At 35.1% G+C, this 61,751-nt stretch overlaps 3 protein-coding genes across 3 annotated transcripts in view; 2 read left to right on the top strand and 1 right to left on the bottom strand.

Moving 5' to 3' along the window:
* LOC128553009 (uncharacterized) overlaps positions 1–536 on the bottom strand; it is a 1,254-nt gene extending 718 nt beyond the window's left edge. Inside the window, exon 1 of the mRNA XM_053534113.1 lies at positions 1–536. This exon is cut by the window's left edge and continues 718 nt beyond it. Within this exon, the coding sequence (XP_053390088.1) occupies positions 1–536 (536 nt within the window).
* Positions 537–14,041: 13,505 nt separating this feature from the next.
* On the top strand, positions 14,042–21,202 carry LOC123543233 (uncharacterized). Its single transcript, XM_053534112.1, has 7 exons — positions 14,042–14,199; positions 14,851–15,013; positions 15,452–15,641; positions 16,327–16,522; positions 17,750–17,860; positions 19,741–19,850; positions 20,972–21,202. The coding sequence occupies exons 1-7, from the start codon at positions 14,103–14,105 to the stop codon at positions 21,146–21,148; spliced, it is 1,044 nt and encodes a 347-aa protein (XP_053390087.1). The 5' UTR covers positions 14,042–14,102; the 3' UTR covers positions 21,149–21,202.
* A 9,416-nt stretch (positions 21,203–30,618) lies between these two features.
* Positions 30,619–55,608, top strand: LOC128553007 (heat shock 70 kDa protein 12B-like). Its single transcript, XM_053534111.1, has 3 exons — positions 30,619–30,753; positions 54,408–54,720; positions 55,294–55,608. Exons 2-3 carry the CDS (start codon positions 54,433–54,435, stop codon positions 55,429–55,431), a joined length of 426 nt encoding a protein of 141 aa, XP_053390086.1. The 5' UTR covers positions 30,619–30,753; positions 54,408–54,432; the 3' UTR covers positions 55,432–55,608.
* Positions 55,609–61,751: the final 6,143 nt, after the last annotated feature.

Consider the following 61,751-nt stretch of genomic DNA (forward strand, 5'->3'; position numbering starts at 1 on the left):
CCCATATTTCTAATGTAGGAAACTGCACAAGAGTTGTCAGATTTAATTTGAACATGAGCATTTACTACACATTTACAGAATGACTTAATGGCTAAAAAGGCGGCAAGCAATTCCAGGTAATTAATGTGATTTCTAGCCTCTTGCTTACTCCATCTACCTCCTATTCTAACATTTGAACACACACCTCCCCAGCCAAATGAGCTGGCATCGGAGTAAATAATTATGTCTGGATTTGCATGTGTTATGTGGCGAGTTTGGCAATGCAGATGTTCTGTCCACCATTTAAGCTGTAGTTTCATCTCATCAGGAACTAACATGACCTTTTCATAATTACCTTGTTCTTCCATTAATGCCTGAATTTTAGGTCTTTCTATATCTCTATAATATAAAGGCTCAAATTCGACAGCTGAGAAAGAGGATACCATGAGGCCTAAAACTATAGCAATCTCACGTATTTTTGCATATGTTTTTCTTTGTAAATCTTTGCATGCTTGAACAATAGTGTGTACTTTTGCTGATGGTAGAGTGACAATCATTTTTTTTCTGAGTCAATGTCATTTCCAAGAAATGTAATTTTCTTTGTAGAAGTCAGAACAGATTTCTTCTTATGAATAATGAATCCAACATTTGACATTAGATCTACTGTGTCTGTCACATTTTGTGTACATCGAAAAAAGGAATCAGCCATTAGCAAAGAATCATCAATATATCCCAAATGTGTGTGTCCAAGCTTGCGAAGAGAGCATACACTGGTTTCATAAGCTTTGTGAAAAGAAAAGGCGCACAAGAAATGCCATTTGGTAAACAAATATACTGACAGATTTTTCCTGACTTTTGAAATCTCAATTTCACTTGATCATTTTCGGCCATAGATACAGAATAATACGCATGACGTAGGTCTATCGATGCAAACCAAGTGTCAGGTTTTACTAATTTGAGTGCAGACTCGAAAGTCTCCAGTTTGAAATGGTGATCAACAATAGATTTAGTCAGTTCTTTCAAATTTAATATCATTCGATATTCACCATTTTGTTTTGGTACGACGAAAATTGGAGAAATATACTCATTTGCATGATGTTCTACTTCAATAATCACTTTCAGTTTAAGCAATTTTTCTATTTCTTGATCTATAAGTTTTTCTTCTTTGGCAGAAAAACAAAATTTATTGCAGAAAGAATCAACAGGATTCATGCCCTGCATAAATTCAAGATGACAATGTTGTACTATGTCAAGAATTTCTTTGTCAGAAGTAATTTTTCTCCAATTATCGACATAATCTTTTAATCTACCAGCCTGAAATTCACTCACCTCTAATATTTCTTGGGCGCCACATTCTGGTTTGTTGGCACAGCCTGCTTTTCAAGTCTTGGCCATCTACCACGACCTCTTCCTCCCCTATGGAAAGGACGGCGACCTCTGAATAAAATCTGGAAAGTAGACTGAACCTCTCTGTGTAATGCCTGTACCAACACTACGACCGATCCTGTTCACATCATTTATCTCACGGACTTTTTTATTTACATCGCAGTCTTCTCCGTACAAAAGGTCAGTAAAGGGTAAAGAAGCTTATGCTAGATAATGATATTTTGGATCTAAAAAGCAAAGAAAAATATCAAACAGGGAATGCCACGCACCAAAAACGTAGCCTCCTCAAAACGAAACCCCCAGCACGCAGACGCGTGCACCACAAACACACACACACACACACACACACACACACACACACACACACTCACACACACCCAAAGCCAACACATAAGGACAAAACGAACAACACACACGCACACAAAGCCAACACATAAGACGAAACGAACAAACAAAGGAACACAGTGGGGCACCGCCTTGGAACGGTCAGTGGCAAAAACACCACTGGGGAGCTTAAACCGGTTTATGGTGCACCTAACCTCACTCTTACCCCCACCATGTTCCAAAGACATGGGACAGTGTAAATAAAAGTAATCCCCTCCAGGTGAATCTCTTACACACGTAATGGAAACAAAAAGACATGGCATGTAAAACACAAAAATGCTCGTGTATAAATATATAAAAAACAAACCTTAAGAACCAAAAACGTATGTACTCAATGCCTTTTCAGAAGACAGAGCAACAAGAGAAACACCCTTAAACCCCCAACAGGAATATAAAAGGGAGGCAATGGTGGAAGGGTTGTTTCCCTTACATTTTGAACATGTTTCAGTTCAGTGATGGTTTTTTATCAATTTTAACTTTAATCATGAATAAAAAAATTTATAAAAATTTATACATATACTTTAGCCTATTCTCATGCCTTTGTGAGTAATAAACTAACATTTCATTGGAAAAAATGTGCCTTTGAGTAAAAAAAATGTTGCACTGACAGTTGAAATTTGAATTTTGTGGGAGGAGTCAGAATAGTTAATGATCATGTGATCTATGTTTGTAAACAGTAGCACATGGTATGGAGCAAAATGTAAACACAAGCACAATCATGCAGAACTTACCAGATTTTAGAGACAGCAACATAAAGAATTGTAAATCCAATTGATTAGCCAAAAGACATAAATTTCTTTTATACACTTCACATATTCCCAGTATATTGTATTAGTATATGATGATGTAACATTAGTTTTGCAAAATATTTATTTTTACAGGATATATTAAATTAGGAACATAATCCTTTTCATTTTGCAGTGTATATGTACAGATGAATAATATATAAATAAAGATCCAGTTCAATTTACACTTAGTCTATTACTTATACATGTATTTAAGTTACCAGGAATGTCCAGTATATGGTACTCCTACAGGGTTTGGATATCGCGAGCGGACAACTTCAAGAACGCAGTCTGGCATTATTTCACGTTGTATCCTTACCAATGTCAACACTTAGATTGTCCTTTTTCATAACATTTGCCTTTTTCATTAATATTTCTACTGCGCCAAGCATTACGACGATCCAGCATTGACCAAAATTTTTATAGCGAATTTTTCTTGCAATCCTATTTTTTCATGAGGGCTTTTCCCTTCCCCAGCCATGCTTGTTCATTTGTTGTCACACACGGTGAACAAAAACACTCCTTACATATTCCTTCATCATCTATATCATCGTCCGATTCATCATTTATATCAATTTCCTGAGAACTGGACATTCCTTGTGTGCTGTTGTCTGTTCTATTTTTTGGATGACCTTGAGCTAATTCACCACTGCTTTCTCCTAACTCTCTTGGTTGGTTTATTTCAATAAATTCCCAGTTATTGTGATTAAATAGTGCTTCAATTGTTAATTTTTGTTCCTCAGTTACCAAAAGCGATAATACAATTTTTTCCTGATTTCCATTTTATTCTCACAATGAAAGCCTATAGAATGCCAACCCGCCACTTTTTTCTGGATATAAATTCAAGGATTTCAAATTAGGGGGTTGTTACCTGCCATATAGGTAGTTTTGTTTTGTATTTTTTGTATATTACATAGGTTCTGAAGTATAATTTGTGCAGTATACATTATTCTACTAAAGTTTAATTAAGTTTCTCAGAGAAATCTAGACAGAAATCTGCAATTTTAGTGTATTCATTTTTAGTCTTCAGTTTGACTGCCCCTTCCGAAGAAATAAACTAAACCTTAGAAAACTGGTTCACTTGGTCAAGGATAAGGAAGGGCTATTCATTCAGGCCAAATAAACTTGTTTCCTCTTTGTTTGATAATGAAGATAACTAATAGCGAAAAAGTCTACATTCATTTTATCAGAAAATAACAATAACATGGTATATAATTTAGCATCACTTCCAGTAAAAGTATTACAGACCATCAGTATTTTGCATTTCTTTTGTGGAACATCTGATGACCATTTATGAACATATAATGCACTGAGAAACAAACTGTAAAATTACTGTTACACTGCAGCTTCTGCCTAAGATCTTATCAAGATCTATCCATACTGTACTGTAAAAACCAGATGTTTACTTGCAATAGTTATTACTAATATCTGTTTGCATTGGTGCTGCTAAGTCAAAGATTAAACAATATTATGCAATGTCCATAAACTGGTCAAAAATTAGTGTAAGGGGTGCTTGAATGCATAAGATTTATACATCACATCCAGTAGGTTATATACTAAGTGTTAGACTTTATTCCATGTGAATTCATTGTTATAAATAAATTTTCTTGTTTCATTTGCTATTTGAACAACTATTAGTAATCATCTGATCAGATTCTACAAACAAAATCAGGTAAGAGAATTATATTGTTTATTTTGTGTGGATAAAAACTATAGTTTATATATATAAAAAAATGTGTTTAATGTATAATTTTTATAGAGCTAAACTTAACTTCATTAATAAAAATAATATCATTTTCCTATAGTATCAATAAAGCAAGGATGCAATTTAATAACGACTAATTTGTTATAATATCACTAAATTATATTAACTTTAAAATATTTGTCTAATTTCAGTTGCCTGAACTTGTACTGGTAAAATCATAGAAATCATGGCAGATTCCCAACCAGGTCAAAAACGGAAATATTATAAAGACAAGCCTGAAGCAGTAAAAAAACGTAACCAAGAAAGAAAAAAGAAGGGCATAGAATGTAAAATTGGGTTTATGTGTGACAATCAGGAAGAAAAAGATGAAATTTTGACTCTAGCAAAGGAGATAAAGAAACACCTCGGCGAAGGAAATCCAAATAACATAACGTCAAAACAGTTATTGAAGGAAGTGTTTGGATTTTATAAATTGCGGAATATGAGCATGCGGGACAGAGATGTTGAAGAAAATGCTCAAGAACCGTTTGTGCAAGAATCATCTTTCACATGCCTGGATGATGACGACTATGGCCAGGAGCAACTGTTTGTGACATCACAAACAAATATTGATAAATTTGCCAGGATGGTGCAGGATCATTCAAACGCATGTACTATGGAATTAAAATACGATTCTACTAAGTATTTTGGACATGTTGGCCAAGTGAAACTGTCATGTACGAGCAAACACTGCATCACATGGAACAGCACTCCTTACTTAGGGACAAAATTCCTTGGAAACCAGCGTATTCTTCATGGCTACTTCGTGTCAGGTATACTACAAAACCAGTACACAAGATTTTGCACAGCTGCGGGTATTGGAGCTCTTGGTGATTCTTACATTACAGAAGTATTTGCAAAATATGCTAGTGTTGTCTCAGAACAAGTAGAGGAGAATTTTCAGATGTCTTGAAAGTGAAATTCAATCATATCCAGAAAATTATGATGGCATTGATATTTTAACTGATGCAAGGCATGGCACAAGAAAAAATTCTTATCATACTGACGTAGTCTGCATTGGTGCAAATACACACAGAGTTCTGAAAACAGCACATGTGACTAAAAAGGCTGTACATCTACCCAAAAACATGAACTTATAGGCACCAAACAAATATACGATTTTTTTGACAGTCAGGAAGTCAACATCAAGGTACACTGTCATGACAAAAATGCCAGTGTAAACAAATATATAAAGACAGACAGAAAAAATACAAATTCTACAAATGACACATGGCATGCAACCAAAAATTTAACCAAGGAAATAAAAAATGTTTGTTCAGGTCCCAAATACAAGGAGAAAGTAACATGGCATCATGAACTTTCCGACAAGGCTGCCAGCATAAAAACCCATGTGTACTGGTGTATGAAAAACTGTCAAATGGACACAGAAAAACTGAAATCTCAGATTTTGAACATTGTAGAACACTATAAAAACAATCATGAACACTGTCACTCAACATCCAGATGTAAATATGATAAAAACTATGAGAGTAGCAAGATAATCATTTCAGATCCAAAAGCAGAACACTTACTGACTGAGGCACTGAAAAAGATACAAGTCTATAAAAATCCACATGATTCTATCCACTGCATGGACACTTTCTATGTTGAAAGTTTCAACAATGCTTTACTCCAGTACCAAGACAAAAGGATTAATTTCACCGATAAAACGTACACATTTAGAACAAACCTGGCAGTCCTTGACTGGAATGAAAATGTAAACAGACCAGCAACATCACTAAAACCAGTACATGATGTAAATGTGCGACAAAGGTCTGCAAAAAAGGTCCTTAAAAGGAAAACGTACTATTGGTGGTCAGCAGTTTGGTTGAATTATGTAGACTTAATTACCGACAGAAACTGATTTACAAAAAAGGTAGACTTCAAAAAAAGACTGTGTGGTCACAAACATTATTTAGTGAAACTGGTATAAAATCTGATAAAATTATAATATTAAATATATGATGGAATTATAAAATTGTTAAATTTTGCTGTTTCATAAACAACATTAATATTGTGATCTACAACATAAACCTCTGTTTCAAACTCGATCTACAATTCAAGGTAAAGCATGCTTGTGTTTACATCTTAGTTATAAATAGATAACCTCCACTGATTCAGCTGATAAGCACTGCCTACTTTATAGCTCATTTACATCCGATAGTCTGATCGGATGTTGGGGCTTTAAGGGCCCGACGAAACAGGCCAGAAGACAAATATCAAAACAGTTCAGTCTAAATCTGCCTTGTGCATTTCTAAAGTAGTGTCAAATCATATGCTGCTGATGATGATGTTGACTGTTAATTTCGTTGTGGCATTGCTTCTGGCGATGTAAGTTGTGACGAATCAGATGACGACAGGTCTGTTGCAGTCTGGAGAGTGTCTATGAAAGAGAAAAGCCAAATGTTATGTACAGTAATAATCATTTGAATGTTGAACTTTATGCATCATGCTGAAAAGTCGCTACGTTAAATCCAACAAAATAAAATAAAGTTCAAATGAAGTTAATATATGTTCCTAACAAAGCAAAGTGACAACATATTGTAAAAGTGGTATTTACCATTGCTGATGTGCTGCCTGATGTTGACAGGCATCACCGACATGGAAACCATACATGCCTGCCTAGGCCGGTCAAACCGATGTGTACCCTTCTTCACTCCAGGCAACTGAACCAGGTTATTCAGGGTTTGACCCTGTTTGCTAAAATCCTCGTGTTTGAATGAACAGACTTGTTCCATCCATCGACAGCATCAGGTAATGTCCATGCTGTTAAACCCAACAAATTGTAACAGATTGAATCATTTTAAGTGCTAGAATTTACAAAATAAAAAGAACATTTCACGTGGATTTGTAAATAACACAGATGTGTGGCTCACTACTTCTTTTTTTGTTAATTTTCAGGAATTTAGTTTATAAGTAATTTGATGAATATGTGAATGTCTTCAACCCCTTCACTGAATAAGTTAAAATCTTTAGCTAAAAGTATTATTACTTGGCATACTTGGTTGTTTAATAGTCGTTGATCAGTTATATAATTTCTAGAATTGAGCTCTTACCTTGCCTGGTTTCACTGCTAGCAGCGGATCAAAAACATCTGCATCCGGCGGCCTCTCGGTTGTAGTGTTGGACGATGATGTTGTTAAGATACTCGGACAGTTTTTCATCGATGTGCAGCCCAATCATTTGATACATCTAAACCAAAAGAACAAATACAATATTCTTTTACATGATTTTGATCTTTTGATCTTGACACAGCATACATACCGCCTCGGTAGCCTAGTGGTAGAGCGTCCCCTTCGAAAGCAGGAGGTCGTGGGTTTGATCCCCGGCCGCGTCATACCAAAGACGTTAAAAATGGTACTAGAAGCTTCCTGGCTTGGTGCTTAAGAGGATAATGCTAGGACTGGTAAGCCCGGTGTCAGTATAATGTGACTGGGTGGGGTATCATGCCACGTGTCTACGGCGTGATATTCTAGTGAGGCAGCACTATAAAGCTGGGCATTGTTTTGCTAACTTACTTGACCGTTTTCTTGGTAAAAGGCAGCTTGAAAGTGTAGTAACAGATATTAATACCGTTCTATGGATGTCGTGGGTTCGATGCCCGGCCGCGTCACACCAAAAACGTAAAAAATGGTACTAGTAGCTTCCTCGCTTGGCGCTCAGCATTAAGAGGATAGTGCTAGGACTGGTCAGCCTGGTGTCAGTATAATGTGACTAGGTGGGGTATCATGCCACGTGTCTACGGCGTGATATTCCAGTGAAGCAGCACTGTAAAGTTGGGCAATGTGCTCACTGCTACAAGTAGACACCGTCGTTTATATGACTGAAAAATTGTTGAAAAAGACGTTAACCCGAACACACGCACACACGTTGTTTGGATGAAGATTAAAATTGCCATGCCTTCAACCACTCGCAAATCCAGTGTTGGAAACGGTTCCTTCCGTTGCCTTGTTTCTTCACTGACTTTGCCTGTGTCCATACTTGTGCCACTCATTAATGGAATGAAGCTCGCAGAAGCCTTTTGTGCCGCACGCTTCAACAGCACCTCGTTCCCAGCCTGTTTCTCCCCGTCCAGCGAGGAGAACTTGATGATAAACAGTCTTGAATGGTATCTAAAATAAATAGTTATGTTATAACCCTTTCCCCTCTTACCCGAGTGGTTAAGGTCGCTGACTTCAAATCACATGCCCCTCATCGATGTGGGTTCGAGCCTCACTCAGGGCTTTGAATTCTTCATGTGAGAAAGCCATCCAGCTGGCTTGCGGAAGGTCGGTGGTTCTACCCAGGTGCCCGCTCGTGATGAAATAATGCACGGAGGGGCACCTGGGGTCTTCCTCCACCATCAAAGCTGGAAAGTTGCCATATGACCTATAATTGTGTCGGTGCGACGTTAAACCCAACCAAAAAAATCCCTTTTACACTTACACAATTCTAAGAAGTTAATTTTGGTAAACATTCTTATACAAATTAGTTTCAGTGATGGATTATTCTTCCTTCAGATCGAAGATTACTGTAATAAGACATCCAGATCTTGTCCAGCCCATAACTTTGACGTGAATGTTTAATTCAATGCGACGGACACCATCTCAAAGGTCAAGGTTACAGGGGTCAAAGGGTGGGTTGACATGTTGCCCTTGGGCATCTAATATATACTAGTAGAGTTTGTACTGTACAAAAAATATTAAAGATCTTGCATAAACTGTAATTATTACAAATTAAAGAAACAATGCTAGTTTATTTTCAATAGTTGAAATGTTTGAATTAAGTTCATAGAATTTTTGCATTAGGAAAATATAAAATTAGCTACAAGTAAATTAAGCACATCGACGATTGATTTGACTGAAAAATGTACCTGTCCTTCATGGTTTTAGCAATTGTGATTTACTTTTTCAAGTTGAACAAACTTTCCGTGCATCCTTTAGTTCTTGATTTTTTTTATATTTGAAATATAAGTAAGTTTAGAACGAATGTTTGATAAAAACAGGACATGTTTGATACAATGATAATTTGCCTTAGGTAATAGAAACATGTTATTTGTATTTCAAATGCTGCAGTCCTTAAGCTGTAGGAATTATAAGCTTGTTGCAGTTCTTGCAGCTGGTGCAATTAAGATGATTTGATTAAAAATATACAAGGTTTGGTCATGCCCTTGAACGTTGAAAGGGTTTGATTGGTAAAGCTTGATATAATTTCAATCTTATTGTACAATACATGTACTAACATTCTAACGTTCACGAAGTCAATATTTCTAATCATGAATGAGGTGTACATTATAAGAAGTAAGTTTAGACCACACCAAATTGAAAAACATTAACAATAATTGTTGTAAACCCAGCAAGAGAATGAAAATTTTAAAATGTTACTAAAATAAGTTGTTTTTAACAATTGTTCTTAAAACTAGTATCTTAAAACAGTCACGATTACGTCTGTGTACTTGAAAAAAACTGTGATAACTCATTGCCCACTCTTATACATCCATCTATGTAAATCTCTTGAAAAAAGAAAACCTCTGGACACCTCAATGAAGTCATGCGAGTATTCAGGTGGCAAAATATACTCCTCAGCACATTTCTTATGATACTTGCTGAGACCGTACTGGGCCTCGCAAGCTCTGCATATTTAAACAACTTTAAGACGACTCATTGTGAATAAAGTAATCTCAGTTAGCTTGTCTGTGGCATATAGCTTGCCATTATAGTTAAAAATGATGCACCTGTCAACTTTGGATGCGAAATACACAACATTGGGCTTAGATTAATAAGCCCATAAGTAACCTTCCTAGTCGGTAATTTCATCAAGGAAGGTGGATGATGATAAATGGCTCCCTAAGTCCTTGAACATTGACGACTTACCTGTATCTATACCACTTAACTCACATATAAACTGGAGCCTATTGGGGAAATTTTCATTATAACTTCATTATAGTCTTCAGGGATATGAAACGATCATGTTTAATAATTAATAAATAGAATGCAGTAAATGCTCACTGATATTTCATTAAAAGCTTATGTATTTTAACCCCTGCCCAGCTAAATTCTTAGAATGAACTTGTCCGTATTTCAATTTAAAAGGGGTGATTCTAAGATACTGACTGAGTAGCAAACAGTGCAGATCATATCACACTATACGGTTTTGTAGGTGCGCTGGTCAAAAAGGAGGACTCAATACAGCATATGAATTAAATGGTGTTGCTGTTTTTAGAAGATTTATATGCCTGAAAAAGCTTTACATAGCGGTCTTATATATATACTATGAAATGTTCACAGAAGAGAGAAATAAGTAAATTCTCCTTTGAATAATATCTGATATTTCAGAGCTTAAACTAAAAAAAAAATCATATACTAAGTATTCATATGAAAGTTAACTTCTGAGTAAATTTTTAGTCCCCTACATAGACAAGGGAGCCGTAGGTATTTGCTTTTCTGTCAACCCTTTTGTCTATCGATAATTTCATATCAGTTCTGTAACTAGTGTGGTAATCTAACATCTACATACATAGAACAGTGTAACCCATACTCCTTCAATGTATCATACCCCAGCATCCTGGTCACTTCCCTTGAGGTCAATGTCGCATTTCTCACTACATAACATGTTGCTATATTGCAGAACTTTTCACAAAAGACTATTTACCAAAAAGGAAGACATATCCATGAACATTTGTAATAGCTATTTGCATTTCTTTTATTGCGTTTCAGGTGGAACTGAGGCAATTATCTTTCAAATGGAGAAGAAAGTGGCAGAGCTGCCTCGGTAGCTAGTGGTACAGCGTCCGTTTCGAGTGCGGGAGGTCGTGGGTTCGATCCCCGGCCGCGTCATACCAAATACGTAAAAATAGTACTAGTAGCTTCCTCGCTTGGCGCTTAGCATTAAGAGGATAGTGCTAAGACTGGTCAGCCCGGTGTCAGTATAATATGACTGGGTGGGGTTTCATGCCACCTGTCTACGGCGTGATATTCCAGTAAGGCAGCACTATAAAGTTGGACATTGTGCTCACTGCTACAAGTAGACACCGTCATTTATATTACTGAAAAGTTGTTAAAAGACGTTAAACCCGAACACACACGCGCGCGCGCATTAAATAAATATAACACTTGCAAGTATTGGTAACAGTCTGAAGTCTCAGAAAACTTGTGTCCATTAAAAAGAGAGTAGAAAATGAAATAGAAAACAACCTTTTACATAAGTTTGAATTTTAAACAGCTTTTTCAATGTGACATTGTACAATTATTAACTTATATATTAGGTTTATATCAGGATTTATCAACCTCCAAAAATTTTTCATAGTTGCCAAGGTAGCATACATTTACTCTAAAATCCTAATATCTACCTATTATTAAGTCAATATGTATTTTATTACATGACTGTTGACAGAAGAAAACACAAGACTGTTTGTTTCAGCTACACACTAACTATATCCGATACATAGATCTTACATTGGCTCTTCATATCCGCTGCTACCAGTTTAAAGTTTAAATGATTTCAAAAGACATAGAAGACTTTTACTGAAACTGTATCATGGCATTATGTTTAAATAATCTTTTATAACAACTTTTTTTTCCAATACAATTTATAAAAAAAAATGAATTTCTTTAACAACCGGTGGTATTTCTACAACGAGAATCGTTAATTATTAAAAATGGATTTTAGAACCATAGATATAAGACCCACATATATACTTTTACTTGTAATAACAAACTTGATTTTATGCCAGTCGAACTATTTAAATTTAAAATTTACACCAATGTATTATGTTGTAAAACACGTAAGTTACTGAGTCGTTAACGGTCTTCGAGTTCCACTGTCTATTTCCATATTTAACAGTCTGTACCCTGACTGATGTGGCGAAAAACGATAACTAATGTATAGATATTATTTAAACTGTGCGCCTTACACACACTTTAACATGTTAGGGCTTTGAGGGGTTTCTAGCACGTTGGGAATCAACTTGCACGCTTTGCGAGACAGTGTATGAGAGGTAGGCGCTTCACAACTCGGTAGCCTAGTGGTAGAGCGTCCGCTTCGAGTGCGGGAGTTCGTGGGTTCGATCCTTGGCCGCGTCATCGCGTCATACCAAAGACGTGAAAAATGGTACTAGTAGCTTCCTCGCTTGGGGATCAGCATTAAGAGGGTAGTGCTAGGACTGGTCAGCCCGGTGTCAGTATAATGTGACTGGGTGGGATATCATGTCACGTGTCTACGGCGTGATATTCCAGTGAGGCAGCACTACTATAAAATTGAGTATTGTGCTCACTGCTACAAGTAGACACCGTCGTTTATATGACTAAAAAATTGATGAAAAGACGTTAAACCCGAACACACACACACACACACACACACACACACACAACTATTTCTAAATACCGGCTGTTGTACTTTTTAAGACTTATTTAAGTTTGTGCCAAGAAAACACAGTCACTTACTTGCAAACACCATTTACTACGATTGAATAGTGCACTGACATTATGTATGAAATTAGGAATGACTATTTGATAAACGATATTGTGTCTGAAATCATTAGTGCTCCACCTCTGATTCATGTGGGGAAGTTGGCAGTTACTTGCGGAGAACATGTTTGTACTGGTACAGAATCCAGGAACCTTGGTTAGGTTAACTTCCCGCCGTTATATGACTGAAATACTGTTGAAAAACGGCGTTAACCCCTAATTAAACAAACAAACTGTCCGCTTAGCTCAGTAGGGAATGCGTTGGTCTATGGGTTGCAGTGTCGCGAGTTCGATCTCCGGGCTGGGCGTATGTTCTCCATGACGATTTGATGAAAGACATTGTGTCTAAAATCATTCGTCCTCGGCGATATATGACCATTTTGTGTCGATTCGCCGTAAAACCAACTCACTCACTCCACCTCTGATAATTCATGTGGGGAAGTTGGCTGTTGCGGAGAATAGGTCTGTACTGATACAGAATCCACGAACACTGGTCAGGTTAACTGCCAGTCGTTACATGACTGAAATACTGCTCAAAAACGGCGTTAAACCCAAAACAAACAAACAAACTAACAAAAAAATTTAGGAATGTTAACAGAATTATGCAATGTTTAGATTCACAGATATAATCTTATTTGTTAAGTTTAAATACAGTTTTATTTTAAGTGATGGAAACTTTAAAACGGTCTGCACAAGTATGATTGATATTCAGGGTTTTATCATGAATTTTTTGTTTATATATTAGTAAGGTGTTAAATACTAGTACATCTCAAACGGAGTACTTTCTAGTGACGATTCACAAAAATGTGCTATTGCTTAGAATAATATCTTTCAAATTGGAAATACTACAGGGGAATGATAACAAACTGTAGTAACAGAATGGTTTTGGGCTAAAAAGGATATAAAGTTATGCTACAGCAGGACTAACTTAAGGCTAACGTAAGTTCACTTTAAATATGCCTAGTACTAAAAATCTTCTTGTTAGAAGAACATTAATTGTGTCTTTTTGCAGAAAGTTTATTATGACTCAAATAAGCTGTTAGACTGGACTATTTGACAATAAATACGCTGCTTATGTATCATTGAAATAGAACATAAAGTTGAAAAAAAAAAAAACAACAACACCACCAGTATATGGAAGTAACTTCATAATAAAAAGATTACAGTGACAATCGGAGTTACTTAGGATGTTTAACAGAGTTTAAAGAAAACACTTAAAATAGCTCGAGTAAAACTACATGTATATTACTAACACCAATCTTCTCGAGGTTAAAATATAGCAACAAGTGTAGATACTGATAAGAGAGATAAGGAATGAAACACCGAAGTGACTTCAGATCAGTTTAGAACACAGGAAAGGACTGTACATAGGAGGGAAATATGATATTTTCAGTTTTACTAGCAGGTTTTGTTCTGGTCAATGGCGCTGATGTGGAAAGGAGAGGTTTACAGACCATGGATTCATTTTCTCTACAAAGTAATTTTAATTTTATTTGATACATGTGTTATTTCATGAAGCACAATAATAACAGACCAGTTTGATTGAGTCTGTTCATGGAAACAATACCATGTGTATTACCCCTAGCCTGTTGACTGCAAATCTATATTCCTGTAGTATGTTTCATAAACATTATTTGTGACGATGTTAATCTGAATCATGGACTTGCTGTAAGTTTTCAAAAGTATATGCAAAGATAAAAGTGGGAGAATGAGAAAATTTCTGTATAAGTATTTGTAAAAAAAAAACAGAGAACAGGACAAAATCCATTTTTTTTTTGTCTTTTATCTATAGCAGCTGGTTTGATCAATATGTAAGGCATTTTCGTATTTACAATTATACAAATATTTTCATCAAACCGAGTTTACAGCATATGACTTTTTATATCTTTTTCCCTTCCTAAAACGTAGCTTTTTAAAATAAAGGTTTTTTTATTTTACCTTATAAGCTGGTCAGTGTTGAAAAAATCGCGAGGACCTGATAAATGTAAATTCCAATCAAAATCAACATTTAAAAATCTATAATTAAAAGACTAATGAATAAGCAATGTTGGTGAAAAGAAGGCCTCGTTTAAGTGGTTTTGAATTTCTTTTAATTGGGACACAATTGTTTTTCTATTTGCATATCCAGCCTTTATGCAACTATTCCGACAAACACTGTTAGACAAAGTTGCCCTGGAAATGAATGCGACCGTAGACATGAGTAAACAACTTAAAATCAAAATGGACAGCTGTAAACCAAAAATACAGACAAAGACGAACGAATGTAAAAGCTGTGCAAAGTCAGCATGCCAGTAAGATTATTGATAGTTTTTGTTTAACCAGCAGGATGAATTCCTTACATGAAGAATTCAATACCTTAATCTCGAACCCACATCGGTAAGGGGCAAGGAATATGAAGTCAGCGACTTTGACCACTCGGCCATGGAAGCCCCCTGAACTATACTGTATACATTGCAACAACATAATTAACACCCGAATTTGATCGTTCAAAACTGATTAGATTTTTACCAGTTTACATGTGTTTTTAAATTTCTTAAACTTGTTATGTGTTTATTATATGTTTCAGTTAAAAGGTCTTTTTTGAAGCCTATAAGTAAACCGCTATGCAAACATTTCTGTAAATTTCTTACAGAGCTACAAATTTCTGAACATATCTTACTAAAACACAATTTGTATATGATCATGTATGATTTTGTTTTTGAAATAGCAGGAATTCATTTCCCTTTCAGAGAATCTCCGTCATTTACCGATTACCTTAATCTTGCCAATCCCTACACATATTTAGAAGGTCCGCTGAATGACATGGCTGGAAAGCTGGGGGATGCCGTTGATCTCTTAGGTGACAAGGCCGCTGGCTTTGTAAATTCGATGAAAGATTTAGGATCTTCCACTACCGGAAAAGTTTTTGATGGCTTTTCGGTAAAGTTTTAGATGTCAATATTAGATTTACAAAAGGTACCAACAAAATCCCACCAGTTGTATAGTTTGATCGACCTTATTTTATTCAAAAATTGTAAAGGAAATTAATCATTATTATTTTCTATTACGAATTGTTCAGTTGAAATTGGTAACGAGTACGATAGTTTCAGCTGACAAAGTTTGTTTCCTTTATACCTTCCGTGTCCGTTAGTTGCGTTTAAGAAGGCAATAAAACAATAATATTGACTAGTTTTGACTTCATACCATACCGTGGAAATTTTGAAATGAAGGAAGATTCATATGAAGTTGCATTACGAGGAAAATGTACTCGAGATATACCTGACGTCATAAATTGACCAGACAACATTTTGCTTTTCCCTTGGTACGATTTTACGTAACGTAATATATTAGTCACGACAAACTGCCTATCAGAAATAAACTATATCTTTTAGTATGTGTGTGTTCGGGTTTAACGTCTTTTCCAAAATTATATCTTTTAGTAGGATAGATGAACTTAAATAAAATAAAACGCTTTTATTACATGTATATATTTATAAGACTATTTTTGTTCTATAAATATTGTTTCACATATACAAGTTTTAGCGCATATATGGCAAAATTAAATTATTGAGGACCATAACGCTTACCACATTTATATTTACTTTAAATCATAAATTAATTCCAGTCTGCCTTCAATACCTTAAAAGATGGACTAGACAAAGTTGGTGGTAGCTTTGTTGATGCTGGAAACACTGTTATAGATACAGCTGGACTTCTTGGTGATGGGTTCACAGATCTTGGTAACGGTTTGACTGACAGTATCAAAGATGCTGGTCACGCTATTGAACACGTTGGCAGCAGCATTGGGCATGCTATCGGAGGTAAGTGTGATATAATGTCATAAGATAATACCTTAAAGTCATGTGAAGTAGTCCGGTTTGAACATTCAAAGAAGACTCAGGCCGTCATGAAGGACAGTTCACACAAACTTTCAAAAGCCATCTTTTCTAACATTCACATTAAAATATCTTCGTTAAAGCATTTTTCTAGATAATTAGGGATTGTAATTATCAGTGCAAGCTTTATGTATCTCTGTACGTATGTGATATCCAATCGTATATAAGACATTTTACAAATGCAATATATATACAAACAAACATGTTCGATTTGAATTATCATTTAGTTTTTTTTTATGAAAATGTGTAACATTGATAAAAACGTTTAGGAGTTAAAACCATACATGAGCCGTGCCATGAGAAAACCAACATAGTGGGTTTGCGACCAACATGGATCCAGACTAGCCTGCGCATCCGCGCACCCGGTCAGGATCCATGCTGTTCGCTAACAGTTTCTCTAATAACAATAGGCTTTGAAAGCGAAGAACATGGATCCTGACCAGATTGCACGGATGCGCAGGCTGGTCTGGATCCATGCTGGTCGCAAACCTACTATCTATGTTAAATGCTATGCATAATAACACAGTCATGCATCTAACAGTCCTGAAATTGATTTCTTCGATTTACTTATATTTCTAGATATTTTCCCATACTTTGACGCATATATATGGGTAGTTAAGATTGTTCTGTTTCCAGCAGTAGCCTTTTCAACATATTTCACCTTGTGAAATTCTGTTGGTTTTGACATTAAAAAAGATCGTCTGTTTGTTGACAAATTTCACCATCGAAAATGTCCCACTTTCCTTAGGGCATTAACTTACTTGATCTTTACATAGTTTTGTATTCAGATTGCAAATCCATTTGGCAATAATGCATGCTTTTTCTCCTGCTTAGCGGTAAAAAGGGCATAGTTTGCATGAGTTCTAAGTCAATAGCCACCTAAGCCTACCATAAAGGCTTAGCGGAGTTGTCTCCATTTTTTTCTAAACATTTTACCAGGGATCATTTTTTCAGCTCAAAAAACTCTTTTTCAGAAAATGATATTTCAGTATTTTTTCAGTTCTTGTACTTTGATGCAGTTAACTACACATATTTAAAATAAATAGTTCCTACTTGAAGTTTGTATTTTCAGTTACACTGCATAATTTTAGTGATTTGAGTTTTCAGGTACATCTGATTATGCAAGTAAATTTTTCATGTATTTTTTTTCAGGTATATTTGGTAAGAAAAGAGAGATTGATGCTAAAGCGAGGCAATGTATGGAAAAGTGTGCTTCATGCCGACCATTGTTGTTACCTAGTCAAGCAGAAATGATAACAGCAGGTAGGGCGCTTATATATATCTTTTTTGTATGTGGCCAACATTTTACTTTTTACGCCTTCGTTGTCCGGGAATATTAATTTCTTCGTTGCTGACAAGTGTTGTTTGTAGGATTACACAGAAAGTTATAATGACGTACGAATATAATGAATAGTCGACTTTATTTGGTCATCAGCATACGAAAGGTATTTTTCCATATCAAATGGATGTGCTTTCTCTGCAATAAAATTCATATTCATTACTTAAATCTATCTTTGAAATGAAATATAGCCATTTACCGAAGAACCATAACGGTCCTAAACAAAATTTTAATATTCTTTTTACATAGAAAATGTTATCTCAGATTAAACGCGATAATAAAAGTTTGACAACTTTGATGTGCCGATATATCAAAGGTTTATTGGCAGTCAATACGTTAGAGATAAATACCATGTAGTGAAATTCTTTATTGTGGTTCAAACCCTTCCAAATGCAGATTATATGCCAACACTTATCGTCATTACTCCTTTTCTTTCTTCTCATTCTGCAAGTATGTAAACATCGTAGCTTTGTCTCTTGCCTCATTTGAAATTCAACGTATGCGATTATATTCAAAATTCAAAGGCAGTGTTCTTAAATATTTGCGTAATAACTCTTGTATTTTATACACAAATAACAAAAATACAGAACTGTAATTTATATCTTTATTTTTTATATAGGTTGAACTAAAGATAATATCTGAGTGAGACTAAAGTTAAGAAAAATTTGGTCGCTGAACTATTTGCTATAATATTGACCAATGGCACATAATCTTATCTTGAGGTCTGCCATCTGACATTGATTAAAACTCTCAGATACGATAGCCTTAGATATGCTACATAACATAAATTTGACCGTTATTTGAAATAATGTTTCAGATTACACTAACTTAATATTAACTTTTAGCCTGCTGACGGCAAGAGATTCTGCATTTGCGACCAGTGCAGATCAAGATCAGTCTGAACCTTCATGCAGTCTGATTATGGTCTGCACTGTTCGCCATCTGACTTAAGTACTTATACGTCTTCTGTATATTTTGGATTTCCAGTATTGCTATTTTTATTTTCACAAATGTATTTTTATTTGAACCAATCAGACAACTTGTTCGAATGTCAAAGAGTAAGAAAAAATTGTAGTCAATCCAGGGTTCGAACCCGGGACCTCTCGCTTACAAAGCAAGTGATCTACCGACTGAGCTAACAGGCTGTCTGACAACTTCCGACATAAAAATTGTAGATATCAAAAACCAAGGCTTTTTAAAGCTTGCAGAATGTTGTAAGTTAGCTCTTGATTGGCTAGCGGAAGGGTCGTCAGAACGAGGCTATCAATAGCTCGTTGTCAGATCCTATGCGTAGCGTAATAGGAGATGTACTTTAGTCAGATTGCACTGTTCGCTATCCAGTGAGTTAATTTTCAGTGAAAACCCCTTTGAATAATAAATGGAATGGTACTGCCCAATTTGAATGATTGACCAGTCCATTTCAGAAATTTATCAGAGTAAAGGTTAAGATTATATATGGATAAGATAATATATATGACTATTTTCAACAAAACAAGGGAGAATTCAGTTAATCCTACATCAGTGTATGTAGTAATTTATATATTATTGACATTTACATGTAACACCACAGAGGAGCAAAGCTCATAAATGGTGAGCCATTACCCCCACTCGAACCAAATACGGCCTTGAATAAGGCCAGCAGACAATAAGGTCTTAGTGCAATATAGATTATGCACAATTTACTTCCTCCTTTAATTTTACTTATTCTACATTGCACAATTTAGCACGATGCATTATAGATAAAGTCATGATTATATTTTCACGTGTGACCGCACAATATTTATAAAAATATACTTTGATTTAGTTTGTGGAGGCGACATTGTCTCAATGAACACAACAATCACCAACCGAGTAAAGAAAATCCAAGCGGTATATGACAGTGCCCTAGATAAAGCACACCCAATTATTAAAAAGGTCAGTTCAGCTTTAGTATTTGGCATGATTACAGCATGACCCTTTATGTATTATTGCATACTTCGTTGTTATCTCTTTAAATTATGTTGTAATTCTGGACATGAAATTACGAAAATATCGATGTCATTATATTCTTTGTTAAGGAGTGCATTGCCAAAACTGATATCACACTTACTGAAAGTAAATCTAGAGATATCTAGGTTATTTCTTTGGCATTTAAAAAATGCAAACAAATATCTACATCGATTTGAAGCGTATATATTAAATACATGTAGTTAATTTAATTTAGAATTACCCGGGACTTGCGATTACAAAGAATCGGCGAAATATTAATAAAATCTGTAAGAAGATCCCTTGAAAGCATAGACTGCAACCAAGCAGAATAATAGTAGACTCGGTTTGATTAAGTCTGTTAATGAGAGGTAATGGAAAGTGCAACCCCTCTCACGCCCCCTAGCATCGGCTTAAGCGGAACTCTTTTACACAGGTATTGAAATGATTGCATGTAAAACGTTTTTTTACACATCTAAAAATAGCATAAGTGTAGATCATAATCACATTTTTAAAATGTTATGTCATCCTTTACTATGTTTATGCTGCACTGCCATGCTAAGCAAACAGTTACTTTATACCATATACCTACTTACAATATCAAAATGTGTCTCTTAGATGTTTTAAAAACAGTTGTTTCATTTTGAAATGGAACCGTAAAGCAGGAAAAATATGTTCTGGTAATAACATAATATATTTCGTATTTAGAATACAATAAATGTTAAGTGTTTTGAGACCTTCCCTCAGGTGACGTTTTGTTTTAGATATCATGCATCTCATAGGCTGTTTTCACAAAAAATATACAAGATTGTTCTGAAAAATAGGAGAGGTTTTCAAGAGAGGTTATTATTTTTCGAATCACATATTTTTTCTTATAAGGATGTGAAAGGGTATTATTTAAATGTACGCATATAAAATTTCTTTGCTAAAGAAGCATATCGCGTAGGTGAAAACTATATAAAGAAATTTTGATTTTACGTTTGAAATTACATAGCAGTTATTTATCATTTAAGCAAACCATCATAATCGTAATGTTGTGTTAAGTGTAGATATCGTTTTGAAATTTCCAGCTCCAATTCGACCCAAGTTCAATGAACAGCAAAATGCAGCTGAGCAATGTGCACATCACCGTACGTTTGAACGGACATGACACTTCATACAAAACTGTTGTACCTTACTCAATGATGAACATGCCAGAGACCGCCAGAAACATGGCCATGGAATACTGGGGCAAGGTTACAGTCTGAATTTTTTACTGTTATGTTTAGTAATAATATACAATAAACTCATATTCAGACGGGTTACTTTTTCATTTTTCAAGAATTGGTATAAAGAATCGGTACGCAGTGTTGTTATATACAAGAACCGTAATTCGAAGACTTGAGCCAATACTGTGCACCTTCTATTTTTTAATACAAAATACTAGTTTGTCATTCCACTTAGTGTCAAATAGCTTAGCAGCTTGATTTAGTCAATATTCAGAGACTATTGTTTTGTATTGCACTGAAAATTTCTGTATTGGTGGCATTTAAATAATTTGATTCCGAAACAAATAACTGGCTAAGAACCATGTTTTTACCTCGGCTTTAAACAACCTTCGACAACTGAATTCGCTTTACAATTTTCAGTCTATACTTGACTGAAAAGGGGAAAAATAAGATATTTTCTCCATTGTAAAATAAATGAACACCTATCGTAAGAATTAATTTTGCCTAGAAAAAGCAATGCAATCTAAATGGTTTCAAGCGCTAAAGTATTGTATGGTAAGCAATGTAAATAAGAAGGCTTATATCACATACGCATATTGACTGCGTATCTGTATGAACTAATCATTGGTACATCAAGCCCCATCACTGCGAATTCAAACATGCCCCAAAGCACCAGAGCAGTTGATAGATTTAATCCCGCCATGCGAAACCAAATCAAACGTAATGGAAAGCAGTGACACTTTTATCATATAAAATGAAATGCTCATGTATCAAAAGACAACCCATAAGGTCATACATAAGTAATAAGAGAAACACTATGAAGACATTAATACTGACATGTTAAAATTATATGAATGTATCAGCAAGACCTTTGTTCAGAAAACACTCAGAAGTTTGGCACGTAGTTATTGACACATCATTGAACTAGACTGTTCGAAGAATAGTAAGAGCTATTCTACTCATCCGGGCATCAGCGTCGTCATCGCCGTCGTCGTTGGCGTCACATATTTGTTACAAAGTTTTGTGAACAAAACCAAATCACAGCCCTTGCATATATTGAAAACTTCACGAAAGGATTCCTAGACCATAAACCTAATGAAATAACCACTGACAATTGGTCTAAAAGAAAACGCCATTGTGCATGTTATACCCTACCCCTAGGTATACTATAGAAACCATGGTCATGAATGGGAAAATGGACGTATATTTCTCACCTAAAACGCGCAGTTCGATGAATGGGTACCAAGCATATTGAACAAGCGGTAATCACATTGTTACAATATTTCATACTGCACATAGTTTATGCATTCGTCAATGTCACAGAGAGCTTCCCTAATGAACATCCAGTCTAGAGATTATCTTGGGCGAAATGTAAAACATACAAAAACTGGATATAAGATATTTACGGTTATACAATAAAACTCGAAATGATGAATGAAATTCATAGTAGAAATGATTTTGAATTGATGCATTTTACACCTTTGTAATGCTTATTTAATTCACATTGTACATTTATGCTACATATGCACATTTTAGCGTACACGTAAACGACGACTGATTTATCAGCCAATCAGAATGATTTTGTAATCTAGACCGGAACTTATTAGGGAAGTTCATCTAAGTTTTTTTCTGTAACGTTGGGGAAACTGTAAACAACGCGTTGTTTCTCTGAAATACTTTGTAAGAAATGTTGAAAGTACACTATGGAAGATAAATTCAGTTATCACTTGTTCAATATCCATTGTACACATTAACCGAATTGCGCCTTTTAGGTGAGAAATGCGCGATTGAAAATGGTTTGTTTATTATCCACGTTCATGACCACGGTTTCTGAGAGTATACCTAGGGGTAGGGTAAAACATGTACTGTGGCATTTTCTTTCAGGTCTGGTGCCAGTAAGAAAATTCTCAGTTGAATTGAAACAAACTCTAGCTTTTTCTAGGTTTAGAAAATATGGTGAGAGTTTAATTAATGTGTAAAACATAGTACCTCTCGAGATGACACATTTTGAGCGATTTGACGAAGTTTCAAAATCTCTTAGTACTGGTTGGGAACCAGTATCCGGACACGATCAGTTTCCGGACACATGTAATAACCACCTTATTTCGGCGTTATTCACGCAGTTGTTCCATCTTGATCATTTGGGTGATTGTTCATCATGTCTACAACAAACCACTGTTTTACAAGGCTGTATAATGTTAGGTTTTTATGATGATACGCGCACCTGTGTGTACAAAACAACTTTCGGTCATAACGGGGCTTGAAGATAGCATTGCGCATGCGCAGTAGAGTACACTTGTCAAGGTATCAAGTGGAGAAGAAATAATAAAACTGCATATTAAAGATAACATGTGCTACTTTTAATTTCATGGTAATAGTTACATAAAATGCAGGGCTGTCGATTTTTGCACTAATTTTATTCTATATCTATTTGAATTATCAAGAATTCGTGTTAGACGAAATTCGAATACTTTTAGTTAGTCTTTCTTTGCTTTCGTAGCTACTATTGAAAGCCGGGTTATCTTTAATGTGCACTTTTGGAACGAATAATAATAAAGATATGTGTAAAAACAGTTTAATTTACATATTTCGATATCAAAATAAAAAATATTTGTCCGGCTTCTGATTTACCTCACGGGGAAAATAACTTCTTTTAGTGACCCCATAAGGCCCCACGAAACGCATATTTTACGTCACAAGGCGATGCTGATTACAACATCGGATGCAGAAAGAACTGAACTTTGTCTAGTGTGGGTTTCATTCATGCCAAATATTTTTTCGTGGAAATATTCGAGCCGAAATATGACAATTTGTCCGGTTATTGGTTCCCAACCAGTACCCTTGCTCCGTTACGGACCCCTGTAGAATTTGTGTTTATCCCGAGCTTGAATATGTTTTCGTAGCAAATAAAAACAAGAGGGCCATGAAGGCCCTGTATCGCTCACCTGACCTATTGACCTAAAGATCATCAAGATTAACATTCTGACCAAGTTTCATTTAGATATGGTCATAAATGTGACCTCTAGAGTGTAAACTAGCTTTTCATTTGATTTGACCTGGTGACCTAGTTTTTGACCCGACATGACCCAGATTCAGACTTGACCTTGAGATCATCAAGATTTACATTCTGACCAAGTTTCATTAAGATATGGTCATAAATGTGGCCTCTACAGTGTAAACTAGCTTTTCCTTTGATATGACCTGGTGACCTAGTTTTTGATCCTACATGATCTAGATTCAAACTGGACCTTGAGATCATCAAGATTACCATTCTGACAAAGTTTCATGAAGATACATTTATAAATGTGGTCTCTACAGTGTTTACAAGCTTTTCCTTTGATTTGACCCGGTGACCTAGTTTTTGACCCGACATGACCAAGGTTCGAACTTGACCTAAAGATCATCAAGGTTAATAATTTGACCCCACCTGACCCAGATTTGAACTTTACCAAGTTTCATTAAGATATGGTCATAAATGTGGCCTCTACAGTGTACACTAGCTTTTCCTTTGATAGGTAACTGTACTTTTTCTTTGATGTCATTCATTCCGTAAGGCTTTTATGTGGCTATTTTTCTCTTACGTGGCTAAAAGAACAATAGAGAGAACAAAAGAGTGGCCACATAAGTATCCATATGTAGGAACGTCCGTCCGTCCATCCTTCCGTGCCCGCGAAATGATGGTTAAGTGACTGCATAACGGTACTTTCTCTTTGATGTCATTCATTCCGTTCTGTTTATGTGACTATTTTTCTTTTTATGTGACTGTTAGAACAATAGAGAGAACAATGGGGGAGTCACATAAAGACCGTTTCGTTAGAATGTCAGTCCGTCCGTCCGTAGCCATTTCATAGTAACTAGCAGGTAGAATTTCATGAAACTTGAAATAAACATGAACCAACATACTGCGATGATGCCTGTCAAGTTTTTTGTTTGGATTGGTCAATTTCCCTTAGAGTTATTGTCCTTGATTTAATGAAAAATGCCCAAAAATGTCCGCCCGCAGCCATTTCTCAGTACCTATCAGGTAGAATTTCATAAAACTTGACATAAACATGCACCAGCATACTGCGATGATGCCTGTCAAATTTTTTATCGGATTGGTCAATTTCCCTTAGAGTTATTGCCCTTGATTAAATGAAAAATCTACGTCTGCAGCCATTTCTCAGTAACAAGCTGGTAGAATTTCATGAAACTTGAAATAAATATGAACCAACATACTTCGATGATGCCGGTCATTTTTTTTCAATTGGTCAATTTTCCTTAGAGTTATTGCCCTTTAATTGTTTAAAAATCTACAGATTTGTACATAACAAACCAACCCATTGGTAGAATTTCATTAAAGTTCTTTCATTCTTTTCCATGAACGTTTAGTATAAACATGTAAAGTTTTGTACCCACACCTGGTCACCACCTTGCCTTGGTCACACACCCTCCCCCTCCCCACCCCCCCCCCCCCCCCCAAAAAAAAAAAAAACATTCCTTTTTATTTTATTTTTTTTCAAACCTTCCATGAATATTTATTAGCATGCAGAGTTATACCATTCCCCCACCTCACTCTCAACTAGGTCTTGCCCACCACCCCGATCATGCGTCCCCATCCCCCACCCAGATTTTTTTTTCATTTTTACATTTTTAATTTTCCATCAATATTTATAATCAACAGGTGAAATTTTGTACCCCCACCCGGTCACCCTCCCTGCCCCCCCCCCCCCCCCCCCCCCCCCCCCAAAAAAAAAAAAAAAGCATTCATTTTCTGTTAAAATGATTTTGACTAATGAAATTATTTGCTTCTTAGTAACATCCTTAACTTTTTGCCAGAAATATTTTTTTTACCATTCCTCACCTCAAGCCCTTTCGGCGGGGGGTACCAATTCATCGAATTTGCTTGTTATAAACATGAATGACCAGTCTAAATATAGTTTTTTTAAACTTCTACTTTCACTTTCTAACTGTTGAAAGCAAGGCTCTGACTGGCTAGTGGAAGGGTTGTCAGAACGGGTCTATCAATAACACGTCTTTAGATCTAAAGCGTAGCATTAATTTGAGATGTACTTTAGTAAGATTGTGACAAGGTGAGCATTTGTGATCGCTCTTCGTCCGCTCACAATTTCTTGTGAACACGATAGAGACCATATTTTACAATCAATTCAAATCATACTTGCACGTAACTTGTAATGGCATAATATCTCGGTTCATTTCGAAAACTGGCCAGATCACTTCATTGGTTCCAGAGTTATTGCCCTTAAAGTGCAAAAATTCGCTGTTCTGACTTTTGCAGCTATATAGAGACTTTATTTCTAACTTGATTTGATACCAATCTGCAAAATATCGTCAGCAACAATAAATCTTTGATTCCATGGTAAATCCTTGTCGATTCAATCATAGGATCCGGAGTTACGGCCCCCTTTTGACCTTTGAAAGAGTCAATACTTGTTAATTTTTACCTTATGCGCACGATAGATGTGACATTTTAAATTCGATTTTAATAACACTTACATACAACTTAAGTCACAATAAGATCTCGGTTCCTTTTGAGGCAAACATTTCTGTTTTGGCCCTTTCAGAAGAAGTTTCATTTATACTTTGATCACAGGATACGAGTTATATAACCCAGTGAAGTGCCTACGTCTTTAGTATCTTGAACAATGAAATGGGTCCAATTGCTAAGGTTACTATGTCTAAGACTAGCTGACAAACGAAATAGAATGTCTTTTGTTAAAATGTATAGCTGGTGAGACCAAATATCATGTATATATAATTTTCCTCTGGATACCTTGCCTAAATGATTCGTGTACCAATGATTCGTAAATGATTTCAATTATGAGCTAGATAATTTTTTGGGATCAGACAAATCACTGAATGTTTTAAACCAACAATCTTCTATTAATAACAATTAGCTCAAACTCCTATAGGCTGGAGACTCTATGCTTGACTGGTCATTTTGTTGAAGTTCCCGTCAGACAGTGTCTTTGAATCAACAACATACGAGTCCTATCGCATAGATGCTTGGCCTCTGTCATCTTAATTGAAGTTGCAACTATATATGATTGCCCTGACTCCTGGATGCTCAGCGCCTATATGCTATCACATATAGGTATATCCCCCATGCCTTGGCTGTACTTCGCCAATAATGCTGAACCGTTTATAAGCTGGAACTCTCCTACAATCCCAGTAGGTTACCAAACTCTCGATCTCTGTCTCAGCTTCCCGATGCTCAGCCTATATTTGCTATCGTCTATAACATTCAATTACCGTTGAGGTAAAAGACCTATGCGCTGGCCCTATAGCTCGAAACCTTGTTGAAATTCTGCAACTCTTCTTTAGCCTATGAACTTAAAAAGTCTTCCTTTTAATAATTTATCCGCCCTGACAGTGTAGTTGCAATAACTTTCTTATCAAAGTACTGGGATAAATTATTAGTTGAATCCTCGATGTGTCTTCTTTGATCGCTGGATACAGAATGTTCTCTCTGTCATCCATCTATCTATTTATGCTTTAACAGACGTGAGCTTTGATTGGTGCTATTTATAGAACGTGTTCTGATTGATCCAAATTTATACATAGTATTTTACATCGAGTGCTTGCTTTATCAAATATCTGGTTCCCTTTAACTATTGTATATGACATTATATATCGATATATGTATATATATATAGCTATCAATATAATGGACCCAAATCAGCCACATATGACCAAAATCCTATTATAAACAGTAATTCAACAATAATTATAGCAATGATACCATGAAAAAGGAGTCAAGTACTAGCTGTGCTTATGTGTAACATTATCAATATATCAAATATACAAATTATTCTGACATTTGATTTGATACAAAATTTTACAGAATGTATATCTATATGATCTCTTGGCCAAGTGGGGTAAAAAACTAAGTCACCCGATCAAGTTAAAAGAAAGGCTTGTTAATACCCTAGAGGCCGCATTTATGAACCTATCTTCATGAAACTTTGTCAGAATGTTTATCTTGATGATTCCTAGGCCGAGTTCGAAACTGGGTCATGTGGGTTTAAACATGAAGTCGTCAGCTCAAATCAAAGGAAAAGCTTAACACTCTAGAGACCATATTTATGACCATATTTTCATGAAACTGGGTTAGAATGTTTATATTGATGATTCTAAGGCCAAAAATTTACAGGTGAGCGACACAGGGTCATCATGACCCTTTTTTTTAATTATGAAACAGGGTCAAGAGTTCGAAGGATGTGACGATCGCTGAAACATTTGATCATTTTATAAGATCAGCTACGGTAAAAATAAAATTATTTTACTTATTCCTAGTATATGTCAATAATGATTGCTACGAGTCTGAGTGAACTGACATTGACTTAGTATATTTGCGGCGTTTTTAAATTTCTAGTCATAAAGTTTGGCATATAAACAATTTTAAGCTGTCGTTTATTGTAATTATTATATCTAAACCATTTGTGGTTGAAGGAATTTCATTTAATTCACATTATCATGCATGGGAATCGAGTATATTTAAGGTAGAGACTGCGGATATTTAATTCATCCCAAGCGTTTGTTTTTTGGCTGTATTTTATCCAAGTCAAAACTAACTTGCGTGTTTTGTACACGAATGCTCTGTTAGCTACTATGATTTATAATACACAAAAGGAAAACTATGAGGTAAGGAGAAAGCTTTTTCGTAAGAATTCCCGTGTAACTGAATCAATAAAGGGCGTAGAAATTTACAAATTAATAACAATCTGAATAAATTACTTTTGTATCCTAAAACTTTTTGAAAACACAAATATGTCATTTAAATATTTAATTAACAGCAATGTAAAAAGAATATTAGGTTACTATCTTTCTTAAGTTTTCCGCCTCCTGTCCGAAAGGTTTATCCCCTTCGGTTAAGCTCGGGGTAGTTAAACGCTTCTCCAACTTGGCGGATAAAGTTAAGTAAAGAAAGACTCACATTAACTAATATTCTCTGTATATGTTCGTTTCAGGTAAGGTCACCATTGGGAAGTGAGAACATTTTAAAGTGTAATAATACTTTCGAAATATACTGTGTCTACGATAAAATTTAAAGAGAATTTCTAAATTCTATTTTCTATTCTCTATAGCATTATTCTATTCCCTATAGAATTTCTGCTGTGTATTGGCTACAAAATACGAGGCAATAGTATTATACGGGGCCACATATCAAAACATGATAAATATGCACAAATGTTAAGACCAAATACTTTAAGCATTTTATAGAACTATACTTTTTTCTCTCATCGAATATAAAATACCTTTTTAATCTTTTTAATAATTTGTCATCTATATGGTATATGGTATTTCCTCTGTGTATATGTTTGATACTTTTGTGACGTTTGCACAAACCATTAAACCATTTGTTCACAATATTTTCAAGGGTCCTTTTTCGGTCAGCAGATAAGTGCTTGATGACAATGTCACAGTGTCCTTATGTCTATTCATATCTTGTTTATCTTTAAGTATTCTGCATATTTTGTTATGTCCTCTTTGTACCATGTACTTGTATTTGTCTACTGTGTTATATTTTATTTCGTGTATAATAAACACCCGATAGAAAATCCGACTCAAAAATTCACATATTTAATGTCTCACTTTATAAGCCACAGTTTGATTACAATCATTTCTTCATTCATCTGTCATTAAGTCATTCCACCAGTGATTCCATCTTCCTTCTCATTTCAACCACCATTCATACATTCATTCACCTGGCTGCTAATAGTTTGGTGATGGGCCTCAGGTTTGTTAGAAGGGGCATTTAGTACATTCATACAATTTAAGAAAATGCGTGCGCGTAGTATGTTTCTTTGCGATTATAGTCCACTGTAATCTGGGACATGAGTTATAATCTTATTACACGTTTCTGTTCGTAAAAAGTAGACACTTATAAATTTAAGCAGATTTTGTTCAATTGTGCGAGCTCAAGTTAAAAACTTAAACAAGTTATTTGTTTCTGAACATAAATACGAGCGGCAAATCACAACACAACATTTTAATATTGTGCAACAAGTGGATGAAAACTTTTGGGTTCTTCAAACATTTCTTTTAAAACAACAGGCGATAATAGTTGGTAAGAAATACATATTTGATCGAGTTTAAAGGGATATTAAAGAAGATATACCTTTATTTACAACTATTGTTTTAAATGTGGGATTATTTGAACAGCTCACAAAACAATTTTATATACTTTTAGTAAGAAGTATAAGATTAAGTAATGCGAGCAGAGCGAACAGTTGTTAGATATACTTGCGAGTTTTAAAGTTTATTCAGTTTCCCACCCCCAGCTTTTTCACTGTCTTGTCTGATTTTTTGTTTCACCAGCTAGCCCGACATTTGAAAATGTATCAATTTTCCCAAACTCGTCAAGGTTTATTGCAAACCTTTTGTAAACATGTATATAGTCACATATATATTACGTATCTAACACATTATCTAATCGTTGTTTTGTTTGCACCTTAAAAGATAGTAACTTTGATCACATGACATTACAAAGTCAATGACAGGCAGTCGATCGAGAGCATTTAATGTGTATGGTAAAACTTTGTATTTTTTCCTTTTGAAGAAATAAATACTAGTATTGCTTTCGGTGTAATGGAAATGATCTAATTCGGATATTCACGAAAGGATAGGGAAGTACATAAAATGTAAGACATTTTCATAATCTAAATTTTAGTTCTTTTTGAAAAAATGTTAACTGATGTTACTTAAAATCCTACATACATATTATATAATATAAGTCGTTCCATGAGAAAACCTGTGTGACAGGTATCTAAAGAAAATCAAATTCTACCATATTTTATAAATAAATGTCATTTGTGTTGTCGTGGCGACCCATGCATCATGAAACTATAGAGGCGTGTACTGTGTAGATAAAAGGCCGTGATGAAACCAAAAATATACAGTTAAGTAATATTTTCAGTAAAATCATCTTAAACTGTTACTTAAATTTTTAAAATTCAAAGGTATGATGTTTAGTAAGTGATATGCAATATTTGTTGCTTAATGACTTGAAAAAGACAACCCCTATGCGCTGCTACCTCATACTGCTTTCATGACGTTCTTAAAGTCATGTCTAAAAATGCCTTGGGTGACTTACTTAAAAACTCTTGCAATTGTGAAGATTATTACTGCCAATAGATTTGAAAGATAACAGAATGTTCTTTATGAATATTTTGTTATCTCAGTTTTGATTTTTTTGGTCACTTATACAGGATTTCTCATGGAACGGCCTATATATACAAAATGCAAAGAGAAAATCCTTATTTTGTCAAGATTTATTTCTCAATGGATGATTTTTTACAACATAAAACGTCGACAACAAAAATGTCTTTAAAAGGCAGCTCACTATAGTCAAGAAAAGACAAATATTAACAGTTGATATGCATCATCAAAGGTGGGGATCTATCCTTTATGCCAATATGCAATGAATGATAATCTTACATCTAGGAAAAAACTGAAATACATATCCATTGATTAACAATGATCAGTATAATATTATGTTGAATGTCAGTCTTATAGTCAAAAAGTAATGGCACAATAACTAGCATAATAATAATAATAGCACGCTGAATGTCAGCCTTATAGTTAAAAGTAATGATATCAATATATTTATATTTACATGTGAAGTATCAGTACAGCATTTATAAATGTATGTTGAATGTCATTCTAACAATTAAGAAGTATGAGAAATATCTATTATAACAATGACTACCAAATGTTGAACATCATTTTTACAATGAAACTGTAATGACATATCTATCAAGACAACAAAAATGACTGGCACATGTTGAACTATCTACAACTATAGGTATACTGAGCATACCAGGGATGGGAGGGAGGGTTTGAAGTTCTTGATAATTTGCGCTTAAGCTTTTCGTGCTCCGCAATTGAATAATATTAAAACCCGTACCGTCCAGTACTTGCATAAATATATTTATTTTTCAATAAATCTGTATTTATGCAAGCTCCGTAGCATTAGCTCCATATAACCAAGGTATATATCTTACACTCACTTTATGAGCTCTGTTTGATGATGTAGTAAATCAAATCAAAACCCAACACGTATCTTTGATTGAAATCTGTTATTTAATATCTAAATGACGAATTTGAAAACACAATTAACAATAAATGGTTCTGTTACAGCATCATACATAATATGTGATAGGTGACTAATTTTATCAAGAAAAGACAAATATTAACAGTTGATATGCATCATCAAAGGTGGGGATCTAACCTTTATGCCACATATTGCAAAAACATAATAAATGGATTTCATTTATTAAGTTATTAGCAATAACCCCATCCGAAGTTCAAATGTATAGTCATCAATCCTGGTGTTTTAATCGTTTCTCAAGAGCGCAATTAATCTTATATTACCGTTTCCACCTCATTTGACTCATTGAAATGTGTACCAGTAAAATGTCAGAATTAGATCAGTGTCTACTTCCTTTGTTTCACAAATGATACCGTTTGTTGCGCTGAACGTATAAAATTCTCATCTTTAAGTTTAGCAAATATTGTATCTGTGAAACTCCCATTCCTATATCGTGTCAAATTCCAACCAAATATGAAAGAGGATAGTTCTTCACTTGTAGGGAGAGTTCTTTATCCCGATGATCATTCTCTACAGATGTTATAAGTCCAATAGTACTATTTCAACGACACAGCCAAAACTATTTAAAGAATATTTAACTCTTTATTTTTCAAAATATTCTGCAACCTCAATTGAAATCTGAATCATGTGCTTCATTGAAATATCTTCCAAACTTCGTAAAAAATTCTAACACTCAAGAAATTTACGTCTTTTGAATAATTTGACCACCAGGCTAGTCATTGTCAACCTTCAGTCTGCACACAGAAGTAATAATTACTGACAAAACACATATCACAGCCATTTTAACAATTCAAACCTGATGGAGCTCTGGAACATCAAATGAATGTTATTATGCCAATAGCGGCCTTCCTTTAGGGGTTTTAACATGCCTGCAACTTAAACTTGACAACAGACCTAAGCAAATGGCACAAGTTATGATCTCCGCTGAAGTCGATGATAAACTAATTTGTAAAACTTTGCTAGACCCCTCGTCTGAGTTATATGATGGAGTGCCTCTCTGAACATTTTGCGCACAGTTTAGTACACCAAACGAATTCCACGAGTAAGTTGGATAGTTTCTTCACATGAAATACTCTACATCGTAAATAGCGTTTCGGATACGAGGTTATGTGAAGTAGTTCGATCACTGAATAGCGACCTAAAGGCACTTAAAACTTAAAAACAGACCCGGCTCCGGGGCTAGAGGCGGGGGCACCAGTTTAGAACGAAGTCGTCATTAGCGAGACGCATAACTCCGAGCGGGAGTAGGTAAAGGAGAGGTCCCCTCTGTTTGTGTAAAGTGCGGGGGGGAGGGGTCAGGTGGTCTCCCCATGGAAGGTTTTGAAATATCGTTATGAAATGGTGGCTTATGGTGTACATTTAGTAAAAGTTTTAGAGGTATTGGAGAGGATAATCCCATCATTTTAGGTGTGTGTGTGTGTGTGTGTGAGGAGGGGGGGGGGGGGGGGGGGAGAGAGAGAGAGAGAGAGAGAGAGATCATGGTATTCTCCCAATGGCAGCTTTGAAAAATCGGTATGAAATGGTGGCTTTTCTGGTGATTTTTGTTTTAAATCTAAATGTACTTGAGGGGATACTCCCATCATTTAAGGGGCTCAGGTGTCTCTCCCTGAAATATTTTAATTGTTGGTATAAAATATTGGCTTCAGGTGCATTTTTGTCTGAATTATGAGGGAGGGAGGGTAATTCATTCGTTTTAGAAGTCCCCGGGTGTTCTCCCTCTGTATAATTTGAAACAGAGGTATGAAATGGTGACCTCTGGTGCACTTTTGGTCTGCATTTTTAGAAAATACTATTCCTTTGCTAAAGTAGTTGGGTGCAACTTTGACGAGTACAGGTCACTCATCAGTCAACTGCGGAGGTGTGTGTGTGTGGGGTGGGTGGGAGGGAAGCTAAACATTGCATCCGCGGTTTAAACATATGCATTACTTTATTACTTTAGACGACTTTTACGGCCTTCGGGTTAAGCTCAGAAAATTTTGAGAGAAAAAAAGAAAACCATATCAGTTAAGTATGTGAAACCAGTATCATTAATAATTTTGTTGTTAACTTCTTAACTAACGTTCCTCTACATAATGTACAAATTCATCGAGTGCTTTTAAAAACAAGCACTGTCAAGAAGGCACGAAATCGCAACAATTATAAAAATGACCGACAACTAAAACTGAAACTACTTTCTGTCTGACTGCCCAGCTGTATTCATTTGCTTGTTTTTACCTCGTTGTGTACATGTAATACTTTAAATTTCTGTACAAGACAGATGATAGGCCACTTCAGTAAGTTTTGATCTAGTGATTCAAGGGACACTCGGTTCAGTATTTTTTGTGTGTAGTGAGTCAAGCGCTCGGTGTAGACCAATCCGTTTCCGGACGATAACTCAAGAACGCTTGGGCCTACGATCATGAATGTTGATAGGAAGGTTGGTACTCACCTGCAGATGACCCCTATTGGTTTTGAGATCTGTATGTCAAAGGTCAAGGTCACAGTGACCCTGAACAGTTAAACGGTTTTCGGATGATAACTTAAGAACGCTTGGACCAAGGATCATGAAAGTTGATAAGGAAGTTGTTCATGACCAGCAAATGACACCTATTGATTTTGAGGTCAGTATTTAAAGTTCTAGGTCACAGTGACCTGGAACAGTTAAACAGTTTCCGGAAGATAACTCGAGATTGCTTGGGCCTAGGATCGTGTAAGTTTAAAGGGAGATTGGTTATGACCAGCAGATGACCCCTCTCGATTTTGAGGTCAGTAGGTCAAAGGTCAAGGTCACAGTGACCAGGAACAGTAAATCGGTTTCCAAGCGATAACTCAAGAACGCTTGGGCCTAGGATCAGAAAAATTGATAGGAAGATTGATCATGACCAGCAGATGGCTCCTATAGATTTTGAGGTTATTTGGTCAAAGTTCAAGGTCAGATTAGCTAGGAACAGTTAAACGGTTTCTGGACGATAACTTGAGATCGCTAGGGTCAAGAGTCATGAAAGATAATAGAGAGGTTCATTATGACCAGCAGATGACCCCTATTGATTTTAAGGTTAGTAGGTCAAAGGTCAAGGTTACAGTGACCCGGAACATTTAAACCATTTCAAGACAATAACATGAAAACGCTTGGCCCTAGGATCATGAAACGTGATAGAAAAGTTGGTCATGACCTGTAGATGACTCCTTTTGAGGTCTGTAGGCTAAAGGTCAAGGTCACATTGACAGTTAAACGGAACAGTTAAACCCTTTACGGACGATACCTTGAGAACGCTTGGGCCTAGGATCACTAAACTTAATAGGGAGGTTGATCATGACCAGCAGATTGCCCCTGTTGGTTTTGAGGTCAATAGGTCAAAAGTCAATGTCACATTGAACCAGAACAGTAGAACTTTTGTTTACAGTGAGCAAATAATTTCTGTTCCTTGTGCAATTACTGAATGCATCCAGGGGGGCATTTCGTGTTCGACGAGCACTTGTCATGTTTAGTAAGTCAAGCGCCACTGGATTCAGTAATCCAAGAACCATAATTCCGAAGTGCCTGGGCCGATTTGGGTAGTTATCGAACTTGGCCGAGGACTTATTGACAAACACATTTTGTTCAAGTTTGAGGTAGATCGGAAGAAAAATATTCGACCTAGATTGCGGACAAGATTTGTGACAGATGGACGGACGCTCACGCACAAAGGCAGACATGAGTAAATCAGCATGTCTCCCACAACAGTGATGTGGGAGACATTACAAGTGTTAATTGAAATGAAACAACAATGTAATAATCATAGTCGTCAAAGAAGGGTCATAACACCAGACAAAATAATCGACATAAAAGTAAGGACAGCATGCACATGTCCACTTCATGTTGTCGATGTATACCAAGTATCAGTTCAGTTGGATGGAAGCTGTAGGCCTTTTGTTCACAATGTGATGATTTTATTTCGAGGTCAAAAAGAGCAACAACTCCAGAAAAAATATCCAAAAAATAATTGGTCATAAAGGCCCCGATACAATGCTCATGCCCCCTTCATGTTGATGATGTAAACATAGTTTTATATGAATTTGATAGTAACTGTATGGGTTAAGTTCTTTCGCACCTCGGAAATTAAAGGAGTTTATTATATATCAACAGCATCCCTATTGATATAAATACACTGTAAAAGTTTTCATAACTTGGTAAACTGATTTCATTAACCCCGTGTAAAGAGAGCCTCTATGTATAACACTGATCTTATGGCTAGAAGTCTGAGTCATAAATTTTACATGCGATCTTGTTATAATGAATATTTATGCAACGTTATGAGATCTCCAACTCATTCATAAAAAGATACAGACAGAATAAAAAAAACTTTGACAACTTATTGTGACCTTGACTATTATTTGAATCTAGCATGTGTCACATCGAATGGTATCATTTAATGATCGTGCAAAGAACAGTTGTTCTATGTGCTGCCATTTGAAAACTATATTCTTTCGGAGGAATGTGAAACCTATGGTGTTTATCAAAAAATCGATTAAGCCGAAATTCCTATATGAATTATTGTGGTTTCTCTGGACGGAATTGTTTTCGACAATCCGTCCAAAAATGTCTTCATTAAGAAGTGGTAAAAAAGTATTCCACACAAATGATGAAATTTATTTGTCTTCATGTCTTCATACATCTTCAATTTCAACTAACACGTGGTGCTATGCACATAATCACTTCATGTTGATAATATATACTAAGGTTTGTTTGAATGGTTTGAAACTGAGTACACAATGTAAAAGTGTATTTGTGATATTTCAAAGTCCATGGCATAACTCAAGAAAAATAACCTGAAATGAAAGTAAAGTAATATGTGCAAGCCTACTTCACGCTGTTAATTTCATATTAGCTTATATTTCCATTGTATGAAACGTAATAGAAAAAGGCCCAGAAATCTAAATTATCGTAATGATGGAAAATGTAGATGTTTAGTATATACATGAAAGGATTCCATAAAAGTAGAGCTAAACTATCCTGTATCTTTCTGTGGTCTACTGTTCAAGGTCTAGTTCAAAGCTCCATAAAGCTGCATTGAGTGTTTTATTCACCATATCATACTGTAACTGAAATAAACAAGAGGGCCCTGAAGACCCTGTATCGGTCACCTGAAGAAAGTAGGTAAGTAGGTCACATTCATGGTCACTGAAGTCATTTTTAAAATCGGTGTTCAAAACTGTATATGTCATCCAAACTTCAAGGCTGTATCTTAAACAAAAGGGTCATGATGACCCTGAATCGCTCACCAGAGTTATATGAGCTACATGTTTCAAATGTCAAACTGATGATTTTTAGAAATTTTTTGGAAGATTTTCCAGTGTACAATCAAGTAACCCCTGGAGCGGGGCCAATTTTACCCCAAGGCTCATGATTTGAACAAAGTTTGTAGAAGTCTACTAGACAATGTTACATATCAAATATCTAAGATCTAGGCCTTCTGGTTTATTTTTAGCAAATTTATGAAGATTTCCCTATGTACAATCAAGTAACCCCTGGGGCTGGGCCAATTTGACCCTTGGAGTCAAGATTTGAACAACGTTTGTAGAGGTCCACTAGGCAATGCTACATGTCTAATATCTAAGCTCTAGGTCTTTTGGGTTTTTTTTAGAAAATTTTAAAGATTTTTCTATGTACAATCAAGTAACCCCATGGGGCGGGGTCAATTTGACCCTGGAGGTCATGATTTGAACAAATTTTGTAGAAGTCTACTAGGCAATGCCACATGTCAAATATCTAAGATCTAGGCCTTCTGGTTTATTAGTCCCCTACTGGTTGAAAACCAGTTTCGGGGACTATAGGAATGCGCTTTTCCGTCATTCCGTCATTCTGTCATTCCGTCATTCTGTCATTCCGTCCGTCCGCAATTTCGTGTCCGGTCCATAACTCTTTTATCCATGAAGGGATTTTAATATTACTTGGCACAAATGTTCCCCATGATGAGACGACGTGTCATGCGCCAAACCCGGACCCCTAGCTTAAAGGTCAAGGTCACAATTGGAGGTCAAAGGTCAACAGGGCTTTTTTCCTGTCCGGTCCATAACTCTCCCATCCATGAAGGGATTTTAATATCACATGGCACAATTGTACCTCATAATAAGATGATGTGTCATGCACAACTTTCAGACCCCTAGCTCAAAGGTCAAGGTCACACTTAGCAGTCAAATGTTAACCTGGCTTGAACAGGGTCTGTTTCGTGTCCGGTCCATAACTCTTTCATCCATGAAGGGATTTTAATATTACTTGGCAAAAAAGTTCCCCATGATGAGGTGATGTGTCGTGCGGAAAACCCGCACCCCTAGCTCAAAGGTCAAGGTCACAATTTGAGGTCAAACGTCAACAGGGCTTTTTTCCTGTCCGGTCCATAACTCTCCCATCTATGAAGGGATTTTAATATCAGTTGGTATAATTGTACCTCATAATAAGACGATGTGTTGTGTACAACTTTCAGACCCCTAGCTCAAAGGTCAAGGTCACACTTAGCAGTCAAATGTTAACATGGCATGAACAGGGTCTGTTTCCTGTCCGGTCTATAACTCTGTCATCCATGAAGGGATTTTGATATTACTTGGCACAAATGTTCCCCATTATGAGGCAACATGTCATGCGCAAAACCCGGACCCCTAGCTCAAAGGTCAAGGTAACAATTGGAGGCCAAAGGTCAATAGGGTTTTTTTCCTGTCCGGTCCAGAACTTTGTCATCCATCAAAGGATTACAATATAACTTGGCATAAATTTTCCCCATGATGAGACGATGTGTCATGCGCAACACCCAGAACCCTAGCTTAAAGGTCAAGGTCACACTTTGAGATCAAAGGTCAATAAGATTTTTTTCCTGTCCGGTCTATAGCTTTGTAATGCAAAACAGGATTTAAATATCAGTTAGCACAAACATTTCCCTGGATGAGACAACACGTTGTGAGCAAAGCCCCGGCTCTAGGTCTAAGGTCAAGGTCATACTTAGAGGTCAAAGGTCAAATTCAAGAATGACTTTGTCTGGAGCATTTCTTCTTTATGCATTGAGGGATTGTAGTGTAACTTGGCACAAATGTTCACCACCATGAGACGAATTGTCACACGCCAGAACCAGGTCCCTAGGTCTAAGGTCAAGGTCATACTTAGAGGTTAAAGGTCAAATTCAAGAATGAGTTTGTCCGGAGCATTTCTTCTTCATGCATGGAGGGATTTTGATGTAACTTGGTAGAAATGTTCACCACTATGAGGCACACTTTTTTTAGAATTTTGTCCCTTTGTTGTTACTATAAATAGATTATATTGTAACTTTTTTATTACTGGCCGTAGGGAAAAATTGAGACCACTTTTCTGTGGTACAACATGCACAGTACATCCAAATTTTAGGTGTATTTTGATCTATCTCTACCTGGTAAAGAGTTTCTTGTGGACTTAAATTTTATAGATTTTTTTTTTTTTTTAGGGTTTATTTCACTTTGTCGTTACTATAAATAACTTTTATGATAATTTTTTGTATAATCGACCAAAAAAAAAATCCAAATGAAAACAACTGTACGTTTTTATATATGCAAATTTTAATCCAAGTGCTTTGTTATATTATATTGTATATATAGTACAATATTGTTTATACATCATTGACAGATATCAGTTCATTATGTTATACTGCAGTAGAGAAAATTAGGTGCCTTCCAGTAGGGGACTTTGTATTGCATGGCAATATTTCATTCACTTGTTTTTAGAAATTTTTTACAATCAAGTAACCCCTGGAGCGGGGCCAATTTTACCCCAAGGGTCATGATTTGAACAAAGTTTGTAGAAGTCTACTAGACAATGTTACATATCAAATATCTAAGATCTAGGCCTTCTGGTTTATTTTTAGCAAATTTATGAAGATTTCCCTATCTACAATCAAGTAACCCCTGGGGCTGGGCCAATTTGACCCTTGGGGGTCAAGATTTGAACAACTTTTGTAGAGGTCCACTAGGCAATGCTACATGTCTAATATCTAAGCTCTAGGTCTTCTGGGGTTTTTTTTAGAAAATTTTAAAGATTTTTCTATGTACAATCAAGTAACCCCATGGGGCGGGGTCAATTTGACCCTGGAGGTCATGATTTGAACAAATTTTGTAGAAGTCTACTAGGCAATGCCACATGTCAAATATCTAAGATCTAGGCCTTCTGGTTTATTTTTAGATTTTTTTTTGAAGATTTTCCTATGTAAAATCAAGTGACCCCTGGGGCGGTGTCAATTTTGACCCCGAGGGTCATGATTTGAACAATTTTTGTAGAAGTCCACTAAGCAATGCTACATGTGAAATATCTAAGATCTAGGCCTTCTGGTTTATTTTTAGAAATTTTTTGAAGATTTTCCTATGTAAAATCAAGTGACCCCTGGGGCGGGGTCAATTTTGACCCCGGCGTCATGATTTGAACAAATTTTGTAGAAGTCCACTAGGTAATGCTACATGTCAAATATCTAAGCTCTAGGCCTTCTGGTTTATTTTTAGAAAATTCTGAAGATTTTTCTATGTACAATCAAGAAACCCCATGGGGCGGGGTCAATTTGACTCCGGAGGTCATGATTTGAACAAATTTTGTAGAAATCTACTAGGCAATGCTACGTGTCAAATATCTAGGTCTTCTGGTTTGTTTTTAGAAAATTTTTGAAGATTTTCCTATGTAAAATCAAGTGATCCCTGGGGCGGGGTCATGATTTGAACAAATTTTGTAGAGGTCTACTAGGCAATGCTACACTTGAAATATCTAAGCTCTAGGCCTTCAGGATTATTTTTAGAAATTTTTTGAAGCTTTTCCTATGTAAAATCAAGTAACCCCTGGGGCGGGGACAATTTTGACCCCGGGGTCATGATTTGAATAATTTTAGTAGATGTCCATTAGGCAATGCTACATGTCAACTATCTAAGCTCTAGGGCTTCTGGTCTTTGAGAAGAAGATTTTTTAAGATTTTCCTATGTAAAATCAAGTGACCCCTGGGGCGGGGTCAATTTTGATCCCGGGGTCATGATTTGTACAAACTTGGTAGAGGTCCACTAGGCAATGCTTCACACCAAATATCTAAGCTCTAGGGCTTCTGGTTTCTGAGAAGAAGATTTTTAAAGTTTTTCCTTTTGGTTGCCATGGCAACCAGAGTTCTGCATGGAATTCAATTCTTTGAATATGTTTTGTAGAGCTTCACCCAAGGAACATTCCTGTGAAGTTTGGATGAAATTGACCTAGCGGTTTATGAGGAGATGTCATTTAAAGTAAAAGTTTACGGACGGACGACGTACAGTGACTGATCCTAATAGCTCACCCTGAGCCTTTGGCTCTGGTGAGCTAAAAACAAAAAGGTAGGTGAAAAAGTCACAATCCACATGACCCAGATTCAAACTTCCTCCAAAGATCCTCAATATTCTCGCCAAATTACATGAAGATACAGTCATAAATGTGGCCTCTAGAGTGTTAACAAGCTTTTCCTTTGATTTGACCTGGTGACCTGATTTTTGACCCCATTGAACTTGACCGAAAGATCATCAAGATTAACTTTCTGACAAAGTTTCATATAGATATTTTAATAAATGTTGCATCTAGAGTGTTAACAAGCTTTACATTTAATTTGCCCTGGTGACTTAGTGTTTTAACCCCATCTGACCAAAATTTGAACTTGACTTAAAGATCAGCAAGAATAACATTCTGACCAGGTTTCACTAAGATAATTTGACCTAGTGACCTTTTTTTTATATCCCACCGGACCCAGATTTCAACTTGACTTAAAATCAATAAGATTTAACATTCTGACAAAGTTTCACTATGGTATAGTCTTTTCTTTGATTTGACCTGGTGATCCAGTTTCTAATGCTACCTGATCCAGATTTCAACGTGACGAAAATATCATCAAGATCAACATTCTGACCAAATTTCATAGAGATATTATCATAAATGTGGCTTCTAATGTTAACAAGCTTTACGTTTGATTTAACCTGATGACCTAGTTTCTTACTCCACCTTACCTTGATTTGAACTTAACCTAAAGATCATCAAGCTTAATATTCTGGTAAAGTTCCATAGAGATATGGTCATAAATGTGGCCTCTAGAGTGTTATCTAGCTTCACATTTAATTGATCTGGTGCCCTAGTTTTGATCACAACTGACATAGGTTTGAACTTGTCTAAAGATCATCCAGTTTAACATTCTGACCAAGTTTCGCTAAGATATGGTCATAAATGTGGCCTCTAGAGTGTTAACTAACTTTTCCTTTGATTTGACCTGGTGACTTATTTTCTGACCCCACCAGGCCAAGATTTGAAACTGACCTAAAAATCATCAAGATTAACATTCTGAACAATTTTCATTATGGTATAGTCATAAAATGGCCTTTGAAGTGTTATCTAGCTTTTCACTTGATTTGACATGGTGACCTCACCTAACCCAGATTTCAATTTTATCTAAAAGTCATCAAGATTAACACTCTGAGCAAGTTTCACTATGGTAAAGTCGTAAATGTGGCCTCTAAAGTGTTAACTAGCTTTTCCTTTGATTTGACATGGTGACCTAAAGACCATTAAGATTAACATTCTGGCGAGGTCTCATGAAGATACAGTCATATTCGGACCTCAAGAGTGTTAACAAGTTTTTCCATTGAATTGACCTGGGATCTAGATTTAGACCCCGACTAACTCATATTCAAACTTGACCTAAAATCATCAAGGTTAACATTCTGACAAAGTTTCATGATAATACAGTCTTAAATGTGGCCTCTAGAGTGTTAACAAGCCTTTCGTTTGAGCTGACCTCGTGTCCTGGTTTTTAACCATAGATAAATCAATATCAAACTAATCCAAGATGTCTTTGAGAGTAACATTCAGACAAAGTTTCATGAAGATTGGACCAAAATTGTGACCTCTAGAGCGTTAAAAGTCAAATTGTTGACGACGGCCGGACGACGAACGACGGACATGGACACAGGGCGATAACAAAAGTTCACCTTTGAGCACTTCGTGCTCAGGTGAGCTGAAAACCAACGTGCGTATATATATATATATATAATATATATATATATATATATATATATATATATATATATATATATATATATATATATATATATACTTACTTTCGCAATTAGCAGTATTTTCTCTTTAAAATTCAATTGCTGACACTGTTTTCTTTTTGAGAAATACATAAATCTAAAATCAATTGTTATATACATTCATAGACATTTATACCACCTATAATTTTCATATATTTCTTTAAGAATACGCTGAAATTAAAGCAATAAACTATACATTCAATTTATTCAGCATCTTAATAACAATATGGGCGGTTCCATTTCATTATAATATTTGAGTAACAACAATAGTTTGAATAACAACACCCACACTTTCCAAATCACACTTTCAATCAGTATCTCACATGTCCGCAGTTCAGAATTAAAACTGCCCAAAAACGGCTACGCATCAAAATGATATATCTCTGAATGGCGCCTTATATTGGATATTCTGCCACTTGTCATTTTCAAGATCATGTAGACACAATTGCTGTGGCAAACGCCGAATTCTTCCTTTAGATAACTCCTAAATAATATTAATTTGACAAAACGAAAGTGTGACTGAAAAGTACAGGTTTTGTTATTCAAACTATTGTTGTTCTCAGGTCTCAAATGTTCTGATGAAATGAAACTGTCCGAATTGTTGTTAAGATGTTGAATAAATTGATTGTATACTTTATTATTTTTTTCAGCTTATTCTTAAAGAAATATATAAAATCATAGGTGATCGATTATAAATGTCTATGAGTGAGGTTTGTTTGATAAATGCTAAATGTTACATTTATTTTCAAAACACTGACAGCTACCTTTTTAAAAATGATGTATACATATGCCTAAGGAAGTCTTCTTTTTAGCTCACATGTCACAAAGTGACAAGGTGAGCTTTTGTGATCGCGCAGCGTCCGTCGTCCGTCATCCGTCGTCCGTCTGTGCGTCCGTAAACTTTTGCTTGTGACCACTCTTTTTTCATGGGATCTTTATGAAAATTGGTCAGAATGTTCATCTTGATGATATCTAGGTCAAGTTCGAAACTGGGTCAACTGCAGTCAAAAACTAGGTCAGTAGGTGTAAAAAAAGAAAAACCTTGTGTACTTTTAGAGGTCATACTTTTCAATGGATCTTCATGAAAATTAGTCAGAATGTTCACTTGATGATGTCTAGGTCAAATTCGAAACTGGGTCACGTGCCTTCAAAACCTAGGTCAAATAATAAAGAAAACCTTGTGACCTCTCTAGAGGCCATATTTTTCATGGGATCTGTATGAAAGTTGGTCTGAATGTTCATCTTGATGATATCTTGGTCAAGTTCGAAACTGGGTCAATGCAGTCAAAAACTAGGTCAGTAGGGTCTAAAAATAGAAAAACCTTGTGACCTCTCTAGACGTCATACTTTTGAATGGATCTTCATAGAAATTGGTCAGAAGGTTCACCTTGATGATATCTAGGTCAAGTTCGAAACTGGGTCACGTGCTTCAATAACTAGGTCAGTAGGTCAAGTAATAAAAATCCTTGTGACCTCTCTAGGGTCCATATTTTTCATGGGATCTGTATGAAAATTGGTCTGAATGTTTATCTTGATGATATCTAGGTAAATGTCGAAACTGGGTTACGTGCGGTCAAAAACTAGGTCAGTAGGTCTAAAAATAGAAAAACATTGTGACCTCTCTAGAGGCCATATTTTTCATGAGATCTTCATGAAAATTGGTGAGAATGTTTATCTTGATGATATCTAGGTCAGGTTCAAAACTGGATCACGTGCCTTTAAAAACTAGGTCATTAAATCAAATAATAGAACAACCTTGTGACCCATCTAGAGGCCATATTTTTCAATGGATCTTCATGAAAATTGGTCAGAATTTTTATCTTGATGATATCTAGGTCAGGTTCAAAATGGGTCACATGAGCTCAAAAACTAGGTCACTATGTCAAATAATAGAAAAAACAACGTCATACTCAGTTCAAAACTGGGTCTTGTGGGGACAGGTGAGCGATTCAGGACCATCATGGTCCTCTTGTTTGTAATAATAGCATTCGTGATCCCATTATTTCCTTGGATCAATTTACATCTTCATTTGAAATAAGTACAGTATAAAAAAACTATGAGTATGAAAAAATTAGCATTAACTTAGGGATTTCTAAGGAAAATTTATGTACTTTAAACCTTTACTGCTTAAATTAAGCAAGTTAATAAATCAGGTGTTATATGTTCTATTGTCAGGTAACTTCTATTTGTTGATATTTTAGTGCATGACCATGATTCATTAAAATCCTTGTCAGCTATGCAGAGGTATCCTTACTTTGGTTTTCTTACAGACATCATTTTTTTTACATACAGAAAATAATTGTATTTAAAATATTGACATTTACCTTTTTGTACTGTTGGTCGCCATAATGCATTTTTTGCTGAATAAGAATTATGCGCGTCGGTCACAGGTTCCAACAGTTTACGAATCTATGCAATTATTTCCATGGTACAGGTTTTCATTCTTATGAAACAAACACAGGATGAATCGAAGGCACGGTGAATGACGTTATTTAATAAGCAATCCTAATGTATTTTTATTCATAGCTGCCCAGCTGATTCAGCGTAAAGGCCAATTACACATGCTCTTGTTTAGAAAAGTGATTTACTGCTTTTTTCAAAGTCTAAATGCCAATTTGACAAAAAAAACCCCAAAAACTTACACGTCCTAAAGAAAAAGTACATCAATGTTTTTTTTTACTATGCCAATGACCCATTCTGATCGATTTACTGATGAAACAATGCGTCAATTACGCATCTAATGATAAACTCTGGTGGCAGTGATACACGCATACATGTATGTTCTCCATCCAGGACATAAGTTTAAATGGTTATGATCGACTGGGAAAATCGTTTCCAATTCTTGAAGTCTTGAAATACAGACGACTGATTATCAACCTTTTTCTGAACTTGTGCAAAATAATCAATGTATATATAAACATTACTTTGCGATGCATGGCTCTATGGCTGTGTTTGGGGTGCTCTGTCCTTCCGCGAAATCTACCTTGTATTGTGTTATATTAAAAGATAAATAGTAAAAAGCATGCTACTGAAAAGGCGGATCTAAAAGAAGTTTTTTTTCTGTCATAACTGTACACGATGGAAGTTCTGAAAAGAGTCTGTTGTGTGACACAATTATAGGCCATTTCGTGACTTTTCAGCTTTGATGGTGGTGGTGGTGGTGGTGGTGGTGGTGTGTGTGTGTGGGGGGGGGGGGGGGGGGGGGGGGTCCCAGGTGTCCCTCCCAGTATTATTTCAATACGTGTAGTAGTGTATTCGCTTAGGGCCATATTTTGGGTCCCGTGCGATTGGAAAAAAGATTAATAGCGACATAAACAAAATTGTTCCGTAATGTCTTAAGTTCATTCTAAGCCATGTCGCCAGTCTGAATTCTGCGACTGGACCGACTTATGACGTCATCAAAATGGCGGCCATTTAAAAAAGAATTAAATCTATCATCATCTTCAGTTGCTTACTTTTGACTCTAAAAGTGTGTATTTTTGTATTTTATATCGCAAACATACGTAATTATCTCGCATTATAATATTTTGAATAAACGGAACGTCATTTATAAAATATTAAAGATATATAATGCCACAATTTCAGATTTGAATAATGAAATTATATGAACAATTAACAATAATAACAATATTATTTACGGAATAATAAAATAAACATGTTTGTGAGTATGACGGGTAGTGTGTAAAGTTTAAATGCTACATACTCATAAATGTATAAGTAAAAATTGTATGAATATATTACGCCAATAAAAATCTGGAAATTTGTTTTGAACAAATAATTGTTGGTATATAGACATGCAATTGTGACTGCAGCATACATAGGTAGTTTACATATTTAGCCAAGTTAAGGTATAGGTCCATGTTTCTGAGAAAAAAAAATCGAACGTCATCAAATCATAGAAAGAAAGCATTGTTTTACATGGAAATTTAACAGCATATAAAACATTTATATTATTTTACAAAACCATTGTCAATTTATTCATGTATGTATTGAATTCCGGAAAGGGACTGCATGAAGGGGCCACACTTCTGGACAGTTCAGCGCCTTTAAAAATTCACCATTTTGAAACAAGCTGTTACATGCCTTCGTTTTGATGCATTTGCAACATCGTGCGAGTGTTTAAACTTTACATAACTTAGGTAAAACATTGTTTTTGACAATTGTTTACATTTATTTCTTTACAAATGACATTCTTATTCAAAAGGGGGCAACTCATTAAGAATATTTTAAATATCCAACTCTTGAGACAGAACAGTAAATCATGTATTGGACAGATAAGTTGTGTGTCAAGATGCTGTTTATTTACTAAAAAGATCTGTTATTTTGTGATATACTGCTAAACCTTAAAGATGTTTGATGAGAATTTTCTTGATTTAAATCAATATCATAATGATGAAATATTTACGTAAAAGGGACTTGAACTCACGACCCTTCAAAAATTAATGTATATTAATATAATGTTATTCTACATTTGGAATATTTCACGAATATTTCTGAATGAGTAAACTCTTTTCTTTCGAGTGAACCCTTGTCTTTCTATTTAAAATAAATGAACATAAACATAAAGATGTTCGATGAGGATTTTCTAGATTTAAATCAACATGAAATGATAAAATATTTACGTAAAAGTTGAACATAATAATTCTTTAAAGGAACTTGTAATAACACAAATGCTTTGGCGAAGTTATTTCTATTCTGTATAGTAATTAAATGTAAATCAAATTTAAACACCCGTTGATATTTAAAATTAATAACCTTTTATGACTGAAAATAATATCAATAGATTTAAAAAAATATAACCAAAATTACAATTATCTCAGACCCTTCAAAATATTGAATGTTAATATATTGTAATATAGTAGTACATGTGGACTTTTTCACGAATATTTCTGAACGAGTGAAGTCTTTCCTTTCGAGTGAAATCTTGTCTTTCTATGTAACACAAATGGACAAAACTATAGAATAAAACAGAATAATAATTATAACTATATTTGATTTCACTTTCACATTTAACAGTTACTTTCTATATTCCTTGCTGCTATTGTAACATTCATATATCGGCGCTATTGACCCATTTAAATTAATGTGTCCCGAAACACATAAACCTGTTCCGTAAAATATAAATTGTATCTTCTGAAAATTAACATGATGGAGCGTTTACAATTGTTTCAGAAGTGTTTCAGCGTCTGTCCGAAATACATCAGTAAATTTAATTTTTAACTTAACATTTCTTGAAAATGTTTCAACTTCTCTAAGACAGTTTTTTGACAGACTTGTAAAAATCTCCCCAGTATTGTTGTTAAAATATTTTTGTTTTATATCTATAAAGATGTATCAATATGTCTGATCACACCAACAATAAGCCCCAGTTGCAAAACTTTGCACGGTATCGAAACTATGTATGGTATGTTAATCGTACGGCGGCTAAATGTGTCCTAGCACTGCAACACTCTTTTCTACTGTTCAAAAACGCATTTAATGTCATGATTGTAATTTCACTGACATGGACAGACTTTGCATCTTTGTAAAGATATTGCGATAGAGCCTGACAAGTAAGGACACAGTGGACCACGCTAAAATCAAATACGAAACAATTATTGTTGCTAAAGCCATAGAGTCATGTTGATCCTTTTAGGAAAGGCCTGTTTGTTTTCTGTCAACACAGGCAATATTATATTGTTTGTAGTTGTTCAAAGGGACCAATGCTCTGTGGGTAAAAAAAATACAAACTGCATCATAAAGTCTACATCTTAATATTTCAAATATGTCTAAATTCGGCAACAATCGTAAAATATGCCAATGCGAAAAATATCCTCTACAGCTATATTCTTTTGGAAAAAATGATACTCAGCTCTTACACTTAGAGTAACAGCTACTGCTGATTATCAATTACTTCTTGTGAAGTTCATACCTATTTCTTTGCATGTTTTCTACGTTGGTTCATTCTGGGTCCTTTCGTGGAAAGCGAGAGTGGCAATTCGAACTTGTCATGGAGAGTCGCGTTCTCAACTCGTCACAGAATCATATGTACTCGACCCTTACATGTACACAAACATCCACAATTCTACTGCAGCTAATAACTAATAGCATTTACATGTTGTAGTCGGTGTATTCAACAACTAAAAGACTTCTTACACGGATAATATATTTAAGTAGACTACCTTTAACCCACCAGAAGCAGATAGCTGATAATGATATGTAGTAGCTATTCTCTTATTAGGGTGTCTAAGAATGGTCGCCATACGTTCTTTGCGTTTGACAAATTTATTTCAAGGAAGACATTTGTGATAGCAAGAATTTTGTCGTAGAATTGTTATGAAAATTCTCCAAAAGTGTTTTAAAATGTTGATTGACAGCCCTTGACTATTGATAAAATTATCCCAGTATCCCAAACTTCCAAGAGTTAAATCAGAATGCCAGACGGTGGCAAATGTTTCATCACTCAGCCGTGTTACCCATCATGAAAAGTATCCTTTTGGCAAATTGCTTGCCACAGACTGGGCTAAAATGGCCGCCAGTTTCTAAAATGATGGTAAAACGGAAGCTATGGACCATGGAAATTTTATTGCTCAAAGACTCCATTATTGTTCAATGTAGTTTTGAGATCCTATGGATACTATTAATCCTAACTTTTGAAAGGCTTCTATCAAAATAAAATATAAATATTAGAAGAAAGGTAGGGGCTTCTTTGCAGGAACGCTAATCATTACACTGAATTAAGTCCGGATATTTGAAATCACTGTGTAGTTCAACGCGGTACGAAAGCTGGCCTAGCAAATAGGTATAGGATACTGTTCATGTGTAGCAGAGAATGTTTAATTACAGGCTACATGAATATCGATATATCGAAACAGGCATATCACTTTCAGATAGTCTAAACACACATATAAAGCTACAACACTATTGTAATATGATGATATTCGTATTATTCTAATGGTATAGCTTATACGAAACAAATATATTCAACTAGAAATTAATCTGTTAAAATAAAGTGAGTGGGGTAAGATATATTTTGATTATTTCACATCATTTAATTGTTTATATACTTCAATATTATTATAACAGTGACAACAAATATTCCAGGATGGAAAATCATAGATAATAATAGTATATTGCTGTGTAACTTAAAAGCCTAGATTCACTACTATATAAGTGTACCCCCCTCCAAAATCCAAAATACAACTCCCATCTTATCTGCTGCTTATCAGCGATTATGTAACAGTAACTGATTAGAGGGCAATAGGTAGAGATAGACCCTAAAATTTTCAATGATAGTAATACATTAAATAAAATCTAGCAATTGATTTCCAAGTCCTTGAAATAACCAAAAATGATTTCACAAATGTGAAGTTTGTGATAGTTTTGTTAATATCAATATCAGAAGTTTAAATTTTCAGTTTCAAGTTATGATCCACAAAGAATGACAACTCTTGCCTTGAGCTAGTACTTATAAGCAGAGATATCTATTAGTTTACTTTCCTTGCAATTACACAATTTAATGGAAAATGAAAACTGTTTTAGACACAATATCATACTTTTTTGCACAACAAAAACATTAAGGATTATTCATTTGTGTTTGATTTACCCCTCAAAACATGGTTCCTATGATTCTGTCAACTTGCACATGGTAAACAAGCCTGTAATAAAATGAAATACAAGTAATTAATTAATTGTGCAGATAATACAGTTTTGCTTGTATCAAAATGTCACAATAGAAGCACTTTTGTAATACAGAACACCTGGTAGGATTAGTAAAGGTGCAATTATATTGATCTCTATTTCCTATGCTACAATAGGCACAGCAGGGACCCCAACTGGACCATGAAGATATATGTGCAGTGGAGTTGAAAGAAATCAATTTTTCTTCAGTGAATGTAGAATGATAATAATAATTATAATTATTTTGATATCATATAGATGATAATAATTATTACTTTAATGTTAAAATAATGATAATGATAACAATAGTCATAATGATAATCATATTAATAATTATTATTATTATCATTATTATTATATTATCATAATATTATTATTATCATTATTATTATATTATCATTATATTATTATTATTATTTTATCGTTATATTATTTTTATTATTTATTTTTTATATTATCATTATATTATTATTATTATTGTTATTATTATTATTATTATTATTATATCATTATTATATTATTATTATTATTTTTATTATTATTTTTATATTACATATAAGATGATAAAAGATACAGTAATAATATTGAAAATAATAATGATAATAAAACACAAGTACAGTAAAAACTTCCTGAGTTTTTTTGTGCTGACAAACAATGTTTTTCGAATTGGAAATCGATTTTCTTGTATTCATGTAATCAACATTATTTGAATATAGAATTATTGTGTTCAATTTATACTCAATTTTCATTTTCAGTATGTTGTATCAATTGTTAATATGCCATGTATTTGTATCAATTGTTAATATGCCATGTTCCTATTATATTTGTTAATGGCCAAAGGCATGTGTAATGCCGAATTTGCCGAATAAACCTTGAACCTTGATTATTCTAGGCCCTATACTTTTTGAGCCATGAGCATCACAAACAAAAAAAATCACTATTTTGGCTATTTCAAGGGCCATAACTCTGTAATAAGAGCTAAGATTCTCAAGAAGAAGGCCAAATGTGCAAGGTCACATCACGTTAAAGACTCCAGCAAGGTTTCCTGAACTTACATCTAATACTTTTTGAGCTAGGCATATAATAAGGTGAAAAGTGCATTCTTTTTACTATTTCAGGGGCCATAACTTTAAAAATAGGGGGTAAAGCCAGCCAAAAAACTAGAGGTGTGCAAGTTTATATCATGATAAAAACTTATGCAAGTTTTCAACCATTTATATTAAATACTTTTTGTGCTAGGTGCGTCACAAGGCGAAAATATACATTTTGACTATTTCTGGGGCCATAACTCTAGAAATAGGGGGCAGACCCAAATGAAAAATAGGAGGTGCGCAAGTTCATATCATGATAAAGACTCATGCAAGGTTTCATCAGTTTATATCAAATACTTTTCGAGCTAGGCGCGTCATGAACTTTGGACGGACGGACGCACGGATGCACGGACAAGTCCAAATCTTTATGCCCCCACCACTCAGGCGGGGGGGGAGGGGGGGGGTTGGGGAGGGGCACAAAAAAAATAAAAACTTGTCTGATCAACAAATGTTTTTCTTTACATAGAAATGCAAAAAAAAAAAAAAAACAACAAAAAAACAAACTAGTATAACCTTAAAAGTTACCAATTATTTATTAATTTAAAATAAATTACATTGTTTCCCCTTCTCACTAATTGATACACTTGTAAGGTAGACTGACTCTCCAATAAACAATGACCCTTATTTATTGGAACCATACTGTGATGGTCATTAGCCCCCAACTGTGCTGGTGAAGACAGAAATCCCTTGGCCCACTGCCAAAATCTAGGCCTTTAAGTAAATTTTAGGATACGCAAAGTTACAGTTTCAAATTTGGCCGCCATTTTGATGACGTCATTGTTCGGTCCAGTCGCGGAACTCGGACTGGCGACATGTCTTTTTGTGACCTACATACATTGTCTAACAGTTTGGTATATGTCGCCATTAATCTTTTTTCCGATCGCACGGGATTCCCGTTCTGAATACACTGTAACACTGGGTATAACTGAACCAATGACCGAAGTAACAAGCTTGATCGCTTCCTCACTTGAAGACAACACCATGAGTGAAGTTCGGACCCAAATTGGCCAGCGGCAAATGATTCAAAGTCAGCGACCTTAACCACTCGGCCAAAGAGTCTTTCCTACCAGAGCAACTCGACCTGTCAAAATACGCCAACAAACAGGAAACCATATGACAGCACAGTCATGTAAGGAGAAGATAGTCCAAATTTATTCCACTTACTTCCATATGCTATCGTGAGTTATATTCATGTGTTTAATATATCGCAGGTATTAAAGTATAAATTTAACCTTTGTGAATCCTGTCCGTGAACTGTTTCTACGTTAAGCGCGGAAAAGTATGTAATCTATAAGGTCACGTGCTTTAGCCTGATTACATTAATACGCACAAACACATTTTTGTGTGAGAAAATGCTGAAATATACAATCTATTCTGTCAATAACTTTGTGACAACTACTGTTCCTAAATATAAAATTGACACAACCTATTTCTATGTGTATTGCCCTTGTAATGATATTATGGATTTTGTTGTAGATAAACATGTCAAAAAAAAATAATGAAATGGTGATATCTGTATGAAACAAAAAAGAGAAAATAAAAAATATCTGAAATGATCGACACAAACAGGCCTTTTCATCAAATCTATTTAAAGTGGCATGCCCACAAATCGTTCGACAACAAAAAAATATTTTTTAAATATCTTGAAATAAATGCTATATTTCTTTAGAAGGCTTTAAAACTAAATTACTGACAAACTTTATGTTACGGAACACGTGAGAATTTGCAGTTTTTACTACTTTTTTTACGATAAAAATCGAAAAGCGTTTGTCACGCTTTTACTTCAGGTAAACTGTCTCGATTATAAATATCTATATTTTGAAGTCATTATTCACTACTTCAGCTATGGCGCTATTTGTTACGACGACGGGAAAATGTCTTTATTGCCGCGGCGGTCCGGGGTTCGATTCCCGACGCGGTCATCTTTTATTCTTGATTTGGAATTTTTTAAATATTTAGAAAAAAAAATTCATATTCTAATGCACATAATATGACCAAAACTTCAATTTGAAAGAAAGATTATTTTCTAGCCAAATCTGGAGGCATGCTGCTTTAAAATATGATTGCCCGCAGGAAGTAGACATTTTATTTAGTTAAGTTTTGGTCACAAGTTTAGACAGAGTACTGCTTGCGTGTAGCAGCTCTCGATTTTGTTTTTCCTATCTTCTGTCCGGATTTTCGGGTAGAATAACAAGATATATACTTCAAAAGAGAGCTAAATCATTTTCATTAGATGTTTCATTCATTAAAAAGTGTAACTCTTCAGTAACATTTGCAAAATGGTTGCAAAGACAAGCCTAAAATGTCATATTTTGGCTAAAAATGTACCTTACTAACCAAGAAATATAATTCTTATCGAACTTTCCTACATTTGTTTCAGTAATCCAGATCATTTGGTTTCAATAATGGGCGATGCCACTTTGTGTATGGTGGCGTTTGATTTTGGAACAACTTATTCTGGGTATGCCTACTCATTTTGTTCAGAGCCATTGAAAGTACACACAAACCGTTGGCAAGCAGGCGATAAGACCATTTCGTATAAAACCCCTACATGCGTGCTTCTCAATAAAGAAGAAGAATTCCACTCCTTCGGATATGACGCTGAAAATCATTTTGCTTCTCTTGCCGAAGATGACAGCCACCAAGGCTGGCTTTTATTTCGCCACTTTAAAATGAGTTTACACACTAACAGGGTAGGTAAATAAGAAATATATCAAATCAATTTGAGCTTTACTCATTCTATGTTCATACCTTTATTGCTTGAAAACATAATTATATACCTTTCATTTGCTGCATTACACGTTATGACTTTGATTTGATAATGTTGCATATCAATAATAATCAAATGATCTGAAAATATAAAAATTAACGTAAGACAAATTTTATTTGTAACAGAATATTAAAATTCTGGGACCTTTTAAAGCCGCCTGATGCTCTCATGAACAATATAAATATAAATTAGACATGTGTTAGTGCATTCCAAAAGATATAAACATGTTTATGTAAATGCCTTTGGAATTTGCTAGTAAAATCTATTAAATGTGCACGGTACTTTCATATATGACGCTCCTATTGTACCAATACCGGAATTCCATGTACCGAGAATCAACAAATTTCTTAATATGAAAGAATATTTACAATAAATGACTAATTTAATTGAAATTTATTCAAACAAAATGAACTGCAGACGTACACCCTTGAATTCCGAAATTGTTACTATTTCAATCTCTGAGAAGCTTTCTGTAAACGTAATTTTGTTTTAATAGAATTTATCAGCAGCAACAACTGTACCAGACATAAATGGAAAACAAATGCCGGCCATGGACATATTTTCAATGTCTGAAATATTTAAAAGAACATCACATGAATGTTGTACAGAAACAGAATCCAGACATTATAGATAAACATATAAAGTACGTTATAACTGTACCAGCAATATGGACAGACAGCGCCAAACATTTCATGCGGAAAGCTGCAGAGAAGGTACGTTTCTAGTATTCTATTTAAGCGACAAGTTAATAAAATCTGTAAAAAGATCCTTTGGAAGTAAAGAATGCAACCAAGAAGAATAATAGCAGACTCGGTTTGATTGAGTCTGTTCATGAAATGTGCAACACCTCTCACGCCCCCTAGCACCGGCCTAAGCGGAACTCTGTTATAGATATGTTGAATGAACTCCATGATCCCAAAGGACCAGAAAATATAACAACACTGAATCCAAGTACGGGGAGTCTTTTTACAGCCACCACACGGCACTTAAAGATTGCTGTTGTGATAGTTAATAAAATCTGTAAAAAGATCCTTTGGAAGCAAAGAATGCAACCAAGAAGAATAATAGCAGACTCGTAAGTCTTATATGCTGAAATGCCTATCAAAACTGTATTTTGTAGCATAAACTTACTTCCATACCTCTTTGGTAATGAAGGCGCTAAGTAATAGTTATTGTTTGAGGTCTATAAACACAATGCAGACCTATTCCGAGAATGATAACTGACTTACATACATGCTTCTTTAATCTACATATTTCCGATTTGTTTTGGATTATTAAAACATCTATTGTAGCAATTATGTATAATTAAAAACAGATAATTAAAAGAAGGAAAGGACCAATGTGTCCATCTTGCCACGCACCTGTAAATATATTTGTCAGTATTCGGACATGACATTTGTATTGAATGAAAAATCCGTGACCATAAATTTTGGGAAATATTAAGATTATAATCTCTCTGAGGGCAGCAATATGTGTCTAGTCAATTGGTCAGAATTTGAAGCAAATGGTATTTTATAAGTGGGATTTTTACGTATTTGAGGAAACCGAGGATACAAGTTTATTTAGTTCTTTACTTAGCTAATTAAATAAACATTGCGGTATAAATTTTATCATTACATTATCACAAGAAACACACTATGTACCCGGATAATTCTAACTCTGTTCAGCAGCCCTAACTCAGTGCCAACATGGCTGACAGAAAGACGATGTATGTAGTTAATTTCCTTGTCTTTTTCATGTTTTTATGTTAGTATGCAATGTTAGAGTAAAACATTTGATAGCTGTAATATCCTGTATTAATAACATGTTTTGTGTACTATATGTGTCAATCGACAAGTCACAGTATGTTGCTGAAATTCATTAAAATGAAGTCTTCAAAATGAACATGTTTTATGTTTCTAACTGTTTTAAAGTACCAGAAATTGCAATAAGACCTTACATATCAACTGTATTAGTTCAATAAACATCTCTTTGACGATGTTTGACAGTATCAAAGTTTGAAATTCATTTTATAGCTTAAAAACTGTATTGATTATGAGGTGGGTTTAGATCTGCGGATAATTCCTGACTGGTATGGGAAACAGTGCTGGATAAATAGAAACTTAGAATGGATAAACACCTAACCAAACGAAAACGTAGCTATTCGTCTGTGCTTAATGCATGAACTATAGATGCTCGAAGTTCTTCGACCCAACCATCCCTGTAGGGATGTGGGATTCTTATGTCTAACTTGTCCAACTCGTGATTGTTTGCCGGCGGACAAGTGCATTTTTCATTCTGTGTGTCCACGGACAAGTAGACTTTTTCAGGTATAAAATGAGAAAACAAAAAATATCATTTAGAGTGTGCTTTGCTTCAAGTGTTTGGAGGTGATAAAGATAATTTAATGTATGAAATCTGTGATGTACTTGCTGTGAGCCTCTCGATTGCTGCAGATTTAGAAAAAAAACATACATCTGTGTCTTTAAGCATCACTTTCCATGATCTGATTGGTTTTTTGGCTAGGTCTCGCGCACACTGTAACACGGTGACTATGATGAAAAATCAGAAATGTAAACAACTTAAAAAAGTATTTCGACAAGTTTGTTAGTAGAATTCCAACTGCTGAGAAAATAAGTCACTGTCAAAGGAAAATGGGAGCCAGTAGTCAGCCAAATGAAAATCAAAAGCACACAGAGATCGCAAGTATGACTAAAAACAAGTCGGAACGTTTAAAGAGTCTTTCTCTGAATTCATCTGGCTTTGCACCATTGCGTGGACAGTGTTTCGGGCATGTCATCAAAAGATCTTGAACACTGCTTACGCGATTTTAGACTTTTATAAACTTTAAAAGGCAAATATTTTAACAGCTTATTTTTTACCACAGTTACTGTGATATGCTTTTCTTTTCATTGTCCTAATTGCAGTTTCATGAAGGTTTAATATTACAATCCGAGCGAGTGGACTATGGACAAGTGGATTTTTAAGTGTCCGTGGACAAGTGAAAAATGTCTGGATTTCCACACCCCTGCCCTGTCAGTCCATGCACACCTCCCCCCCCCCCACACACACACACCACGCACACACACACTTTTCTTCCCTACTAACCATCTGAAAAATATCATATTTAATTATTAATCATAAATGTCATCCCATTTAAACAATATCAAAATATTTCATTAGCACCTCTATAAAATCTGTTACACTATAAGATATACAAGATATTAAACAAATGCAACTCTTCTGAAACAGTGTGAGAGAAAGAGATGGAGGGAGAGAGGGTTGGGAGTTACAGAACTTCGAACATTGGTGGTATTAAATAATTTCTTATATAATTGTATAATAATTTTGACTTTAATATTGAATTATTTTCGAGGGTTTATCCAGATTTATGCAAACATTGCTATTTGTATAATATTAAAATTATGAAAAAATATTTGACTGTAGTGAGCATACATATAACATCTTGTAGAATTAATGGCAAAGTTTGAAGACAACACCTCTTATAAAGTAAAGTAATGTTTACAATAATCAGACCATGTACATGTACATATCAACTCATTCATTTCTATAGAATATTAGTCAGTTAGGTGTTTATCCTTCCCGCGATTTTGTGTAAGTTAGGTTTTTATCCATTCCTCATATAAACTGAGTTCGGTTTTTATCAACTCGAAGTTAGGTTTTTATCCCATTTCTCGCTGTCCGTACATGTAGTGGGTTAACAACATAGTGTAAACGGGCCTATAAAGCAGTATATTTTTGCTTTCAAACAACAAAATAGTAGAGGCATCAAAAGCATATAAGTATGTTTTAAGATTTTTTGTAAAATATTTTATTGAAAAGTTTGCCCTGTTCGTCGGTATTCCACCTGAAAACACAAGGGCTGATATATTTAACATGATTCATTTTGAAATAAATATACACTTGATCAATGGAGACAGACATAACAACCGAAACATTCCTTTATACACCGAAATTACACAGAAAACAAAGTTGTATCGACTTTACATCCGCCATGTTGGCACTGAGTTAGGGTTGCTGAACAGAGTTAGGATTATTCGGGTACATAGTGTGAGAAATGCGTGTCATCTGTATCACGTGAGCCAGTAAATATCTCCATACACCGGATATGTTAGTAACAACAGAAAACACTGAAGTTTTAACAACCTTTTCAGAAAAAAAGTGTTAAAACTCATAAAATCATGATAAAATACATGTATGAAAGTTCAGCTTTTTTTCAAAAGGAAGGAAAACAGATAAAATTTTACGCAGGCGTGTTTGTATTGTTGATATATAGGTGAACTATAACAATGATATAAACTATATAAAATATAAATGTTAGTAACTTTCTAGAGATACTGAAACCTTTGTATTCTTGCTATTATTCCTATTTTCCTGATCCGGGCAAGATTAGCGATTTTTTTTAAAAATTAACTACAGGGTACAATTTCATTACCATAGCGATGTACAATCTCGGCTAACTAATATACAAAATGACACGTCTGACAACTACGCCATTTTCGGGCGTATTTATAATGAAAGTCAGTTTGGCAAAGTAGATAAACAAACATTTAGTTTTCGTTCATTTGGCTTTTATTCATTTGTCATGATCTTGTATCTTTTTTTTCCGAATATTCGAGTGGTGCAATGGTATTCGAATATTTGTGTTATAAACGAATATGCGTTGCAATCCCTAATTTTATACATATCACAACATCCGACGTTGGTCTATAGATATGTATGTACGTTTTCTTTCGGACACTTTTTTATCAGGTCTATAACTTTAAAACCCGTATTCTGATTTATTTCAAGTTGGTAAAAGTAGTTACTTAAACATTGCACATTGAACCTCCATGGCCGAATGGTTAAGGTCGCTGACTTCAAATCACTTGCCCCTCACTGATGTGGGTTAGAGCCTCACTCGGGGTGTTGAATTCTTCGTGTGAGGAAGCCATCCAACTGGCTTACGGAAGGTTGGTGGTTCTACCCAGGTAACCGCTTGTGATGAAATAATGCACGGAGGGATACCTGGGGTCTTTCTCTACCATTAAAGCTGGAATTTATTTATCTATTTTGTTGGGTTTAACGTCGCAGTGACACAATTATAGGTCATATGGCGACTTTCCGGCTGCCATGGTGGAGGAAGACCCCAGGGGCCCCTGCGTGTATTATTTTATCACAAGCGGGCACTTGGGTAGAACAACCGACCTTCCATAAGTCAGCTGGATGTGCTTCCTCACACGAAGAATGGAAAGCTGCCGTATGCCATTAATTGTGTCGGTGTGATGTTAAACCCAACAAAACCAAAAATAAACATTGCACAAGTGCAGAGCACAGGATACATGTCTCCCTATCTACAATATCAAGGTCAGTGGGGTTAAAAAAGGATTTAAATGTTTAACTTTCTTGTACGGACCACAGAACTTACTCTTGATTAATCTAGTTATAAGTATATAAAATATAAATATATAAGTATATAAATATGAGTATATAATAACACACTATTGATGTGCGCAGTGCAGAAAATCGGTTGACTAATGTTCTACTTCAAGATCAGGAATGATCAAAATGCTTGTTTTGAATGGAACAGTTTCTTGTTTGGGGGTTAACTTTGTTACCTGATGTCGTAAAACCTTGGTAGAGGTATTTATTGAAATGTACAGAATTCGATTTGGTTCCATTTAAGGTCAAGATTTTAAGGGTCAATGGGTTAACAGCTTCTGCACTTTTCAGTCTTGGCCTTGGCATATTTATCATTATCCTTATTTAAACTTAGTCAAATGACAAAGTATAATATTGCGATATGTGATTCTTCATTTCATTATTTAAGGATTCGATGGATATTTGACATTCTCAAATTTGAACATCACAAAACCACAGAAAAAAGTTGTTTTACATGAAAATTGCACAGCATATAAAACAAGCATATAGTCCAAGAAATTCGTGAAATAATTGTGCACTTCCTGTGAAAAGTATGAAACGTTTTTTTCTCTCTTTTTTTCGGGCCCCAATATTAGGATGACCAAGTTATTATCCCCGGTCAGCATGGGTCGGGGAACCATCCATTACTGACCTTACAATAAGTATATATTTACTATTCAGAATAAATACAAAAGAACAATAATCGTAATGTTTTAACTTTACAATTTCAGGAACCTATTTTCTATATTGAAATTATGAAGAAAAAATAGAGTGAACGCATTTTCTAAGAGTAAATAAACGGGGTCAGGGGAACAACTGAAAAAAGAAAGAGTGTTAGGTTGCACTAGTTTCCCTCGTCTGTTTAATCCAAAAATCTATGCCAAGTTTGATTAAATATCTCGAATTTGTCGATTTTCAACGAAATCATTTGTTCTAACAGCTTAATTCGGTTGTTCAATTTAATTTTGAAGACTTCAAAAGCTGGTGCTATTTCCTTAAATTTACATTTATAGATTTAATATTTTGCAAGCATAAGAATACACATGTATATGATATTTTCCTGTCCTCCGCCAAACGCATAAAGGCTGAAGACATTTCCATTTTAACATCAAAATGTTTACTATTGATAAAATGATGCACTTGGTTCCAGTAGTGTTGCACATATTGACTTTCCAAAAATAGGTGACCTATATTTTCTGTTGCACAAGAACAAAAACAAGTGTGACTCCAACAATTTACATTTGTATAAGAAAGAATTTGTTGCTAAATTTCTGTGGATAAATTTAAATTGAAAGTTTTAAAGTTCTGTGTCCTTACAACAAATGAATGGTAGTATGTTGATTCTTTTCCAGTTTAGAGAATGTTGAAAACATAATTCCTAATTACTTTAATGTTTCTCATTTTCCGTTTTCTGGATTTGCTTAATCTGAATATTTGTTAGCAATTTTCTTACATTGTTCGAATTTGCAGTTCTTATTAATTTAGATGCAATTATTTTATGGTTCAGTTGTTGCGATACTCGTGTTGGCAGTAGTTCTAGAATTGTTTCTGATC

This window comes from Mercenaria mercenaria, unplaced genomic scaffold, assembly GCF_021730395.1.
Source record: "Mercenaria mercenaria strain notata unplaced genomic scaffold, MADL_Memer_1 contig_3379, whole genome shotgun sequence".
Taxonomy (NCBI): Eukaryota; Metazoa; Mollusca; class Bivalvia; order Venerida; family Veneridae; genus Mercenaria; species Mercenaria mercenaria.

Bases quoted from the DNA above. Each gene is read 5' to 3' on its own strand.
- LOC128553007 (XM_053534111.1), top strand. From the start codon at position 54,433: ATGGGCGATGCCACTTTGTGTATGGTGGCGTTTGATTTTGGAACAACT. The intron at 54,721-55,293 runs GTAGGTAAATAA...TTGTTTTAATAG, and splicing joins TGAGTTTACACACTAACAGG to AATTTATCAGCAGCAACAAC.
- LOC123543233 (XM_053534112.1), top strand. From the start codon at position 14,103: ATGATATTTTCAGTTTTACTAGCAGGTTTTGTTCTGGTCAATGGCGCT. The intron at 14,200-14,850 runs GTAATTTTAATT...TTGCATATCCAG, and splicing joins GGATTCATTTTCTCTACAAA to CCTTTATGCAACTATTCCGA. The intron at 15,014-15,451 runs GTAAGATTATTG...TTTCCCTTTCAG, and splicing joins TGTGCAAAGTCAGCATGCCA to AGAATCTCCGTCATTTACCG.